Source organism: Mus caroli, unplaced genomic scaffold, assembly GCF_978045245.1.
Source record: "Mus caroli unplaced genomic scaffold, Mus_caroli_1 scaffold_11, whole genome shotgun sequence".
NCBI classification, from domain to species: domain Eukaryota; kingdom Metazoa; phylum Chordata; class Mammalia; order Rodentia; family Muridae; genus Mus; species Mus caroli.
In genome coordinates, this window is record NW_028227266.1 from 68,653,882 (window position 1) to 68,724,893 (window position 71,012).

General features: G+C 42.3%; 3 protein-coding genes and 1 pseudogene across 8 annotated transcripts in view; 2 read left to right on the forward strand and 2 right to left on the reverse strand.

The window, feature by feature from the left end:
• Positions 1-17,206: 17,206 nt before the first annotated feature.
• Bnip2 (BCL2 interacting protein 2) lies at positions 17,207-35,850 on the forward strand. 4 transcript variants are annotated; one of them, XM_021171635.2, is made up of 11 exons: positions 17,207-17,423; positions 23,087-23,193; positions 23,720-23,787; positions 24,720-24,896; positions 26,725-26,901; positions 28,477-28,579; positions 29,590-29,721; positions 30,969-31,055; positions 31,160-31,258; positions 31,908-31,943; positions 34,660-35,850. In XM_021171635.2, exons 2-11 carry the CDS (start codon positions 23,144-23,146, stop codon positions 34,709-34,711), a joined length of 981 nt encoding a protein of 326 aa, XP_021027294.1. In that variant the 5' UTR covers positions 17,207-17,423; positions 23,087-23,143; the 3' UTR covers positions 34,712-35,850. The 4 variants fall into 4 exon arrangements, with proteins under 4 accessions (XP_021027294.1, XP_029337269.1, XP_021027295.1 ...); XM_029481409.2 differs by lacking the exon at positions 34,660-35,850 and adding an exon at positions 32,656-33,189; XM_021171636.2 differs by lacking the exon at positions 31,908-31,943.
• Positions 35,851-39,986: 4,136 nt separating this feature from the next.
• On the forward strand, positions 39,987-51,556 carry Gtf2a2 (general transcription factor IIA subunit 2). 2 transcript variants are annotated; one of them, XM_021172180.3, is made up of 5 exons: positions 39,987-40,254; positions 44,108-44,226; positions 45,633-45,737; positions 48,185-48,311; positions 51,253-51,556. In XM_021172180.3, exons 2-5 carry the CDS (start codon positions 44,155-44,157, stop codon positions 51,276-51,278), a joined length of 330 nt encoding a protein of 109 aa, XP_021027839.1. In that variant the 5' UTR covers positions 39,987-40,254; positions 44,108-44,154; the 3' UTR covers positions 51,279-51,556. The 2 variants fall into 2 exon arrangements, with proteins under 2 accessions (XP_021027839.1, XP_021027841.1); XM_021172182.3 differs by lacking the exon at positions 48,185-48,311.
• LOC147002059 (small nucleolar RNA U3) lies at positions 44,163-44,356 on the reverse strand (annotated as a pseudogene).
• A 12,173-nt stretch (positions 51,557-63,729) lies between the features above and the next one.
• The window catches only part of Gcnt3 (glucosaminyl (N-acetyl) transferase 3, mucin type), a 7,542-nt gene continuing 259 nt past the window's right edge, over positions 63,730-71,012 (reverse strand). The window contains exons 2-4 of one of the 2 annotated variants that reach the window (XM_021172739.2): positions 67,397-67,512; positions 67,169-67,218; positions 63,730-65,888 (exon numbers count right to left, since the gene is read on the reverse strand). In XM_021172739.2, the coding sequence (XP_021028398.1) occupies positions 64,542-65,855 (1,314 nt within the window). In that variant the 5' untranslated portion in view covers positions 65,856-65,888; positions 67,169-67,218; positions 67,397-67,512 and the 3' untranslated portion in view covers positions 63,730-64,541. Of the gene's footprint in view, positions 65,889-66,453; positions 66,825-67,168; positions 67,219-67,396; positions 67,513-71,012 lie in introns of those variants that run through there. The other variant, XM_085844765.1, reaches the window with a different exon arrangement.

Consider the following 71,012-nt stretch of genomic DNA (forward strand, 5'->3'; position numbering starts at 1 on the left):
TCGCCTGCCTCTGCCTCCCGAGTGCTGGGATTAAAGGCGTGCGCCACCGGCTTGGCTTTTTTTTTTTTTTTTGGTCTGATTAGTTTTTTGTTTGTTTTGGGTTTTGTTTTGTTGTTGTTTTTGAAGAGAAAAACAAAGGGACATGAAGTTGAGTGGGTAGAAAGATGAGAACCATTGGGGAGCTGTCAGGGATGGAGAAAGAATAGGATCAAATTATAGTATATGAAAAATTTTTACTAAAAATTAATTGAGAAAAAAGAAAGGAAACAGTTGTAGTTGCTTCCACAGCTCAAAGAGGTCACACTCTCTCTGTTCATGGGCATTCAGGGTGCGGAAGGAACACTCTATATCAGATATCCATCTATAGCAGAATTTCTTCTGACTGTGGGTCCCAGGGTCATTCTTTCCCTTTGCCTTCTACAACACAGGATAGTAGATGAGTATTCCAATCCCATAAGTACTACCCCCATGGAGGGGGCTGGGCTAACCGGGAATCATTTACACCACCTAGAAAACAACACAGGACCCAGGTATGATGACCAGACAGGCTAATTAAACTATATCAACTTTGCCAAATGAGAGAGAGAGAGAGAGAGAGAGAGAGAGAGAGAGAGAGAGAGAGAGAGAGAGAGAGAGCATAACTCTCCCCATCCTAATTTTATCCATCTGGATAAATATAATTTCAGGTTCTAGATGATGGTTTGTTAGCATTTTATTTCCTGTGTTTGCAGGGCATTCGGAGTGATTGTAAGGCTCACAACAAACAGGATGGAGCTCTGACTTTCATCAGAGAGTACGTGACTTTTGAGAGTCACATGGGCCAGGAGTGAGCATTTGTGCAAATTAACTCTTCCTGTATTCTGAAGAGGATTGAGGCGACTTTGTCTTAGCTGATTTGCATGCACTAATTGCTGGTTCTGAGTTAATGCAGAGCGATCACCTACATGATCGCATTCATAAATTAATATTTTTACTTTGCATTTACACACAGAAAGAAATAGTATAAATAATTTTAAAGCTGTGACTACACTTACATAATGAAGTGGTTAATTAAAGTAATGAGCTGGTTAATGACAACCCCCCTCCAAATTTTTCATAAGGCATCCATATAAGGGAGAAAGAAATATCTTGGCTTGGATAATTATCATAATTGCCTCAATATTTGATTTTAGTTTTTACATGGATATATGCCCTAAATGTCACTCTGGTTATAAATCTGAATTATTCTTGCTTTTCTTCTGAATATATGGATGCCAAAGCTGGATGCCAAGACTAAATGCCAAGGTAACAGAAGTATCACACAGGATGGAAATACCCCCCATCCTAGAAGGACTGGGCACAGGCTGGTTCAGATAAGTAGGAGGCACTGAACACAGAGAAATAGAGATCTGATTTATAATTCAAACTACCCATTGTCGGTACCAAGGGGCTTCCTTAGCACATTCAGCCCAGAGTGCACATTCCAATTCCCAGGAGCCCATTCTTCTAGGGAGCACTAATCCTAATAGAACTGCCCCTTAAGTGAGAGAATGAGGAGACTGGGGAGATGGCTCACTTGCCCTACTTGCACGAGGAACAAAGTTTAGATCTTCAGAATGCATGGAAATACTTGGTGGGCATGATAACCGCATGCAATTCCAGCCTTGGAAAGTATAGACAGGATTTCCAGAGGAAGCTGGCTAACAAAACTAGCCATATCTGCAAGCTCTGGTTTGACTGAGAGATGTCAACTATGAATAAGGTGAGAGAGAGAGAGAGAGAGAGAGAGAGAGAGAGAGAGAGAGAGAGAGAGAGAGAGAGAGAGAGAGAGATCAAGGATGAATCCAGACATCAACCTTTGGTCTCCACAAGTGTGCATCTCTGCTCCTCCACTCTTTTTGGTCTCCTTTGGTCATTCATGTTTAAATTGTGTGTTTGTGTGGGTGTGTGTTTCATGTGTATGAATGTTTTGCCCACATGTATGTATCTCTCTACCATGTCTGGTGTCCTCAGAGTGCAGAGAGGATGTTGAAGCCCATGGAACTGGAGTTACAGATGGTTGCTAAGAACTGAACCTGGTCTTCTGAAAGAACTAGCAAGTACTCTTAACCACTGAGCCAGCTCTCCAGTCCCCATACTAAAGTCATGAAAAAGTATGAGACCACTCAAACACAAGGCTATGGGCATTTTTACTTCTGTATTACATCCCTTAGAATGGTCTCTGCCTACAGACACACATAGGTGCCTATTACAGGTACCTTAGGAAGGTCTGTGGGAACATTCTCCCATTTGTTCCTTCCATAGACAGGAAATGCAGGTGTGGTTGGCTATACCTTGTTGAGGTTTGGCCAGATCTGAACAAGGTTTCTGAATAAAGAGGGGAAGAGGGTGACCGTAAGAGTGCTCCATCTCTAACTTCAGGAAGAAGAAGGTGCTATCCATCTCCTTGTGACTTTATCCAGAAGCGCACAGAACTTCCTTGGGATCTAAAAGACACAGCCGAGCACAACGCACACAGGACCTTAGAAATGAAAACCGAGAGGATTCCACGTCAGCATGGTGACAGCCCTTCTGTCCGGGAAGACGTGAGCATCTCCACTGACCTGTGCTGCTTGCTGGTTTCCCTTTTCCATTCAGGCTGGAGGCACGAGTTTTTCCAATGATTAAACACCACTCCCTTTGAGGATAGAGGAATTCGAAGTTCAACTTAACAGTGTTTTCAATAACTACATCCCCATGTTCAATATTTTCTTAAATAATGATGATATACAACAGGCCATTCTGGAGCATGATAAATGATGGAGTCTACCTTCTAAGGACGGCCAGCATTACTTATGATCCTTTCTGTGGCAACAGCCAGTAAAAGGATCATATTTTTAGCATATACATATCATCCTGAAGTCCCTAATGTGCAGAGTCTATTTCTTTAATTTATAGGAATGTGAAAGCCATTTAAGAATAGCATTTTATGAGTCTACACTCATCAATATCTGATACTCTACATTTCTCTTTGAACCTCTCTTTTCCATTGTCATGTCTGAATTACCTCTATTATTGTATTTTACCTATCTCAATGTCTACTTCTTTTCTCCTGAAAGTGAATTCACAAAGTGAAGGTCAAAATGAGCCTAGAGACCTTTCAGACTTAAAACACACTTTAAGTCATCATCTAGCCTACCAGAAAATCAGACGTGGCTCTCTCTGATAAGAATTGTGTTTACATTTTTTTCATCATTAAATCATTATTAAAGTGACCTTTTAACTAGAATAAAAATAGAAGTTCAAACTAAACTTTAATGTACTGTTACTTTGTTGTTTTTCAAGTGTCAAGTTCTTCATTAATAAATGCTGTCATAACTACATTTCCTTCACTAATGAATGCTGTCATAACTACATTTCCTTTGTGCCACTTCTTGATTCCCTTAAGAAAAAAAAACAGTGAAAATTTAAACCTACATATAAATAAATCTAAGAATGTCTATATGAACATACAAAAATACATATAAGCAGAAGACAGTGCCATAAATGGCTCATGAAAACCTATAGATAATAATGCTTCAATAGCAGGGATCAGAGAGTTATCAGAGATTACTGTAGAGCAGCGTTTCTCAACCTATGAATTCTGAAAGAATTACAGGGATGGAAATGGAGAAGAGTCTGAAGAAAAGAAAGTCCAGTGACAGGCCCAAAGTGGGATCCTGCTCAAGGGGAGGTCTCAAGGCCTGACACTATTACTGAGGCTACGGAGCACTCACAAAAAGGAACCTAGCATGTCTGCCCTCCCAAAGACCCAACAAGCAGCTGAAAGAGTCAGATACAGATATTTGCACCCAACCAATGGACAGAAGCAGCTGACCTCTGTTGTTGAATTAGGGAAAAGCTAAAAGAAGCTGAGGAGAAGGGTGATCCTGGAGGAGGACCAGCAGTCTCAATTAGTCTGGACCTCCAAGATCTCTCAAACACTGGACCACCAAACAGACAGCATACATTAGCTGATATGAGGCCCCCAACACACATACAATAGAGAACTTCTGGGTCTGTATTCCTTCAGAGATGATGCACCTAACCCTCAAGAGACTGGAGGCCCCAGGGAGTTTAGAGGTTAGGTGGGGTGAGGGGTGGGGGATGGGGGATGGGGTCATCCATGTGGAGACAGGGTGGGGTGGGGAGGAAGTGTGGGGTGGAGAGCAGACAGAGGCTGAATGGGGGTGGGGGAATGGAATAAGGAGTGCAAAAAATAAATTAAAAATAAAATAAAATTTTAATAAAGAAAGAAACCCCTCTGAGGGGTAGCATATCAGATATCTTGCATATCATATGTTTACATTATGATTCATAACAGTAGCAAAATTATAGTTATGAAGTAGCAACACAACAATTTTACGGTCAGAGGGTCACCACAACATGAGGAACTGTAAGCCTTAGGTAGGAACGTTGAGACTCACTTGTGTAGAGGAACACATAACTCATTTCAGGTCATCCTTCATGTGCTCAACTATAATCATGAAGACTTTGTTTCAACTTCTCATGTATTGCCTAAGTTTCCTGTTGCAGTAAATCTCCAACCCCAATAAGCCCGAGTAAAGAACACACAACTCCGTTATAATATTTGTAAGCTGCAGGTCTAGATAGGACAGATATGCCACTACAGTACTCTATTCCCCAGCTATAAAAGTCCTTGCTACTTGCAGCTTCTCCAGGCCATGTGGTTCTGCTCCATCTGTCTCTCCTTCCTCTCAGCCCCACCTTTCCCTTCCACTGCCCAATCACAGGCTATAACCTTTATATGATCAGTTAACATGGGGAGAAGGTTCACATGAAATCACCTGAGTATGTGATCCACTCCTCACAAGGGTAGCCCCTCTTGAGGAAGCAGAATTAACATCAAAATACAAACAGCACCAGGGCAATCCACAATAATTTCCCTAATAGGCATTTTATAACAACTATGAAGAATAATCCAATTTGTACGGATGTGATCACTGTATTGACATCTACTTAACCCCACACCATAAACATCTATAGTTTTGCATTCTAGTTGAACGGCTGAGAAAAATGAGGAAAGAAACACAGTTTTGTTTTACAAACACTGAAAATCATCTAAAAAGTTAGCTTACCATCCATGGCTAAGTGTCTGATTCACATGAAGAAATCGTATATGTTACTAAATCGGGTGATGCTATCAATTGTATCAGTCATTCAGACTTTCAATTACATACTATTTTCAGTTCTCATCTATTCTGCCAATGAATTTTTCTTCTACAAGTTTAACTTTTTCAAATATAAACTATATATTTTCTACTGTAGAATGAAAAAAAATATTTTTTGAGACAGGGTCTCCTGCATCCCAGCTTGGCTTCAAGCTCTCTACATAGCTGAGGATGGCCTTGCATTTCTGACTTTTGAGCCTCCCTACCTCCAGTTCCCAAGCACCAGAATTACAGGCATCCTCCAAAATGCCTCCGATAGAATGAATAAAACCACTTTGCTCTCATAACCCAAACATGTCTAGTATAGAAACTATTAAATGTGTGACATTTAAAAAAAATAAGTAGATACCAGTTATAGACAGTGATATTGTGACATCAGGTCCTAGGGAACAGAAACTTAGAACAAAAGAACCCAGTATGCCAATGGACAATGACAACAAAGTAGCCAAGGAGGCCAGAGAGTCTGGGTAACATTCACAGCACTCTATCAGAAGATCAATGTTAAGAAATAAACATTTGAGTTGATTTTGTAAGACCCATGGATCTTTGCAGTTACTATTTATCTCCAAATGAAAGATACCTCTTAATGGTATTTAAGATAGACAGCTGCTATTGATGTATTTTGTAAGCGCTGCCCAAATACAACAACTCAGTTAACTTTCTTCCTGTGCACATGGGAGTTTACCTCCATTCAGTGAACCATCTATGGGGGGAAACGTGAGCTGTTGACCGTTTCCTAGACTGAACATCTGTCTTTAAAACATTGCGCCAGTGACTATTATTCTATTTTTGTAAAATATTTTTCTTTCCAATTTAGTCTTTCATTTTTTGACATGGTTTAGACAATTTAGGCTTGTTGAAGAAATAAAATAATTTTAAATGTGCAAATGAAATGAAAACCAACAACAACAAAAACTGTTCAGTGCATTGGATAATAGAGTTTTAATGTATCTTTGCTGTCAGGTTAGTGTATTTGTGTGATAATTTTATGTGACAGTATAATTAAACTGTAAAACAATTCCCATTGCCTATGTATTTTATCTATTTATCATCATTTATTTCTTTACCTCTTTTGCTGCAATAAATATTATTGTAAGGAGAGTTAAATAAGTTAAACCAATGCAATTACTTTTACAGATTGAAATTAACTTCATATATCAATTTGTACACATTTATACAAAGTACCTATAACTGGCCTGGTATAAATAAATGCATTTATTGCAGTATATTTATGATGTCACTGTGGTTTCCATGTTTGCCTTCCTTTTGAGTAATGATATATATGTTTAAACTTGACATTTTAACAGTTTTTTCAAACAATTTCATTCATTATCAAATAACCATTTATTACACTGTGGCAATTTCATACCACTTACTGAACCCTTTAGGCACTCCTAAACAATGATTTATCAACCAATATACAGATTTAAATGCTTATCACAGCAAATACAGAAAGCAACATTAAATAGTGACTTGACAAGAGATAACTAAGTTATCTTTTTAAAAATCTCGAGTCATTTTTAGTGGTCACCAGCATGCATTTTACATACAGCTGATGGAAATTACGGAAGCTATAGTTGACTGTTAGATTCTTCACGTATCAAGTTGGCTAATTATAAAACAAATACGGATATTAGCCATATGACCCGGATTGTTGATTTTAGAGGAGAGGAAGAATGTTTGAAACATCTTGGACGCTGGCCTTCTTGGTAGTCTTTTGTACTGTGGCCTCTCCCTAGGAGGGAAAAATATTCCTGCTCAGAAAAATCATCTCTGGGCAACGACTCAGGGATGATCCAGATGGACCGTGTTGTTCGAGATAAATGACTGCTTAAAATAATCCGATCTGCTCACTGCACACAGGCACGGCCTGACCGCTTCAATCCTCATGAGGTCTGGCCATATCCTCTTCACTGGAGCATCCCACCAAAGGTATGTGGTTGGGAACTTTTATTAGAGTGAGGAAATTGAATTTCTCAATCCAAAGATGCCAAGCCAACAGCAGACGGCATTATCTTTGTGGGATCCCACAGTGAACCCATTGAACAGTCCAGTCCTGAGAAAATACCGAAAGTTTATTTAAAAACAATTAGCAGGGACTGGAAAGGAGGAGGGAAGAAACAGGACAAGCTTTCCAAGTGGGGTCATTTACATAAAACATTAAACCTGATAAAGGTGTCTGTCAGCCCGTGGGAGGGTCTGTATGTCTTCAGTTATTCGAGTCCAGAGTGAATTAATTTGACACTAATTGCAGAAGGATTAAATTTATTCCATCTCTATAGGCTACTCCTTGACTATTAAAATTAAATGAAGATAAAAATGAATTATTCTTTCCTAGCTCAAAAATTAAACACCAAACCAATTTATGAGTGTGTGGGAGAGGACGGGCAATCAGTATCACGGCCTGTGCTGTTCTGTTTTCTAAAATAAATTGAAATAAGAAGTGTAGTTTTAGATTGATTTATTAATTTAACCAAAGGATCCCTTCTTTGTGGCAGACCCCTGGAACACCTTTGGAAATATTGCTTAGTAGAACCTAAAAAAATATAAACATTTTAATTAATACTTTAAAAAATACCCAGCAGAGTGCATAATAGTACATTTACTACAGGATGGTTTTAATAATCAAACTAAGCAAAAATTACTAAAGTGAAAAAAAAGTATACTTCAAGTCATTTCAGCACTGGGGTGAAACTGTAAGAAATAGTCTTATAAACCAAACCTCGAGAATTTTCAGGATGGTCCTTAAACGTAAGTGATGAGTTCAAGGACAAAAAGCTCCTCAGGCTCCCGAGAATATCTGGTTCTTCATGGCTATCGCTGCTCTCTGGCCTAAGGGGATGGATACAGGGAAAGGAATGGGGAGAATCTATGACTACCATGATCAGATTGGATGTCTAAAGGATGTTTCCTGACTCTGTGTCCATGGCTTTGTCAAATACATTGAACAAACCTGCAAACCCCAAATATCACATAAATATTCAGATTAAGGTATCTTCCTTTTTATGGGGCATGGAATTGTATATTAATTTGGATTGTTTGTTACTTATACCATATTTTTAAATTTTTTTTAACCTATTCACTTTACATCCCACTCACTGCTGGCCTCCTGGTCACCCCTTCCCACAATCCTTCCCGCATGATCCCTCCCTTTCTCCTCTGAACAGGTGGGGCTCAGCTGGGTACACCACCACCCCGACTCCCTGGCACTTCAAATCTCTGCACAGCTAGGCATTTCTTCTCCCACTGAGGCCAGACAAGGCAGCCTGGCTATTAGAACATATCCCATGTACAAGCAACAGCTTTTGGGATAACCCCCACTCCAGTTGTTCAGGACCCACATGAAGGTCAAGCTAAGCATCTGCTGCAGGTGGGTGTCAGGGGACTAGGTCCAGTGTGGGTTTGTTCTTTGATTGGTGCTTCAGACTCTGAGAGTCCTAAGGGTCCAGGAAAAGATGGAAAAAATAGACATACAAGATGTGATTTTTTTTCAGATGTTTATACTTGAACATCTATATAGCATTTTGTTAATTCCTAAGAGAGGGGGAGGGAGAGGGAGAGAGAGAGAGAGAAATATCATTATCCTACCTTTGACAAAATGCCAAAGTAGATGAAAAACAAATCATTAGGACCTTATAAATAACAGGAAAGTGAGGAGTGATTGGGAATTACATATCTTGCCTAGTGCCATATGGGGATAGCAAAATAAGATCTAAAATGTCTTCTATCCCCACCAACACCTTTCACTTCAGTGTATGATTATGTGCAAAAACCCTTCTATGAAATAGAATGCATTTTAACGTGGATCGTTGTCCTAAACTAATTAAGGAAAGACTAACAAAGTAATTTCAGGCATTAGCCATCTTACTGGTTTAACCCTCCCCTCCACAGTCCCTCACGCCCCCAACTAAACACAAGCTGCGTACAACTATAACGCATACAGATAGTCCTGGGTCTGCATGGGTGATCTTCTAAAGGCCAAGTCTAGAATTTTAGAAATCAGGGATGTTTTAAATGTTCAAAGGAATCCTGTCACTTCATCTCTTCCCATTCCCTAAGTGTGTGTGTACATTGTGTCTCTGTCTGTCTATCTGAAATATAAAAAAATCTTTCTTCCTTTTTTCCAAACAAGTACAATATGGTACTTTAGAAATTGTACTGGAAGAAAGTGTTTATCTTCATTGTAAGAGAGCTATATAAATGAAGAATGTGACAATTTTCATATTTTTCTCCTGAGTTGTAATGAAAGTTATTAAAAAGAGTTGTTAAGAGACTGGAGATATACTTCAGCTTGCATCGAAAGCAGAAGGATCTGTTCAAACCCCCAGAACCCATGTTTTGTTTTGTTTTGTTTTGTTTGTTTGTTTGTTTGTTTTTGCTGTGGTTGTTTGGGAGTTTTGTTTGTTGTTAAGGCTGGGTATGGTGATGCTCTTAACCCCAGCACTGAGAAGTGGAGACAAGGAGATACTTAAGGCTCATCTGCCATTCATCCTAGGAAGCCAACAATGCCCATGACCATGTAGGCTGCACCTGAGGCATGGCACCCAAAGCTGTCCTCCGTCTCCACATGCATCCATAAACACATGCACATGGAGATAACTGTTAGTAAGACCCCATTTTCTTCTTGTTTGTTTTGCTTTTGTTTTTCTTTGAGAGTCTCGCTATAGAACCAGCTGGCCTGGAACTCACTATGTAGCTCACGGTAGCCTCGATTTCACAATCCTCCTTCCTTGAGCGTCCCAGGCACTGCACCATCATGCCTGGCTCCCATGGTTTACAGCACAATACCTTAGATTCTCCACTGAGTGCATTACTCTCGGGATGGGGGTGGATTGGATGAGAATGTCCCCCCTTGGCACACATCTGTGAGCACTTGGTGGTGCTGTTCTGGGATCTCAAATGTGGTATATGTCACTGGTGGTGGGTTTTGAGGGTTTACAGCCAATCCTCACATCCAGTTAGTTCTGTCTGCTTTCTGGATGTATTTGAAGATGTGCTCTCTCAGTCTGATCTGGCTGCCTGCTGCTGTGCATCTCCCACCATTCCAGAATCTCCCTCTGGAAGTGGAGGCCAGAATAAACTCTCTCTTCCTTCAGCGTCTTTGACCATGGTGTTTTATCACAGCAACAGAAAGTAACTAATAAGGGACATAAAGTACCTTTCGGAGTACACTTAGAGGCCATTTACCCACTGCAGCAATGAATTAGATGTTGTCTACCCTTAGATCTACAAAGCATGTTAATGCTTTATTTGGCTAAATAAAAGAAAATCTCCAATCAATGCAGCAGTTGCTTGTGTATCTTGCAATGTACTTGTTTTCCTGAAGCAGAGGTAGATCACATTCTAAAGAAGATAAACCTTCTGGTGAATACAGTACTGCAGGCTTTGTGTCGATCAGGGTGAGGATTCCGTAAGCAATCCTATAAGCAATCCTGAAACAGTCATCTTTAGTTAATCGATTCTCATGCTTGCTAGACCCAGAGTCGAGAAAGCTCAACCTCAGCTGAAATCATCACTGTCCCAACAGCAGTCACACGCCACAGCTTCTCTAGTTTTTTCCCTTTTGATTTACTTACTTTTTTTTTGAATGTTCATGGTGCTGCCACACTTCATACCTTTAAGAAGAGTGTAATCTACCTCCCTCTTCAGGCTAATCCTCATTTCAATCATGAACCTGTCATGGCAACACCGTGTCTCCACACTTATTAGGCGGAGTGATTTTTTCCTAATTTTTGCAGTGACTCCTGCTTAGGACAAGAGGTCTTGGGTACTGTTTGAAGTGAAGGGTCAATGTAAATGAGCTCCAACTAAGTAGACATCTGGCCCACACAGCGGCTATGATAACAAGTTGTATTTTATCAAACCTTTGCTTTTTTGTTTGTTGTGAAACACTATTTGTCTGTGTGGCTTTGGCTGTCCTAGAACTTGCTATGCAGGCTAGGTTGACCTCAAACTCACAGAGATCTGCCTGCCTCTGCTTCCTGAACACTGGGACTAAAGTCCTGCACCACCATGCCATCTTAGGGTTTTATATGATGAAATTGCATCTGTCCCTTCTTCATTTTATCCCCCACTGTGTGTGTGTGTGTGTGTGTGTGTGTGTGTGTGTGTGTTCCAGCATGTGTACTGACCTCCACGTACTCACCAAAGTGTGCTCATGTGGAGGTCAGAGGAGATGTTGGGATGTCTTCCTGAACTGCTTTCGCCTTAGATTTTGAGTCATGGTCTCTCTTTGAACCTGAGGCTTACATATGTGGAGCCAGTAGGCCCCCAAAGTCTGCCTGTGCCTGCACCCCAGATCTGAGGTTACAGGTATATAAACCACCATATCTGGCATTTACTTGGGAGGTGGTGATCCAAACTCTGGCTTCCACACTGGCACGGCAAGCACTTTACCCACTGCTCCATCTTCCTAGTCCCTTTCTTTTAGACTCACAGAAACCTCTTACCAAAAATGTGAAGATAAACTCTGATTAGCCCCATTATTGGTTGTGATAGGTAATCTAACCTAGTGTTAATCTTTTTTCACTGAATAATAACAACCCATCTCTCCCATATTCAACAAACATAGCCATGTTGAAATTTGAACTCTCACACTTGTATAACCTCAAACCACAACCTACCTGTTCTCGAGTGAGTCAAATTCTTAAAGCCCCGGGTACTAAACCAGTGTAGTAAAATACTCTAACAAACAAGCCCAGTAGTCCATAGGATAAGCTACAATCTAACTTTCAAAATCTATAATCCAACTCTCTTTAAAATGTGTATTACTGGTTCTTTCCCATACTCTCTGAGACAGAGAATGGCACACAGGATGATATGTATAGTCCAATCTGACTTTCTGAAACAGGAGTACACAAATTCTCTCTGGAACAATTTCTTTGACAAGTTAATAACAGAATGGAAACATTCACCATGCCCAAGAAAATCTGCTGCTGGGTTTCATTTTTGGATTTTATAAAGTGAATATGTATGTATATATATATATGTGTGTGTGTGTATATATGCATTCCAGACTGACTTATAAATAATTAAATGGATATATAATTACATCCACTTCTATCCTCAGCTTTACCAGCAAAAATATCTTCAATCTATGTAAAAAAGGGTATTTTGTGGTTTTTTTCCAAATTTGTGAGGGACCTGCTAGTATATTTTGAATTTATATACTTCCTATATTAAATACATCTTATGCTTCATGAAATGGGAATTATACAAGCAATTTCTAGCATTATTTCAAATACATAACTCTTCATTGTGTCTTACTTTTTCTGGGCCCAGGTCTGAAGAGCAGATTTAGGAGTGACACTGAATAGAATCTATGAGTGAATCCAGACACTGCTTCCTGTCAGAACCAGTCCTCCAGAGTGGCCTTGTTGGCAGAATAAGACATTCATTCTATTAGAAATAAAGGGACTGCATTCACTTCTAAGATATTGGTGAGGAATGACTTTAGAAAATGTTCCCAAAAAAGTGCCTGTGTGACGATCAAAAAAACAACAACAAACAAACAAACAAACAAAAAAACAGCATTCACTTCTAAGAAATGACTACTCTATTGGGGATGTGCCTGGTGTTCGAGCCACAAGGACCTGAGTTCAATCTCTAGCACCAATGTAAGCAGTAGACAGGGTGGCACACACTTACAATCCCAGTGCTGGGAAGGCAGAGATGAGAGGATCCCTGGATTTCACTGAACAACTTGGCCAGCTTAATTCATGAGTTCCAGGTCCCAATGTGAGGCCGCTTCTCAGAAACAAGTAGTTGAGATTAAAGCGATGGTTCACTGGTTAAGAGTGCTTGTTGCTCATAAGAGGCCCTGGGTTTGGCTCACAGAATGACTCACAATCATCTTTAACTTCAGTTCCAGATTGAACACTCTCTTCTGACCTCTAAAGCACCCTGTGGTGCACAGACTTACATGCAGGCAAAACAACCAGACACACAAACAAATCTGGAAAAAAAATAAAGTAGAGGCTAAGGAAGGACACCTCAAGCTGAGTGCACACACACATACACACACACACACACACACACACACACACGCAGTCACACTCATATGCACATGCACACAAACACATACATGCAGACACAGAGACATATACACAGAGACACAGATGACAGACACACAAACACAATCACACACATGCACATTCAGAGACATGAACGCACACACAGACACACTCACGTGCACTCATTACCCTTGGCCCAAAGAACTTCACCCAAACAAAAGGAATTCCCAGGGCTCCTCTGTAGACAACTTGTCTCCGTGAGAAACTTTCTTCCTCTACTGGATAACCCTGACTTTGTCATATGCAAGGCAGGCTGTACAAGATCAGAGAAAGCTGTGTGACGATATTCTTTTTTAAAAGGGTTTATTCTCTTATTGCACTTTATGTATATTTTAGAACTCTAGAAAAGGTGCTCCGTGGCTTTCCCTCCTGTGTGCTTTCATTCTGCCTCTTCACAGCCCATGAGGCCAGCTAAGGTCGTCAGGATAATAAAACCAAACCTACGAGATGGGAGCAGATTACACTCGGCCATTTCCCTAAGTCTTCGAGCTGCACATCAGATCTGAGGCTGATCCCTCTACGCTTGTCTAACCTGCCTGTGAAGTTCACAGTGGTGTTCTTAGCTCTGTGATCATCGGTGACCTCAAACTGGCTAATGTAATAATGCTTCATCAGTGAAGCTAGGGGCCAGACGATGGTGGAGAACAGCCTGGTGTTTGCCTCTCTTTGCAGCATTGTTGACACCTGAGAGCATCAGTCAGGATTTTCAGGCACACCAAGATGGCAGCGTGGAAAGACTACTTATCTTTAACGATGTGTATGTGTGTATGAGCGTATGAGTCCGTGCAGGTATGCAGGGAGGCTAGAAGGGGATGCGGTAGCTGTGGAGAGGGAGTTACAGTTCGCTGGGAGCACTTGACCTGGCTGCTGGGAACAAAAGCAGTATGCATGCTTAATGCACTAAGCCATCTTTCCAGCCCTTTTTACCACTCACAAAAGCCATTTCAAGGAGTGCAATGCGTGCTTTTAGAACAGCTTCATAACATGTCCCAAGGGTTGAGAAGGACTAATGGTGGGAACAGAAGATCACAAAGCTGAAAGGAACAATCTGAGAAGCTGAGTGCCGTGGAGTGGGAAGTAGAACTCACTCAGGCTTCCCTAGGGAAGCCAGGCAGAGAGGAGACAGACGGAAAAGGTTATACCAAGATCACAGGCTGGACAGACGGCTCAGCAGGTAAGAGAACTTGCTTTCTTGTAGATGATCTGGAGTCCGTACTCAGCACCCACGTGGCAGCTCACAACCACCTGAAAGTCCTCTTCCAGGGTATCTGATACCCTCTTCTGGTCTCTGCAGGAATCAGGCAAACACCCAGCACACAAACACACATGCAGACAAACAGTCATACACATAAAATAATCTTTTAAAAAACTACTAAATATTGCCTCCAAAGTTTGTAAACACAGGGTTGAAATAGTATTAAACACACTTAGATACAATGGTTTAAAGGTATTAGATGTAAGTTAAAGAAAAATATATCAAATATATAATCTGAAAATGTATCTAGTGTACTACTTGAAAATAAGTTAGTCCGTTTTCTGATTTTTTGAACTTTTTTTTAAAATGTTTTTAACTATGAAATGTGGAACTACTTGAATGGTAAATAAAAAATTGGTAGTAAATATAATGTTGAAATTTAAGCACAGGGTGCAATCCCTATACTTGGGAAGTAATGGCAGGAAACTCGGGAGTTCAAAGCCAGGCTCAGCCGCACTGCAAGTTGGAGGCTAGCCTGAGATGCACAAGATCCTGTCTTTTAAAGCTGTGAAGTGAATGAATAAATGAATGAATGTGATGAAATTCAGTTATAAATATGAAAAGGAATTCCTGATATATTTCCAAAACAAAACAGGAAGGGTAACTCAGTGGCAGAGTGCCTGCATGAGGTTCCAAAAATAAATTTAAAGGTTTTTAAACAAAAAAATTTATAAACTTAATCATTTGATTAAACTACATCCACTAATTTTTAGAAAGACATGCAATGAATAAAAATAAATTCAAATCTGAAAGTTATCATTCATAATGATAGTCTTTTTGGTTTATCCACAGTTTCTAATGTTTCAACAGTAAACATAAATAGTTCATGAAAGGAAAATGTTGCAGAGTATCTTACTCAGAACCAAACATTGAATCAAGTCATGTTCTGTTACTAAAATGAGGAAACTCAAGACCACAAAAACCTCACTCTCTGGCACGATTGCAAACGATTTTCTGCCACCGTGTGGGAAACTCTGCACACTGCAGAACTAAAATACAAATTGGAACTCCGGAAAAATCTGTAACTGGAGAGAAAATGCTTCCTGTGGCCAAGTGGTTTAACTAAAACTTTGTGCATCAGTTTGTCATGTTTCCCCCTCCAGCAATTAAGAAAGTTGCTAGGGGAATAATACTGACGAACACAGACGATAGCAACAGTCCAGTCTCACATACAAGTACTGTTCTGTCTCAAAAGCCCCATGAGGCGGGCATTCTTTTTTTTCTCCATTTTATAGGTACGTCACAGAGCGCTTAACTCTCTGCCAACAGAAAACAAATCTAAACTGTATTCTCCAAAGAACTGTGTTTTGGGTCCATTTAAAATATTTTTGACTTCACCATTCCTTTTAGGAGTAATAGGCTTGCCCAAATAGTTACCTACTAGCTCTCTGGACAGGTTGAGCACGTTCAACTTCTAAGAGGGATGACCTTGCCCTCCAAAATAACAGCCCCTTGAAGCTTCTTAAAAGGACAGCTCATAGACGGAAGCCACTCAAAAACATTGTTAATGGCCCACACAGGAAAGTACAGAAGTTGAGATCTTTTGAGAAATTTTTTTCATCTTTTATTGGTTATTTTATTTATTGACATTTCAAATGTTATCCCCCTTCCCAGTTTCCTCTCCACAAACCTCTTGTCTCCTCCTCCCCCTTTTTGAGGATTTTTTTTTTTTACGACAGCCAATTTTAGGACTGTTGACTGTGATAATAAAATATTTTACTGACTGTGATAATAAAATATTTTACATTTACTGACTTCACTTTTATTTTCATTTTTTTCTACGTCATCAAGATAGGACCCACAAATAACTGGGAAAAGCATGTTTTAAAGCAATAGTTCTAAACTTTCCTAAAGCTGGGACCCTTTAGTACAGTTCCTCATGTTGTGGAGACCCCCAACCACAAAATTACTCCGTTGCAACTTCAGAACAGTAATATTGCTACAGTCATGAATCGTAATGAAATTTCCTATGATCTCGGGCAACCCCTGCAAGAACGGATCCTTTGTAACACCCCCAGGGGGTTATGACCCACTGGTGAAGAACCGCTATTTTAAAGGATGAGGGAACGGAGAGTTCAGATAATAGAGTGCCTACCTAGCAGCAGTCAGGAAGCCCTATGTTGTCTCTGTCTCTGCCACAATGTGGTAACAATCATGTAGATAATCTCAGCTCTCTGGAGACTGGGGCAGGAAAATTAGTTTTCAAGGTTATTTCAGATACACTGGAAGGAATTCAAGGCCAACTCGGAACACAAGAGAAGAGTCTGGGAAGGAGGGGGGTACTTATTACTCTCTCAGAAGCATTACTGGAGAGAAAAACTATTCATGTCGGAAAATTCTATCAAAGTAGATTCTTCTAGGACCTGGCTATCGTACATAAGACATCGACTATTTTCCACCCCCTTTTCATTCACTCTGTAATATAGTTAATATAATGTCAAGTAAAGGAAAACAGAGAGAAACAAATAGCCCTTTCAGACAGCGAGGTTAGGTCACTACAGTAACGTTAAGTGTGTGAGCCTTAGAAAGCAGCGCCCACCTCCTCCCTCGCCAGCAGCAAGCCAAAGCCTTAGCTGGCCCTGGACAGAAGGGCTTGCGGCTGCGCATGCGCACAGAGGAAACTCGCCGAGGATTTTAGGAAAACGCCCCGCCCCCGCTTCCTCCCTCGGCCGCGCCCGGCGCCGGTCCGGAGGTGGTCACTTCCGCCGGGGCGTACGCACTGAATCCGGGTCAGCTGCTGCCGCCCGGACTGCAACTGAGACCGTCCGGGAAAAGCTGGGCCCCGTCTCCACAGCCGACCAAGGGCAGCGGGCTCTGCCCGGCGCCGCTTTCTGCGACCTGGCCGTCAGCCCCACGTCGCCGGCCTGGAGGGGCAAAGAGGACGAGGGGGCCGCGGCTTCCTCCGGGGTGAGCGCGGCTTGGGTAGCGGGCCGGGCTACTGCACAGCCGGAGGGCTGCGGGAGGATCGGCCAGGCCAGGCGGGGGCCGCGGCCGTGGACTGGCGCGTTCGCGTTCCGGGTCCGAGCGCTGCCGGGCCCCGCCCTGCCTCGGACGCTGGTGCCAGGCTCGCGCCCCCTTCCTTTTTCCGTCTGTGGCCGGAGAGCCTGGGGCGGAACCTCCCGGTTCCTGGCTTCCCCTAGCCTCGTTTGTTCCGTGTTCCTAACCGGCGTCAGTCCCGAGCAGAACAAAGAAACTTGGGCGTGTAGTGCACCCCATAGCCTCGGGGGGATGGACGCAGACAGCATACACAGACAGCATCCTTTAAGTCATCAGGGCTCTCTTGAACCTTCCTGAGTGTGATATCCTAGGGTAGGGTGTGTACGTCAATGCCTGATCCTTGGCTGTCCTCAGACACTTAACCTCTTCATTTAAATACCGGCTAGGAGGCTTTGGATTGCTGTATGCATCCGATGCCACTGAAGAATTCTTCCTAGGTCTGTTCACGTTCAATCAGAAACTTATTTGGATCTATTACGTTACTTCGAAACTTCCTTTGTCCTAGGAACTCTATGAGGACACAACTTTTGCAGTGTTTATCAAGGTATTTCTAGTGCCTTTCATTTGCGATTGTATCTTAGTATTGCTTTCTTTTGCGTCACTTTTAATTAGGATGTTTTCCCTTATACTTGAATTCCCATCTTCAATGAAGTGCACGTTTTCTTATGATTTATTAGAATCCTTTAATTGTAGAGTTTTTTTTCTCAAAAGTTTTTTTTTTTTTTTAATGTGTCTTGTTATGTGGAATAGGCGACTGCAGAGGGCATCGGAACCCCTGGAGCTGCTGGCATTATAGGCTGTTGTGGTGGGAACTGAAATAGACTCTTGTGAAGAGCAACAAGCATGCTTAATTACTGACCCACTCCTCTAGCCCTCACTTGTAGAAACTCTGTAATTCATGAGTGGGTGTTTCTTCAAAGTTAGAGTTGAAGTTATCTAGTTAAGTTACCCATACATGAAGTTACCAATGTTTGGTTGCCTCGCACATTTTTTTTTTTTTTTTGCTTGGTTCTTAATCAATCTCTATCTCTCATTGCCATTCTTAGGTCTTTTCTAGCTTGCTGGACTAGGAAATGTGACATGTGCATAGAGTAGGGACTGAATTACCATAAACCAACATACTTACATCTTTAGGCATCACAGGACCTTTCACATTTAAGTATAACCACATTTCGTTTTACAGACAGATTTGTTATAGATCTGGGGATCAGGACATAGGGTCTGTCTTTTGTCTCGTGTCTAAGCTAAAGGGCTAATGACATTGCATTCTACCTCACTGTCTTAGTTTGGGTTTTACTGCTGTGAACAGACACCATGACCAAGGCAAGTCTTATAAAAAACAACATTTAATTGGGGCTAGCTTACAGGTCCAGAGGTTCAGTCCATTATCATCAAGGTGGGAGCACGACAGTATCCAGGCAGGCATGGCACAGGCAGACCTGAGAGTTCTACATCTTCATTCCAAAGTCTGCTAGTAGAAGACTGACTTCCCAGGCAACTAGGGTGAGGGTCTTAAGTCCACGCCCACAGTGACACACCTATTCCAACAAGGCCACACCTCCAAATGGTGTCACTCCCTGGTCCAAGAATATACAAACCACAACACTCACAACCTGTTGGGCACTGACCCTCAACTACGCATTAGTTTTTAATGGGTAGTGAAGTAAAGGCGAAATACTCTTTGGGACAGTGGTCCTGATTGTTCTCTCTGTAGAGAGGAGAGAAAGGGACATCTGAGAACAAAAGGCTATGTTTCTAGACCAAGAGTGCCTTCGGCTGGCAGTATTCAAGGCCTTATGCTAAGATTACATCCTACCAAGCAAGCAAGCAAGCAAGCAATATCACAGATAGTCCTGACTTGGCATTATAACCGCCTTCTAACAAGCAAACTGTTTGAGATCAGGCTTTAGAGTTTGGTCTACTTAAAGGTGTCAGCAACATCTCTAATACCTTCTGCATACTGATAGTTTAATAAATGTATTCTAGGTGTTTATCCTATGCTATGTTTTTAACAGTTCTGAGAGAAGTTAGCACCATTCTAGTTTGTTGGTTGTGTGTGTGCACATGTGTGAACATTACTGTGGAAGCATTTTGTTCTTGAAAGCCCTTCATGATCGTACTAAGGGAGATAGCTCAGTCTGTAAGGGCACTTGTCTAGAAAGCCTGAACCCCTGAGTTTGACTCCCAGAACCCACATAAGCCAGCCGTAATCCCTGCAGTCCTATGGCAAGATGGGAGGAGGGGACAAGAGAAACTTCTTGAAGTTCCTGGCCAGCTAAGCTGGGAGCATGAAGCAGTCGAAGAAAGTGGACAGAGAGAACCATGCCGGAAAATTGTAATTTGACCTCCACTCTCCTGCCAAAGCACACACCACTAACCTGCCCACCCTCTGTGTGTGCGCGCGCGCACGTGTGCTTTAAGAAGATAGACTCTTACATGAGTACAGTCATACCTTTGGGGACAGTGACAAGCAAGAGTGAAGGCTTTGTCCAGGGGTCCCCGTGTGCTTAGTCTTCGGGGGTGTATAGGCTGCTCATAAGACATGAAAGTAAATCAAGCAGAACCTCTTGTGCAAGTGCAGGCTTTCTGCCTCTGTGTGCTTTCATTGAGCACAGAAGTTACTTGCACCAGCAGCAGTGTTTAAAGTACATGACAGTACAGTTACCATGGAAACATGTCACAGCCGACATAGGTCAAAATAGGATCCTAATACTTAATTCTGTTCACCTTCCTAAACTGCTGGTGGCTTCCCTTCTTTAGTGTGGTTGGATTCACACCTCCCCTCTGAAGTTGTGTAGGGAGGAATCCATCATGTTTGTTGTTGTTTTTTTTTTTTTTTTAACCTGACTAGGATCAGAGGCTGTTGATTGCATTATGACCGCCACATATAACTGCCATGAAGAGATGCTAACAAGCTACCCAGTTATCAGATTATTTCTGTGGAAATATGTTATTCTGACAAGTAGTGTATTAAAGTACTGTGTCTGTATTCTAACATTTTAAAGTTCTAAAAGCAAAACTGGGAAGGCAGTGGACTTGGGAGTCAGAGGCATCCAGATTCCCTCCAGAGCAGTGCTGCATATTTCAACGCCTTTCTCACTGTTTCCTGTTCCTACGGCTGCTTGGTGATAAAGTGCTTCCAAGAACAAAACTCAATTGTTGACTTTGTTTTTATCTACCTAGTCTGCTACCCCCATTTCTTGGTGAAATGGTGGAGTTAGTCTGTTTCTCTCTGTTCCTTCTTTGTTTAACTGGCCTAGATAATCGTCCCTCCCCATAACTAAAAGTCCACGATAATGTATGGAGATGTGTGAACAGCACATGACTGAAAACATTAGAGTGAAATTGAGGAAGTTGCCTGCAAAGGCTCACGGACTTGGGCTTTCCACGTTTGCTTGTGCTGCTGAGGATGGGACTCAGGGCCCCAGATGCTGAGCAGGCAGTGTCTGAGCCCCAGCCCTGTTTTCCAGTTTTATTTTGTAACAGGGCCTGACACAAAGGCTCAGGCTGGCCTTGAACATGCAGACTTCCTGCCTCGGCCTCTGAGGTAGCAGGGATTACAGCCCTGTATATAAGGAGCCCCCTTTTTGTTGTTTTGTTTTAGTCACGTTAAGACAAGGATCTAGCTACAAAGCCTAGGCTAGTCTTGCTCTCAGCAGCAATCCTCCTGTAGTACTAAGGTTACAAGCCTGAGCCTCCACAGTTTGGAAGTCGTTTTCAAGTAATACAGCAGTCATGAGAGTGATCAGAGGCATGTCATGAAGTCATGAAGAAACGTTTCTTCTTACAAATAAAGAATAACTTTACCAACAGTCATTTATAGTGCATGTATCTATGTTCTTACAAAGTATTCTCATAATATTTTTTAAGGGAAACATAACTATTTATATAGCTCAAAAAGCAAAAGAAGCTTAAGGGGTTGACCCAGACTTGCCAGTTCTGGTGTGCCTCCACTGTGAAGCCTGTAATGCGCTGAGATTAATGTATTGATTACAACTGTCAGTCCCTGCTTACTTCTGAGATTTTTTTTTCTGGTTATTTGAAAAAGATACCCAGACTATTGTAGTTTCTCCTCACCCACCCCAGCACCCAGTAGAAAGGTGGGCAAGACATGGGGGCTGTTCTGGTGGTTTACCCAGCAGGTAGTTCAGTAACAGGAAGTTGGCACGCTACCTTTCCCTGTACTAATAAAAAGACTTATTAAAGCATTGGCCCTTTGAGACTTTCCTATAAGTAAGTGCTCAAGCTGGGAGGCAGAGGGCCTCTAGTCATTGGAGGAATGAAGTTAGTTTGCTATATGAAACAACGATTCAGGGATTTAATTTCCTTTAGTTGGTTTTTAGAATATCATTCAATATGAATGTGAATGGTTCTCATTTATTAGAAAGGTTTTGGGTTTTGGGGTTTTTTGGGTTTTTTAGTTGGTTAGTTTTTTGTTTTGTTTTGTCTTTTTGTATATGGTTTTAAAATATCAGGTATTAGATTAGAGAAGGGCATTGGTGTGCTGTTTCGGTGTGCTGCCCTTTCTCTGTGTCAACCACTTGGAACTACTACTACTTTGGTTTTGTTTTTATTTATCTGTTTTTGTAGTTCCAGTTATGCTGTGTGGCTCTTAAGACAAACTCGAAGCTAGGCATTCTGGCCAATACCTATAGTCCCAGAACTCAGGAGGCAGGAACAGAAAGGTCACAAGTTTGAAGACAGCCTACACTAAGGGGCAAGGGTGTGTCTCGGGGATAGAGAATTGTGTGTCAGTGCTCTGTAGAGACTTGCTCTGTTGGTTACTGATGTAAGGAGTTGACAGGCAGAGGAGCTCTGCTGCGGTGATTTGCCAGCTGCTTTTGTGGTACTTTTTACCGACTAATAGTCATGACTTTTTTAGGATTTGTTTATTTTTTATTTTATGTATGAGTGTTTTGTTAGCGTGCATGCCATACTCTTGAAGGTCAAAAGAGGGTGTATACACCCCCCCCCCCAAAAAACTGCGGTCTCAAGTGGTTGTGAGCCATCTCTCTAGTCTCTCTTCATGACTTATACTGTACCTCAGCTGTCTTACTCTGTCAGACAGAAGGTGAGTCAGTGCAGAAAAACCAAGATTAAGCTTTGGGGCACGACTTAAAATAGAGAGTTGCATATGTGACAGCATCAGTAGCTGGAGCAGTGAGCTCTACAAGAGAGGCATGGTACAAATGGGAAGTACATCAGAAATCAGTACAATTCCTCCACTGGACAAGCTCCTGAGTAGACTCTAAGTGACCTAGAAGTGGTGAGAAGGAGCTGTAAACACTGCATAGCACTGGACTCTGGTGAGTATGCGTGTACATGGAACATGCTAGTGCGCCTCTAGACCTACCCCTGTGCAGAGGGCAGAGGCTGGTTTACTATTCTATGAGAGAGACACCATTTATCTGCAGTAGGTCAAGTTTCATAACCAGACTACTGAACTAAAGCCTCTGTGGCTGTTGGCACGGAGATGTGAGCTTCACGAGAGATTGCTGCACCTTTGCAGCAGATGAAGGGCAAAGTGGAAATCAAACTGTTGTTCATCTTCCTTCCTCCCCTTTCTCCCCCAGGACCTTGGCTGCCTGGATTGCCAGGAGCTGGAAGTTGACATTGAGTCTAGGCTGAGGATGGAAGGCGTGGAGCTGAAGGAAGAATGGCAGGATGAAGATTTTCCAATGTGAGCAGTACTTTTTATTAAACGGATTTGGAACAAAACATCAGAATTTCTTTAATGAAATGTCAGATCTTGAATGTTGGACTTTTTAAAAAGAAGGTTACAAGTGATCACTGGGTACTAGGAAATGAAAGATATTTTCCACCAAATATGTGGCTGGTTATCTTTTCATATTTGTTTTAATCATTTCAACTTCAGGTTTTTAGGGAGCTGTGCTTGGTAGTGTCTACTTGTAACCCCAGCACTGTGGAGATGGAGACCAGAGCCCCAGGCCAGCCTGCCAGCTAGCCTGGACTATTTGATTAATCCCAGGCTGGTGACAAATGCTGTCTCAAATGGTAGACAGCCCCTAAGGAACATCTGAGATTATCTTTGACCTCAACACACACACACACACAAAAAAAAACAAGCTGGTTTGTAGAACTTATGAAACACAGGTTTAGTCCTTATAACTGTGACACTTTAGTGGATCTTTGTCAAAAGAATTGCTTTTAATTTCTGGGTTAAAGAGCTTGTCTCTGTCTTGTAGACCTTTACCAGAAGATGACAGCATTGAAGCAGATACACTAGATGGAACTGATCCAGACAGACCGCCTGGTAAGACTTTGTGGTACTTTTAAGTACATTTCTTTCTTTCTTTCTTTCTTTCTTTCTTTCTTTCTTTCTTTATACACACACACACACACACACACACACATATATATATAGAGAGAGAGAGAGAGAAAGACACAGAGAGAGACCAACAACATTGAGCTTTTTTTTTCCTATTTCCTGATAGAGGGGGTCAAAGGACAAATTTTGGAATCCTTGAGAAATTTAACTTTATAAAAAATACACCTTTGGTTTTCGAATTTTTTACAAAGAGCAAAAGACTATTTAATAAATGACTATAAAGTCGGCCTCTGTTGTTTAAAGGGAAATAGGTACATTCTTGATCTCTTGACAAAGAAGCAGTAGTAAATAATTATTTTAAGAAGAGACAGTGAGTGCCATTCTCCAAGTCCACTCAGACATCTCACGGTACTTAGAATTAATTTCCTGGCCCGCTACCCTCTCCTGGACTCTGTGGGCACTGCACTCAGGTGCATATAACCACACAGAGACACACATGTATATACATACTTAAAAATAAATTGGGAATGGAGAGGTGCCCTAGCAATTAAGAACACTTGCTGCTCCTACAGAGAACCCAGGTTCAATTCTTAGCATCCACTTTGTAGCTCACAGCCATCTGTAACTCCAGTTCCAGTTTCCCTGGAACTCTTCTGGCCTCCTTAAGCACTGCACAAAAGTGGTGTACAGACATATATGCAAGCAAAACACCCATATACATAAAATTAAAACAAATAGAATAAAAATGTATCTTCTTTTAGAAAGCAGCAGGCAGCGGTGATCACAGCCAGGTTTTATTAATGAATATTTTGGAATTTTCTTTTAAATGTTTTTCTCAAGAGTGAAGTGACTAAAATGTCTCTCTGTGAAATGGAGCATCTGAGTAGCCCAGTCTTCTTCCTTGTTTCCAACTTCAGGCTCATTAGAAGTTAATGGAAACAAAGTAAGGAAGAAACTGATGGCCCCAGACATCAGCCTGACCCTGGATCCTGGTGAAGACTCTCTGTGGTCGGATGATTTGGATGAAGCTGGAGAGGTTGACCTGGAAGGCTTAGACACCCCATCAGAGAACAGTGATGAGTTTGAGTGGGAAGGTAATTCACTCTTTTTATATGAGCTTTGTGAATGAATGTTTATATTGCATAGTGTTTACCATGGTGCTCTCTTTAGGAGAAGTACGATATGGCCAGATCTTAACAGAAAGCCTGCTAAAATCCATTGAAGGATTTTGTTTGAAATATGTTATTTTTTCTGCAGTTCCTAAATTTGTTTCTAAAGTAGAAGATTCTGAAAGTACTTGAAGTTTTCAAGACTAGATTATGAAGGTAGCTTTCTTTTAGTTTAGTTTTGTTTTGTTTTTCCTTACTTGCCCAGTATTGTATAGTTTTGATTTTTCATAGTTGCTTCCAAAGTATTGCCTAATATTCTAGTATATTCTTGTCAGTCAATCTGGAGGGGGGGGGGGAGTCCTCTAAAGAGACATGTTAAAAAAAATATGCTAAAAAACACCTATGGAGCTGGGCATGGTGGCACATCCCTTTAACCCCAGTCCTCCAGAGGCAGAAGCAGAAGGATCTCTTGAATTCCAGGCTAGCCTGGTCTACGTAGTGAGTTCAGTGACATCCAGGACGACTTAGATCCTGTCACAAGTAATAACACTAACTATCTAAGCACCGGCAGAGAAGGTGCTGAGGAGGCTGTACTTACAAAGTACAAGTAGTGAGTGCCTAGCCCCAGTCTGACAGTGCGATTGTAATCAGTTGGTGTGCAGAGGCATTGGTGTATGTTTTGCTTTGTGTGCATTCTAGAACTAGGCTGTAGTTGATTGTGAGATTTAGACAGATATTAATAATCTTTTTGTTTCATCTTTAAAGTGAATTTTGCAACAAAACTGTACTTAAAAGAGATAGACAATAGGTAATGAAGAGTGATACTCTGTAGCTGTTGTTCTTTTTTTTCCCTTCCCTGTTTTACTGGTTCAATAAGCAGCCCAGTAAGAAGCAATCTTTTATACAGACACTGAAATAGTTTTCTGCCTGTGTGTTTTGTCTCTTCTCTCCTTAATGCTGCTGTAGTCATTTCCTGGAAGGATATTTTCCGTTAACAGCTTTGTCTTGGAAACAACTAACATGCAGTAGGTTTCCCTTCCCCCCATCTTTTGGTAAGGACTGCCATACTAAAGTTTTAAAAATCATTACTTCATTTTAAATCAACTAACCTGCAATCTGCAAACATAAATTACACGTAATCATTGGAGCTTTGGCTAATGTTAATTGACATAAATTTTTGCATGTGTTCTTCAGAAGTACATGTCTGCTTTATAAAGCTGATCAAAGGGAAACCGATCACTGAGTAGTTAACCACTTTCTATCTTGTATTACAGTGTTTTGTAATTAGTGTATGTGCTAAAACAATTGGCTCTCAGATAGTTACTAGAAGAAAGCTGTGTTAGTAACTCTGATGGACACTGTTGTCCTGAATGAAATCTGGAAAGGCATTCGAGGTAGTAAGATCTGATTGCTCTGTCTTTCCTACGCCTGATGTAAATGTTGCACTGTAACTTGGTGCTTTGTTGAATTGGGCAGTAGAAAGTTTAAGTAAACTGATTTTAAAGACATAAATTGGCCTTAAGTAAGAACAAGCCCTTTCTTGTTATAAAGGTGATGATGTCAGCTTATATATTGAAAATTCTCTGTAAATAATTGTTTATGGTGGTGTGCACCTATACTCCCAGATGCTTGGAGACTAAAGCAGGATCACCTGAGCCCAGAAGTGTGAGGCGAGCCTGGGGAGCCCCACAGCACACCAAGGAGAAAACAGAAAACACTTGGAGTAATCTTGATAGTAAAGTGGTTAACATACAATTTTGATTGTTATTATGTAAATAACAGTTTGTGATTCAAAAGCCTTTTATTTTAACAGATGATCTTCCCAAACCCAAAACTACTGAAGTCATTAGGAAAGGCTCAATTACTGAATACACAGCCACAGAAGAAAAGGAAGACGGACGCCGCTGGCGCATGTTCAGGATTGGAGAACAGGACCACAGAGTGGACATGAAGGCAATTGAGCCCTACAAAAAAGTTATTAGCCATGGAGGTGAGGGTTAGGGCAGACCCTCTGTATCTTTAGATGCAATGTCCAAAATCTAATGCTGTCACAAAATGTGCCTAGAGATAGTAGCTTGTTTTGAAAGAAAAAGAAAAATTCTCAGACATTTTAATATCAAAGGTTTAATACTTTGTTTTAATTTTTTAAATGTAGATGTGTGTTTTGCCTGTATGTATGTCTAGACACCACCACTTGGGTATCTCATGTCTGTCTCCATGGAGGCCAGAAGAGGGCAGCAGATCCTCTGGAACTGGAGTTATAAATGGTTATGAGCTTCCATGTGGTTACTGGGAATCAAACTTGAGTCCTCTGGAAGAACAGCCAGTGCTCTTAGCTGCTGAGCAGTCTCTCCAGCCCAAGGATTAGAAAGGTTTGAAGTAAAATGATAAAAGGACAACTAAGAATTATTCTATAGGAGCTGGGAAGGTGTGTCAGCAGTAAGATCACTGGGTGCTCCTCCAGTGGCCCAAGTTCAGTTCCCAGCACCCACATAATAGCTCTCAGCCATCTGCAACTCCAGTTCCATGGGATCCAGTACATTCTTATGGCCTCTATGGGCGCCTACAAATAACTTTTAAACAGTATTTTTACATGTTTACTATAAGTTTTAAAAGTATAATAGTTTCACCCTGTATGTTTACTACTCAAAAGAAGTTAGTTTCTTGAACCCTTTGCAAGCATTTACACGTTACTTATCTTAGTTTACTTAACGAATACAGTTAGATGACTTTCAACAAAAGCTTGTAAGTCTCTCAGTTTATTTAAACATTTACATATATGCACACATAGGTATAATCCACACTCACATAGAACATTTAACTTTGTCCAGGAATCTCTACACCTTTCCAGTGAGTCCATATTCTCTAATAACCACTGCTCACAATCTAGCCCACAGTCTGCTTTGCCTCTTAAGGAACGCTGTGTGACTGGTCTCAGCGTGCACTCCTTGCCATTCAGCATGCTTCTAAGCAGCTACATCCACGCCATGGCTTAGTTTATTCTCTATCACTGAATATTTCATGGCCCAAATAAACTGTGTGCATCGCTACAGTGTTGTGTGTTGAGTTGTTTGCAGTTTGGTATGTGACTGAGATGCTGTTGTGTTGACACAAGCCCCCTCTTGGGCTTTGGGAAGCTTGACTTGACTTCAGCTTTTCATTCACAACTCACCTAGCTCAGTGGAGCACTGTTTGTTTCATTTTGGAGATACACAAAAATTGTCCATTCCCCCTAGGAGACTTGCAGGTCAGTCAAAAACTGTAAGCTATCACTCTGTTAGTCTGACCATACAATATAGGAATTCTAGGTGCTGTGCAAAATAGTATCCACATTTTCCTGGTCAGAGTGCAGTTCACTCTGGATAAAATGTGTTATAATCTGGCCGATTGAGCTTTTCTTATAAAATTGTTCCTACTTAGTTTGCTTTGCCAGCTGCATCTCTTGGTCAGCCCTATAGTCATTGTACATCTGGAAGCTCTGCAGTCAGATATACAGAGTTAAAAATGATAATCCTATAGAGTAAAGTTATGCCAAAGACTTTTTACCCTTCTCTTTTCTTCCCAGGATATTATGGAGATGGCTTAAATGCCATTGTTGTATTTGCTGTCTGTTTCATGCCTGAGAGTGGTCAGCCTAACTATAGATATTTGATGGACAATCTCTTTAAGTAAGTATGGCTTTGGGGGGCTGTGTTCAAGACAGTTTCTCTGTGTCTCCTTGGCTGTCCTAGAACTCACTCTGTAGCCCAGACTGGCCTTGAACTCATAGAGATCTGCCTGCCTCAGCCTCCTGAGTGCTGGATTAAAGGCATGAGCCACCACTGCCCACCTAAGTAACTGTATCTTAACAAGATGTTTGAACAGAATTCTGAACTGATTAGACTCATAATTTATGCAAGTCTTGTAAAAACTAGAAAGAAAGAAGCCAGCTTGATGGTACAGGCCAATAATCAGCTATTCAGGAGGTTAAGGGAGAAGGATCACAAGTTGATGGCATGTCCAAACTATATACAGATCAAAGTTAGGGTCAGCCTGAGCAACGGAATGAGACCTTGCGGCAAAGTAAAATGTCAAGAAGAACTGGGGATACAGTTCAGTGACTGCTCTGGTCTGGCATGCATGCATATGTATGTATGTATGTGTGTGTGTATATATTCCATCAGGCATTAACAGTAACAACATATAGAAGTCACCCTACTTCTGAGTCCTCAGGTCTTTATTTTTTAGCATTATGTAACTATATTTTCCAACTCAGTAGAAAAAAGTTGCATTTTAAAATTAGTATAGATTATCTCATCCAACTTTAGTATTTGGAAACATTGCTTAAAAAGGTAACTGACCATCTCAAAATTATATGACTAAATTACTTATATCCCTGGGACTTGACAAGCCACTCTTTTTCTTGGCTTAGTGAAGTTTTTCATTTTGTACTGTGAAGCTCTCGAGTATACACAGAGAGAAGCCGAGCATGCAGTGCCCAGTCCCACCTGTCCCCTGACCACACACAGTGCCACGCAGGCTGCAGGATTTGTTGTGACTTTGTTTTAAACAGTCCCACCATCACCTACTGCTCGTGCTTGCTCTTACTGTGGAAGAAGGGAGGGAACTGTGTTTATTTGGGAGTCTGTTCAGTCCTGAATGGTGATGTCTAAGACATATACTTAATTTGTTTTTATAGATATGTTATTGGCACTTTAGAGCTGTTGGTAGCAGAGAACTACATGATCATTTACTTAAATGGTGCGACAACTCGAAGGAAAATGCCCAGTCTGGGATGGCTCAGGAGATGCTACCAGCAAATTGATAGACGGTGATGTAGACCTGGCTGAGAGATTTTTACAGTAGTTTTATTAGATTAAAGTATTCTTTCTGTTGCCATTTAAAGATAACATCAATTTCTTCGGTTTTACTTGTCAACTTCTGAATGTTTTTATTTTTTTAAAGATGGCACTGAACAATGTCATGGCGAGTAACTTGAGTCTGCTTTTAGTAAAAATGACTTTAATTCTTCAAAATATACAAGATTGCTCTCCATTCTTCCTTATGCTGTTTAGAACACATTATTTAATATTCATGTTGGAAAAGGTTGGACAATGTCCCTCTGCTGTGTACTGTACTGTGGGGCCAGTGCAGGTGCACAAGTTCTGTGTAGAAGTCAGGATCCACTAAGCTTACTACTCAAATGCTGGCCTCTTTGTTTGCTGAGACAGTCTCTAGCTCAGACCTGGAGCTGATAAGCCAGGTACCTAGAGAGTTCCAGCACTGAGATTATGTACCCACCACACCATTCTCTTCTTTTTTATCTGGGTTCTGGGGAATGAGACCTGGGTCCCCATGCTTACACTGCAGGCACTGGACCAACCAGGCCATCTCTCAGGTTTCCAGCTATAGTTTTTCAAAACAATCACTAAAAATGTGTTATCTTGAGACTCATTTGTCCACACCAATCAAGCAACTCTAATCTTGATAATGGTTCAGTGTTGCCTTCGTTGATTCAAGTGGTTTACCCTGACTTGTTAATAGGGTTTGTTTTTTCCCTAGGAAAACATGTTCACTATCTTCTGTGATTGTTTTTTTAAATACATACAAATATCTAAAAAGAAGCTTTTACTTTATAGTGAAGATTTTTAAATTTCAAAGTGTTATTGGGTCTGACTCCTGGCTCACTCCTTTGGTTTTCTCTGCCCCGTCCCCCTTACAAGTTAGTGCTTTTCATGGTATTAGAAGCAAATGCCTCTTTCTCCCTAGATTTGAACAGAAAAAAGGGTTGACTTTCTTTCATGTTCAGTATCAGCTTTCCTTGCTGGAGGAGGAAATGCTAGCAGGCATTTGAAAGCAGACAAAGTAAGCCATGAACTTGGACAAATTAAATAAATTCTATTTCACAGCATCGGAGGGATGTTTAGAACTCAGGAATGTATTTTCTTGTCTTTAGAATGTTACACTTGAATGAAAATTGTTGGTGACTTTTTTTTCATCTATTTTGTACAAACTTGCATTATACTTTTTTGTGCTATAATGTGTAGAAATTATAATTTTTTTTCTTTTTGTCTTCAGATTAAGGAAAAACCTAAAGTCTCTAATCATTGTGCACCCCTCTTGGTTTATCCGAACACTTCTGGCTGTTACAAGACCATTTATCAGGTAATTTTCTAAGTGTCCATTTAAAAAAAAAAGTATCTTGTATTTAAATGTCAGATTTATGAGTCAGAAGTACTGAGATAATTGTTTTGTGTTTTCTTCCCCAGTTCAAAGTTCAGTCAGAAGATCAGATATGTCTTTAACTTGGCCGAGCTGGCAGAGCTTGTTCCCATGGAGTATGTCGGCATACCAGAGTGCATCAAACAGTACGTCTGCCCTGCTTTCCTTCCCTTCCTGGTTGTGGGCAAGGGGAATGCTTTTCCCTCTCACAGTATTCCAGAACACAGGGTTTGTAAGGAACCCCACAGCTTCCCCTCACAGCACCTTGTTTACAGAACTGGAGGTGATGGCCACTCATGAATGAGTCCTTCTATATGTTAAGTGCTGTTTACAGTCCGAGAGATGACTTCCTGAAGAGGCAGTCCTGTAGAGTATCTTTTCTACTCCACATCTTACTCTCTCACATGGAGTGAGTTTATCATATTACTGAAAGAACTCATTGCTAAAGAAACAAGTTGTTGATTAAATCAGCTTGGTCTTAATATTTTCCAGAAACTAGAATTTTCTGTTTTATCGTTCACTTCCGCCTGCCTTCTAAGAGACTGGGAGAGACTGTTGGTTGAGCAGTGGCATCACAGTGCTGTGGTGCAGTATTTCTCTGACTTACTGTTGGTCTCAGGGTTTAGGCTTAAGTGTTTCCAAACCAGATTTCCCCAGTTGGTTTGTAGTCTCTACATCATGTTAAATGTTAGTATTTCGTATTTGTGCCTACACAATTACACGTTCAGTCTTTTTTTTTTTTTTTTTTTTTAATCTCAAAATGTGCATTTACTGAAATAACTCTTCCCTACCAAGGTATGAAGAAGAAAAGTTTAAAAAGAGACAAAAAAGGTACATGCACACCTTGACTGGGTTGCATCTAGACTAGTCCATTTGCATTGCACAGACTAACCCTGCTGCTAGTTGGTTAGCTTGCAAACAGAGAATAGCATTTGTAAATATAAATGTCGCCCAGAGTCCAGTACAGGACCAACCCCAAGCTCCTCCTGCTCAATATGAGCATGTTTAATGTGTGCGTTCCTATCAGAGCTCTCCTACTCTGTGTGCTGAACCCAGAGAAATCACTGGGAGCCCTGCTTAAAATCCCAGGCCTTTGAAAACTTTAGCATTTTGCTTTTGAAGTAGGTATACAGACATTTTCAAGCAACAGCTTATTCCCTTGGGGTCGATGATTATATTTGCAATGCATATACTCTTTGGCTAACCAACATTGATTTTCTCTATATGCTTAAATTAAATAGCCTGCTAACCAGTCAAATTCTACATGTGATAAAATACCTAAATTCAGTGTACCATTTAACAGTTAAACACTCTGCTTTCTACTTGAAATTTAATTTTGAACACATCTGCTTTGAGTGTAACAACCTTTCATTTGTTAATGTCTTAGCATAAAGATGAAAGGCAGAGCATAAAATAGTTTACCATTTTATATAGTAGTTTAGAAAAGCCTTGGTCCTGATTTATTCATAGTTTAGTTTGGGAGTTTTTGTTTAGTTTTGGAGCTGGTCTTACTCCGTACCTCAAGCTGGCCTCTCTTTCACAGTCTTCTGCTGCAGTATCCAACTGTGAGCTTGCGCTTCTCCTCCACCACACCCACTGTTAGTAGATTTCATTTTATTCTTAAATTGTAACAACAGCATTAGCAAATGTCACTTACTATGATCTTAGAGACTAAGAAGAGAGACGTACACATGTTACTTTAACCATCTGTGGGGCCGGTTAGAATCTTTGCTGGTGTAGTCTTAATTTTGAACAGTTTGATTCCTTTGGTGAGAATTCAGCTAACCATTTAAGAGTTATTTTTGTGTAGCACTGTCCAGTTTAAACAAGATTCACTAATGTTGTGTAGAGCAGTATGTAAATAGTAGCTTGGGTAGTGGGGTCTGCTTCTCTCTAGGCAGTGCTGTGTATATGCCTGACAAATGGATGAAACTCAAAATATCATCGATAATTATAGATAGTAGTTTGACACCACCTACTTTCTAGACTTTAAAATGACTTACTGGGAGTTGGGGCGGCAAATGCCTTTAATCACAACACTTGAGAGGCAGAGACTGGCAGATTCTGTGAATTGAGGGCAGCCAGGTCTACATAGTGAGTTTCAGGAGCTGGGGTGGGGGAGCATTGAGAGAGGGGGAAGGGGGAACCCTGTATATATAAATGCTTCTGATGAGGAAATGTGCTGGTAATACCCCTTTTAAAAAGGTTTTAGTATTTTATCAGCTGTCATAAGTAATCCAGGCATCACATGTTTTACTTTTGTCATTTGAAAGCATTCACTTAATCTATGTTCCCCTGCTAAAAAAAGAAATGTAGTCATTTATCTTGCATTTTTTCCCATTTTGACAAAATGCAAAATCAGTAGTGTCATTACTGATGTCTTTCAGCCCTTAATTCTTATAAAACTTACTTTAGTATTAAAGATGATTTGAGAAATATTTGTTTAATTATCTCTAAATACAGAAATATGTTTAAGATAAAACTTGGGGGGGGGGTTAGTGTGGCAAGCATCTGTTAAGTGGAAGGTGGACAGGTGTTCCTAATATTTGCTAGGAACTAAGGATTGAGGTATAGTCCTTTTAAATGTTTTACCTGTTTTCTTTCTGTAATGTGGTGTGTGGCCAGGCAGCTGTCATGCTTCAACAGTGCCTACAATTACTTCTTAATAGTAGTTCATATTTTAAAAAAATCAGTTGTGTATTATAGGCCTTAACAAGAGTATTAGCTAATCTTTGATGCCAAGATAATATATTTTTACAACAGTTCAGGGCTTTTTACTTTTGATTGACAGATATTTAGGTAATTGTAGGTATGGAAACAGGTGTGAAAAGAACCGTCCTGCTCTGTACTAGTGTGACTTATATATCTCACACCAGCCATTCAAGCTACTCCAGGGTCAGTACTGTTACCACATTATCTTCTCATCTCCATGTGCCTACATTTTCTTAGTACCTCTGGCCAACCAACCATTAATCCAGTGAAGTTTTTTAACTCCTTATAGATACTTCTGAATGTTGAGTCCATATGGCTTACTTTCATAATAAATGAACAGCATTCACACACAGTATACCAGTGAATTCCAGAAAATGGTATAGTTGCTATTCTGGAAGACACAGTTTGGTTCTGGATTTTTAAAATGTTAATTGGTCAGTTGGTGATTTAAATGACACATTTAAATTTCAGTTAACAATCATTTTTGAGACAGCTGATTTTTCTGTCAGCAGCCCTACCCACTAAACTTCTTGCTTTAGTGGAATTATATCAGTCATCAGCTCTCAGAATGTTTATGGTTATGAACATAAAGTATCCTGTGGTCTTAAAAAAAATAGAGACAATGTATCCTTGCCAGTGTCCTGTTGCTTAGAAAAATTCTGTTCCTTTTGGGAAATGTTTGCTTGATTTTTTTTTTTCCTACTATATCTGTTTTGTTTGCAAAGCTTTGTTTTTTTAAGGGAATAATCTCTGCTAAAAGTAGTGTTCAGAAAGAAACCACCCAGTTGCCAGTGTTGTGACTGTTTTTAATTAGCTGTGTTTTTTCATTGAACAGAATTGATCAAGAGCTTAATGGAAAACAAGAACCACCAAAAAGTGAGCAGTAAGTGCTGCGTGCAGCCCAGACAAGAGCGAGCGCCCGGGAGGCGGGGCTGTAGTGCGTCCTAGTGCACTCATGACGCGCTCATGTGCTTATGGAATCGGTTGCAAATTTTACTTGACTTCTTTCCAAATGGACTCTTGTACAAGGGACTGTTCACTGCTGTCATGGTTTGCAACTCTTGAATTTAGCTCTTTAATGACTAATTATATTGTAATCATTTTATATTGCTAAATAGTAAAGAGCTACACTTTATAAAAAGCAATTTTTACATTTGTTTATTTGAATGATGCATCTTCAGTAAAGTATTTATATACATAAATGACAAAGGAAAGAAATAATATATATTTTTTATGTTGGGGGCAATAAATTTTAGTGTGTACCTATCTCGTGGATGAATATATACAAGTAAATAAGACCACGATTTTAAATGTAAAGTGCATGTAAGAATTTGTTTTTGTAAATGGTTGGATACATTTCCTGGGTAACAGGCTGGGTTGTCCTAAAGCAGGGACAGGTAAATGACGCCAAGAGTACCTAAGGTCATGCATGTGGTCGAGACAGTCGTAGCAGCCTGGGCTTCTCCTCCCTGAAAGCACATTGTTTCTTAGTGTGGTGGAAGGGCAGGTGGGTGACAACTTGCTTTCCTCTCTAAAGATGTGTTAGAACCAGAACTAGAGATTTTGAAAAGCTAGTAGTTAGGGTTTATATATTTGTATATAAGGGACATTTTACTTTACCCAAAGTCAGGACTGTTTAAAAAAGAAAGCTCTTAAGATGTGTTCAGTAATGTGACGTGAGTTGTGTCATGAGTGTGAAGCTGTGAGGGGTTGCAGAGGCTCCGATGAGTATTCGTGATCAGCTGCGTCTGTAGAGCAGATGGAATGCTATTGCAATGCTCTCACAGTGGGGCACTTTACCAGAGGACTTCCTCGTCGGCTGTTGGAGCACAGTGGGGTTTGGCCTACGCAGATGGGTGTTCACGTTGCTGTTGGATGGTGTACAGTGCTGTACGTGGGTCGATTCTGTAAGGATTGAAGTGCTGCTGCCGTGCACTCAGGACAACATTTGCTGTATGTAAGCCTTCATTTCATGTGGTTACGTACCTTGACTGAACATTGAAATAAATATTATTTGTGCCTCCAAGCAAGGTCTAATTACCTTCAAAATCATTCTAAAACAATGAGTTTGTCTAGTCATGTGTCACGGACTTCTCTGGTGTATACATATTTAGTACGCGTATCAGCTTCATGACACCCAGCCCTTCATATGAGCTGTTCACAAAAGTCGCAAAACAACACTGAAGCAGGTGTGAGCGAAGCTTAGGTCATTTTCTCCCACACGTAGCACATGACCTTCACCACTGTCAGTTTTTAGGGTTAAGCTTCTATTGCAAAAGAGAATTTTTCTTTACTTCTTTGTCCTTCTCAGGCATATATTTGACCTGCGAGGTTAAAACCAGTTATGGTCAAGCTGGAAGACTTTCTGGGTAAAACATTTCTCCACAACCTCTCAGCCTAGATCCAGCACTAGTGCTACTGTAGTACGCTGAGCCAAAACCATTTTACTTGTGTAGGTGAAGGAAACCAAGAATAACTATATAGCACCAGGTGTGGTGGTATCTGTCTTTAATTCCAAAATTTAGGAGGCACGGGCTGACAGAGCTCTGTGAGTTTAAGGTCCGTGTGGCCTACCTAGCTGCATAGATACCCTTCTGAACTTACCCCAGACTCATGAGTAGCTTGTAGAATGTCTTTTGGAGCCTCTCACCTGTTTCTGTCTCAGAATGGATTGAGCTTGTCTTTGGTTTTCTTCCACATTAAGTACTTAGATCGTCAGTTTCAAAATACAGACAATAGCTTCAGCTTTTTACTGTGTTTTACTTTTTGCAGAAATGGTTGGTTTGGGGTTTGGGTTTTTTGTTTGTTTTGGGTTTGTTTTGTTTTGTAAATTTTTAAAAAGTAGAAATAGCCTATATTCAGTTCAAACATGGAGAGCTGGCTCAGCAGTTGTAAGAACACTTCCAAGTTTAGTTCCCAGCACTGAGGGCAGGCAGCTCATGGCCACCTATAATTCAAGCTCCAGAGGACTGCTGCAGTCTCTGGCCTCTGGACATTTGCACATACATACATGGATGCATGCATACATACCATACACACACACAAAATCTTTTTTAAAAAATGAATAAAATTCACAAGGAACAGCCAAGTATCATGACATATACCATGCACTAGGGAGTCTGAAACAGGAGAATTCTAAGTTTGAGGCCCATCTGGTCTACATAGCAAACCCTTGGCTGAAGAAGGGCTAACTGCTTTAACCTGCATTGAATGAATGTGGTATAGAGATGGGCCCACAGTAAATGTAAACATACCTGTACAGTTGGTGATAAATAGGAGGGTAGAGGAAAGCCACAGTAAGTTGATTTTTAATTGGTGCAATATAACATGTTTCCACATTGTATTTTAATTTTCACTACTAATTGAGGTGAAAATGCAGAAATAATTCTTTGATGTTTTTGCAGGAGTTATGGATAAACTTGTCAGGTTTAGTTCCATGTTTTTGTTACCATCTCTGTTATACTTTGGCTCTGATTGTCCCCTTTTTATCAAGTTTTTCTTAGAAAATAATGTGACTCTGTTCTGCTTGTGTCCCTGAAAAAGCACCAAGGGAAGCTGTGAGGTCTTCACCTCACACTGAAGCCTTTAACGCCAGGAGGCAAGAGGTGCCAGGAAGTGTGGTGCTAAGCAGTTAGAAGATAAGTGAGAAAATGGGCCCTTTCAAAGAAAGTCTTGGTTATCACAAACATGCCCTAAAAGTGCCCTCTTAAGGGACATACTCTGTATGGCAGCCAGTGGTCCCATTTCCTGTATCCACAAGGAAACAGATCATGTATGGTGTGGCTTGACAAGGAAACTGCTGATGGCCATGGTGATGATATTCTCCTGTCCTCTGCATCTTCAGACAGGAGCAGGTCTGTACCGTAGTAGCGAGAGTGGCCAGGTGGAGACTGATACCAACCCTTCACGGCTGGTAAACAGTGTTGGCTGCTGTGCTAAGTGTCATGCCTTAGTGCCACCAGCTCCTTGACAGTATTCTTCCAGAGAACTTGTGTCATGTTCCTGCAGCCATGTATGTGAATGCTCAGGGAACTTGGATAATCTCATGCAGACGTGCTAGGAATTAGCACTGTGACACATGGAGTAGAGCAAGCCAGTTTCTTGATTGAATTGGTAGGTCACATGAAAGGTGACAGTAGCTTTGGCATTCTTTGTCCTGTATTTTAAGTAGGAAATTATTGCCGGATGGTGGCAGTGCACACCCTTTATCCCCTCTAGCACTTGGGAGGCAGAGGCAGGCTGATCTCTGAATGGGAGGACAGCCTGGTCTACAGACAGCCATGGCTACACAGAGAAACTCTGTCTCAAAAACAGCAGGGGAGGGTAGAAAATTGTTAACGCTGTTAGAGATGTAGAGAAGACAGTTGACAACAGAGGTAGCCACCCCATTCTTCTTTGGTTTTGTTGTGCTATCTCCCCTCACTCTCCATACCCCTATTTTCTTTAAATATTTCAGAAATTGATCAGTCATATCTTAGAGGACTGGAATAAGAAAAATCTATATACAGGCAAACAGTTGTGCTAGTGAGAGTTTACTTTGTACTAGGGAATGGGAATTGTCTAGTGGGCGTGGCTAAGACCATCAAGAACTGGGCCCAGTGTTCTAAGCTAGTACAGATGACCTGTCAGAGGAGCCCTTTACTTTCTGCTCCCTTTCTGAGATCCTAAATGAATTTGGAATCAGGTCAGCAGAAGACCAGTAGGAGCTTTTAAATTCTAAATGGTAACTGAAACAAAACAGGATGTGGAACTGTTAGAGGTAACTATAATTTGAATAGGGCAGTTTGTTGCTATTATATATAATATGTAATGGTGTGGAACCAAATGTAAAATGCTTTGAGAAATTCACATACAGCATTTGAAATCAAGCACCAGATGAAAACCAGTTGTTTTGGGACTACCATGGTGGTCTGTGCGTGTAATTCCAGCACTGGAGGCTGAGGCAGGAGGATTGGGAGTTTGGGGCCAGTCTGGATTACTTAGCAAGTTCCAGGACAACCTAGGTGGGTGTACAGAGTGAGACCTGCCCTGGGTTTGGTAGTGGGGGTATGAAAATTAGTTTTTAAAAAATGATAGAAGCTATTTCAGATAGTTGTCTTTAAGATTTCCTACAATTGAAACTTGGAATTTGAAGTTGTGTATTTGCATATCTAGTTTGACAAGAGAACTTGGTAACTGTCAGTTAGTCCATGGTACCTTTGTATATAGACTTCCAAAGGTTAATGTCCTAACAGCTACTTCATTGTTTACTCATGAGAACCCAGCTAGTAAATATTGATGTTCAGGGCTGCTGGCTTGCACAGTCCTTGGGGTTCTGTTCACATAGAACACAATTTTGAGTTCATCAAACACTGTTGCACTTTGATTCATACTTCCAAACGATTTCCATTGGGCGCTCACATGCTGTCATTTAGACAGAATTCGCTTACTGTGCCCTTTCAGCTGTTCTTAGATAATATTGTCATTTCAGTGAGAATTGAGATTAATTCTCTCTGCAGGATACAGCTCTGGTTCTTGTCACTGAGAAGCCACTGATCTGCAAAATATGTCCTTTTCCTTTGATATGGTTCCAAATACAGTGGTGGGGCTTCATTTGTTACACATGCTACTGCAGTATTAATGCATTTGAATAAATTAGTTGGAATATACATTTGTGCCTTGTTTTCATCTTTAGTCGTTAACTTTTACACTGAATTATCCGGTGAAGCCTTTCAAACATCAGGCCTTTACAATCCTGCATTGTGGATGCTTCTGGTTCTTTTAATTGATAGCAAGTTCAGCCTGTTTACAATCTTAACACTATTTGAACTTTAATCAGATCTGTATTTCATAGTTTGGAAATTATTTAATGAGTTTGGGTTGCAAGGATATAATTTTAAAAGGCTATAAAGGAAAACCTACAGCATGGCACAAAGAACATGTTTCACTCTCAGACCTCGAGTGTTTGCATCCGAAGTCACAATTCATGTGCTCACTGGCCATCTGCAGTACCTATAGCTACTGTTTTGAAAGCAGAAAACCAAGCACCCCCGCTAATAAGAAAAGGAATGTGAAATTCTGGAAACTCATAATATCCACGTATTTGCTTTTGTATCTGTCACGAAGTTTACACAGCAGATCTTCCAAATGAAAAAGATGAAAGACTCACAAACCCTGGCAGTGTAGGGACACTGCAGTCCCACAAACTTTGACAAGCCAGACAGGCGCCCCATTCATTGCCTTTTGCTTCCTGAGCGCCTGCAGGAGAGACCACGCCCCTTCTCGGAAACGGCGGTGGGGGCTGGCAGTGGCTCCTGTGGCGTCACCTCCGGGTCGCGTGAGCACTTCCGGGTCACTCGCACAGGGCTGCGGTTTCCGCGGCCGAGGAGGTGGTCGCAGCGGGCTCCCTACCTGGCTCTGCTACCGCCGTGGCGGAAGCGCCTTCCCTCAGGTAGGCGGCGGCGGGGCCGGGAGCGGGGAGGCCGCGGCGAGGCGGGCGATACTGAGCGCTGTGCCCGCCGGAAGGCGACCCCAGACAGACGCAGCCGCGCGGGAGCAGCCTCCTTCCCGCTCTCCTCAGGCCGCGCTTAGGCGACCGGCGTCCCGCTCGGAGGCCGGGCACACACGGCGCCTGCGCTCCAGTTCCGCAGTGAGGAGGGGATTCCGAAGTTCTGCAGTTGCCGCCACCTTTAAAGATTGGAGATGGCCGAGCCAGCTCGTTTCAGCAGACGTCGAAGTCGCTGTTAGCTCTTTTCCAAATAATGCTTAGATGTCAAATGGAGCGTGCCATGGCTCCCCTGGCCTATTTTAAAGTTTATGTCTCTCTGACCTTTTTCTCCCCTTCTCCATGCACACGTACTGACTGGCGTTTACTTTGAACGAGCTAAATGTTTTTGTTTGACACGCGCTGAGTATCTGGTACTGTTCTCAGCCCTCAGGTTACATCAAGTGAACAAAAATAAAGATCCATGCCCTCATGGACTTTACATTTTATGCGGAAAATTAACATAAGACCGTTAGGTAACTTCTTGGCAAAGGGTGCTATCAAAAAATTTTAGCGAGATGAAGGGTTTGGAGACGTTTCATAATGGATGTTGGAGTTCCTATGTGGTGGTCAGTTTAGGTGCTATTGAGTGGAGCTATTGGAGTTGTGTGTTAGCCAAATTAATATCTGAGCAAGAACATTACAGACAGAGAGAACAGCCATCGCAAAGGCAGTCCCACGCCTGTCACCCTCAGGGCAGTTGAGAGTGCAAAGGGAGGTGGAAAATAGATCAAACCAAACATAGAGGGTAGCCAGATCGTCAGGCCTGATAGAAGCTGATGGAAAAGATGTTCTAACCCATATTTTCAAAAGATAACCCCACTGCAAATTATAAAGTGTGAGGGACAAGTGTAGAGTAAAGAAAATTTGAACACCATGAGTCAGATGACTTGTACTAGTGGCCTGGCATAATAAAATAATCATGGGGATGTTGAGAAATGATTGGCTTCTGGATTCATTTTGAAAGTTGCCCTTCCAAGATTTGCTAGAAATTGGACCATCTTTATGGTTTATATGACTCTGAGGGCCCATAGAAGTATAGTGTTACTTCAGCTGAGGTACAAAGGACACGTAGAGGTTTTGACTAGATTAGTTCCAGAATTGAGAATTGTTAGGAGGATATGTGAATTGGGGAATCACCAGCTGATGCTCAGAGTCATAAGAATGAATGTACATTTACTTCGTAAGTGTATTTAGAACAAAAATAGTAAACAGTCAAATACTGTCTTGTGATTAGAAAGACTGCAGAAGGAAGGGCCAGCCAGGTATGGTGGCAGACACCCTTGATCCCAGCACTCAGGAGGCAGAGATCCAGACAAGCCAGGGTTACCTAGAGAAGAGGGTCAGTCAGCAGGATGAATCAGTGAATCTAAGACAGCAACCCCAAAAGTGAAGTACCAAGCAGAGGTCCTGTAACCAGAAGTTATTTGTGTCAGATTCTCCAGTCTGGTGAGATCAGTCTTAGCAGTGCTCTTGGTGACCTACAGCATGAATTTCTTTACAGTTAGAGCCTAAAGCTTGGTGTGAGTTTAGGGGTATGAGGAGAATGGAAAACGGTGAGTACAAATAACTTAACTTTCGCCAGTCAGAGGAATCCAGTGTAGGAGGCAGGGCAGTTGGATGTGAGTGGCTGCTATTGTTACTCTATCCACAGTGGAAGAAGAAGCTGCCAATATGCTTCTTTCCCATAGAAATGATGGGGAAAAGGGAAGATTTGATTGTATGCTAGAGAAAAGAGGCCTAATAGATAGAAAATTGCATGCAGGTAAAAGCATGTTAAATATAAAGACAGATCTGACAGAAAGGCAGAGTGTATGGGTGTAGACAGAAATGAATAGGTGGATGTGGTTGTACAATTCTAGTTTTCATTAACATTAATTTTGTCAGGAAAATAGAAATATGTCCCCATGTAAATGTATTTCTAATGTTTTATATTAGTACTTATTCGTGCCAAGTTTTTTCACTCAACAAATATTTTTTGAATGCATACTACATTACATTGTTCTGAGTGGTACATACAAGCTGAACTAGAATTCCCTATTTCCCTGTATTATCTAGTATAGTAAAGACAGTACTATGTATATATGTAAGCCTTACTTATTGATAGGAGTGAAACTTTGTGTGTGTGTGCGTGTATGTGGATACTGGTGGAGGCCAGAGGAAGACATGGGGTTCCCTGGAGCTAGAGTTAGAGCCAGTTGTGATCTGCCCAAATCGGGTGCCTCAAACTGAACCAGGGTCTTCTTCAAGAGTCCTCTGCATTTCCTCTTAGCTGTAGGAGAAGTGTCTTAGCTATTTGATAATTGTTTCGATGTAGAGTAGACCATTCTGAAAACGGATACAAAGAGAAGTGAGGGAAGGCGATACAAGTTTCAAAGTCATCAACACATAGATAGGATTTAACACCATAAGCTGAGATGGACTAACTAACAGGGAAAGCAGGTAATCAGGAACTGGAAGTCAGAGAGCTGAGAAAGAATTGTCAAAGAAAACAGGAAATACAGTAGTTCCATGAGCTGGAACCGGAAAACAACAGATCACAGAATGATCTGTTGGATCAGTTGCTGACCAAGTGTAATCTGAAGATGGCAGGTCATTAGTTTTACCAAATCTCATTATACTCCTTCCTGGAGCTGAGCTCCTTAGGATTTAGGAAGACTTTTTTGTTTTGTTTTATTGCTTTGGGTTTGGTTGTTGTTAGATTTATTTATTTTTATTTTATGTGCATCTGTGTTTTGCCTGCATGTATGTCTGTGTGAGGGCGTCAGATCCCCTGGAACTGAAGTTACAGATGGTTTCTAGCTGCCATTTGGGTTCTTGGAATCAAACCTGGGTCCTCTGGAAGAGCTGCCAGTGCTCTTAACTGTTGAGCCACCTCTCCAGCCTTACCAAGTCTTATCTGATAATGATTGTTTGAATATATCTCCTCCTGTCCATCTCTGGACTATAAGTACTACAAGGTCAATAAACATGTGTTATGTCTGTATTCCTCTAACCCTTTTCAGGTCCCATAAGCTGGATTTTCTGCCTTTCTTGCCTGAAGTGTTGTTTCAAGGGCTTTTCATTGCCTTCAGCTCTCTTGTGGGGCAAACTCATCTTGTCCTCTGCTTTAGCCTCACCTGCCGGTCTTCCCTGCTAGATTTCCACAAACCTTACACTTTGACACTTCTGTGGCTTTTCTTAACCTCCTCTCACCTTTACCCATTCTAGAGTGGCTTTCCTTTGAAGACTGGGAAGCTTTTCTAAGCCAACTCAGTCCTTAAGCAGCCTATATCATACAATGAGTTATTTCTTTTTGCACAAAATTTAACCTTTTTATGTGTCCATTACCCTTTGTAGACAGATTTTAGGACCTGTTCATCTTTATCCATTTTGTCTATTTCTTATCATAGCACCATTCTTTTGGCAAAAACTCTAATGGAATTTTAAGAAAACAGAAAAATAAAGGTCCCAAGAGCAGAATCACGTCACTATGTGACAGCAGGTAGAATGTATGCTATGTGGAAAATTTTAAACTAAGGGAAAACCTGTGGAAAAAATAAAGATGCACATTTTAATGACTATGTCAGCATACTGAATTAAAAAGATAAATACCATACTGGTATTAAAATCAGAAAAATCAACACTTTGAACTTTCAAGATAATTAATGTAGTAATTTGTAATTGAGTTCTCATAGCTCCGTGTTAGAGTACATGAAGTGATAGATTACTATATATAATTTACATTGTTACAAGTTGGTCTTTTATATTAAATTTGTAGGACATCAATGCAAGCCTGAAGAAAAAGTAATTGCTTCCTTTTAAGCCATGGCCTATCAGTTATACAGAAATACAACTTTGGGGAACAGTCTTCAAGAGAGCCTTGATGAGCTCATACAGGTGCGGCCAAGCATTAAACATGATCTGTGTACATCTGCAAAATGTCTTGTTAAAAAATTTTAAAATTAATGGTTTTCCCTTCTGATATTAAATGATAAACTACAGAAATGATCCCTGAAAGTAATCTTCTCATCTTAAATTTAAAGGAAAGGCAAATTATATCACTTTAAAAGCAATTCTGTCCAATATTATAAAATTCTTTGAGATTTGAGTTAGAATTTTGAATTTCTATTTCAATTTTAGAAGAATTAATCTTACTCAAATCATACAACTAAGAAAGTGCTAAGTATTTCTTTTTATGTTCTGTTGGAGTCTGGAGGGAAATGTGGGAGTGAGGTTGCTTTGGTTTTTTTGAGACAGAGTCCAGGCTGTCATTGAATGGTCTATAGTTAAGAATGGCCTAGAAGGGGCTAAAGAGATGACTCAGCAGTTAAGGGTACTGACTGCTCTTCTAGAGGTCCTGAGTTCAATTCAAAGCAACTATATGATGGCTCACAACCATCTGTAATGGGATCTGATTGCCTCTTCTAGGTATGTATAAAGACAAATCACTCAATACATAAAAATTAATATGCTGGGGGCGAGGGGGTCGGGGGAGAGTTCAAGACAAGTTTTCTCTGTGTAGCCCTGGCTGTCCTGGAACTCACTCTGCAGACCAGGCTGGCCTTGAACTTGGAAATCCGCCTGCCTCTGCCTCCCAAGTGCTGGGATTAAAGGCATGCAGCACTACTGCCTGGCTAAAATTAATAAATATTAATGAAAGAGGGGGGGAGAGAGAGAAAGAAAGAATGAGAGAGAGAATATTATAGCCTAGAACATCTGGCCTTCCTGCTGCCACCACCTGCTGGGATTACAGCTGTGCATCACCATGCCTGGCCCCATCTGCTCTGGTGTTATTATATAGACTTTGTTATGATTTGATTTTGTTCTTTATATTTAGGTCTTAAATGTTTTATTAAGAAAAAGAAACTTAGCTGAGCAGTGGTGGTGCACACCTTTAATCTTAGCACTCAGGAGGCAGAAACAGGCAGATCTCTATGAGTTCAAGGCAAGCCTGGTTTATAGAATGAATGCTAAGACATCAAGATTATACAGAAAACCCGTCTTGAAACAAAACAAAACAAAACGAAAAAACCTGGTTTCCCATTCGTTGTTGACTCTTTTGTCCAGCCACCGAAGGATTGGCAAGTCTTTTCTGGCTTTGCAAACTCACCACAGGTTTCCTTTTCCTGTCAAGATATGGTGTAGTTCTTTCCAGGCTTCGCTTTACTGTCCCAGGAGAATAAGGGTTTCCACTGTACAAGTTCTGATTAACTTATGTTAATTTTTAGACTGCAATCAGTATACTTTATTTGTCTTAAATGTTCTTCCCTTAGGGAATTTTATGTTCTTCATTTTTTTCTCAGTCTCAACAGATCACCCCCCAGCTTGCCCTTCAAGTTCTGCTTCAGTTTGATAAAGCTATCAATTCAGCATTGGCTCAGAGAGTCAGGAACAGAGTCAATTTCAGGGTAAGGACGTTTCCTGTACCTGGAGGTCTGTACATGTTAACTCTGAGCTTACGTGCACTTAACTCATCATAGCAAGGTTTGCTTAGTCTGGTTTGGGAACTTGTTCTATAATCGTTGTGCTAAGTTCATCCATTCCATGTGTTTCAGAATTGCTTTTAGATTTTAATTTTATTGTTTCACAAATCTTCCTGTATATGTTTGGCTTTTTTCCCCTGGAGAATTACTGAGATTTCAAAGGCCTGAAAGTATTAGCTGCAAGATGGAAGGTAAGTGATGAGTCATTCTTAAGTTCAGTTATGTGTTTCACACGCTGTCCTTCAGGAAAGGTTGGCTATCTGTAGAGTCTCTGTGTTGCCTCCCATCTACCCTTAGATAGCTTGTCTTATAAAGTCTGTTCTGGTAGCTGGCTGTCTTTTGGATTATCTCTGCTTTGAACAAAATACCATCCTCACTATTATGGTGATTTATAGTTAAGAACTCATGGCAAATGTGGCAAAACAGTTTACCATGTGATGTCACTACAGAAACATTTTGTTGTTACCCTGTTATATTTCTCTAATATCTTACACTGTGTTACAAGGTACAACCCTACTATAGAAATAAACTTAAAACATATGAAGGCCAATACAGGAAAAGGGTTACTTTACATTTAAGAAAACCTCAGTGTTGAGGCAAGAATAATTTCTTGATAAAGTACAAAGGAATTTGTTTTTTAAGTATTTAAGTGCCTATTAGGTTGTTTTGGGTACTGAAAATGCAAAGGTAAACTAGTTGAGGTCTCTATTTGACTTATATTTTACTCAAGAGATTAAAATATGTGTTTATGTTATGTATAAATGTCTTATCGGTTTTACATACTTACAAACTACATGCATAAATAGTCAAATAAAAAGGTATCAGCCAGGCATAAATGCACAGACCTCTAATCATAGGACTGGGGAGGCAGAGGCAGTTGGATCTCTGCCTCTCTGCCCCTCTGCCCCTCTGCCCCTCTGCCTTTCTGCCCCTCTGCCCCTCTGCCCAACCTGGTATACAAGACCGAGTTCTTGGATAGCCAGGGCTCAAAGAAGAGGGGAGGGGGGTGTCATGTCTCTAATAGTATAAAATTTGACAAGTGGTTGGCTAGAAAGGGAAAGACTTTAAAGGGCACATATAATGGAACTTGACAACTATGGATATGATAAAATGGAGAGAAAAATTTGGTAATTTTCTAGTTTCTGGCTAAAGTGACACCACATAGAGTCACAGAAAAAAGCTGATTTAGAAGTAGAGTTAAAGAATAGGCAACAGTGATACTTCTGAGCCAGTAATAGGATTTGGCTTAATGTTTAAAAAGAAAAAAAAATCTCTGCTTTTATATAAGTTTAGAAAATGAACATACAATGAAATATGGAATCTTAAATATTAAGTGGAGCCAGGTACATGTGTTTAATTCTAGCACTCTGGAAGCAGATCTCTTTGAGTTGGAAGCCAGTCTGGTCTATACACTGAATTCCAGGACAGTGGAAACTACATAGTAAAACCCTATCTCAAAAAACAAAAAGTCGCTGGGCAGTGGTGCACACCTTTAATCCCAGCACTTGGGAGGCAGAGGCAGGCAGATTTCTGAGTTCGAGGCCAGCCTGGTCTACAGAGTGAGATCCAGGACAGCCAGGGCTACACTGAGAAACCCTGTCTCAAAAAACAAAACAAAACAAAAAAGTCAAAAGTGAGGGCTGTAGAGAAAGTTTAGTAGCTAAGAACACTTATTGCTCTTGCAGAAAATCTGGGTTTGGTTCCCAGCACCTATGTCAGGTGGTCACAACTACCTGTGACTCCAGTTCCAGGGGATTAGAGTCCCTCCCCTGGCTGTTAGAGGCATCTGTACAAATGTAGTACATATAAACTCAGGTAAGCATGCACCAAACACATAGACGCGTGCAGATGTGTGTGTGTGTGTGTGTGTATTTAATTCTAATCAAATGGGCAGAATGTAATGATGCACACCTTTAATCCTAACACTTGGAAGAAAGAAGTAGACAGTTCTAGGACAATAGTGAGTTCCAGGTTAGCCAGGGCTGTGTAGAGAGATCCTTTCTCAGAAGAGAGAGCTCAAATGGAATTTTCATAGTTTATCCACAAGAGGGCAGTAGACACACAAAGTCAAGGTTTCATACACCTTTTCATCTCAGGTAAGTAATTTGTACATTGTTTTAGAGTACTAAAAATAGTCAGCTAGCTAAAATGTTTTTAAACTCTTTCCCGAGCTGACTTATCCAGGTTTTCTCTTGCTTGTTTCTAAGTAGATGAAATTAAGTAAGTGATTAAATAAATTAAGCTAAGCACTAAGCACACTGCTTTTAGCAGCTATATATACTTGGTAGCTGAGCATTCTTGAGTTGCTTTGAAATAAAGCATGAGGGGAAACAATGGCTTCTCATGGCATTTCTCAATGTTTTGTTTTAAAGGGCTCTCTAAATACATACAGATTCTGCGATAATGTTTGGACTTTTGTATTGAATGATGTTGAATTCAGAGAGGTGACAGAACTTATTAAAGTGGATAAAGTGAAAATTGTAGCCTGTGATGGTAAAAGTAAGTGTTCACCTAACTACTGTGAAAGCAGAACTTGTCCAAGTACCTTTTTCTTCTCTTTCTTACCTTGATCTGTCTGAAAACCTTAAGGGAAAGTGGCCAGGAGATCAACCCTCAGATTAAAAGCCTAGCTTCAGGATTCTACATCTGTCCTCTCAACTGACCTTTCATCTGTCCGCTCAGGTGACACATAGACACTTAGCACAGATTAAATTCATGTGCAAAGAACATAAGCTAGTTCCTAAACTTCCTTCTGTTGAGTTGCTTATTTGAAGCAGTCATTAGGCTTCTCACTGCACCTTTCTCTTTAAGGAAGTAATAGTTTTTACCATTCATCTTAAAATTTCTGTGTTGCTTGTTAATCCTACACTTTTATATATAAGAAGTTAATTATTTTAAAGCTGATTTAAACTAATTGTGAATCTAGCAGTTATAATGGGAGATACTCATTCCTCTGATTTGCACATTCTATGCAGGAGAATTTTCCATATCAGACCTTGAAGATTTTTCAGGTCCTTGCATTGTTAGAGTGGCACACCTCTGCTTCGTGCTCCACGACTGCTTATTTCCTTGTGTGTATTGTTAAATAGGATCGAAGGCCTTGTACTTGCTGTCTTTGTGCTCTAATACCTAGTCAGGCCCCAGCCCATGTTTGATTGTGTATTTAATTTATAACTCAAGCAGCTTGTTTTTAAAAAACCATTTCCTGGAGTATAAAAGACTGTCCCACTACAAGAAGGGAGTTATAAGAGGGAAGGCAGAGAGAAATGTAGAAAGTAATGTCCCCATTTCTTGTGGATTTTGTTTGGTTTGGTTTTGGTTTTTGAGACAGGATTTCTGTAGCCCTGACTGGCCTGGAACTCACTATGTAAACCAGGCTGTCTTCAGACTTAGAGATTCTCCTGCCTCTGCTTCCTAAGTGCTGGAATTAAAGGTGTGTACCACCCTGCCTAGTTATAGTTTAGATTTTTTAAAGAAATATTTAATCACTGAAGAGATGTAGAGAATACAGAAAAGTTCCATTTATGACCCACCTCTACAGATAAGTGTTCACCTTCACAAGTAAAACGATGTTCAAGTATTAGGAATGTATTTTTATAGTAACACATCTGTACACAGAGATATATTTACACATACATTATTTTTCACATAGATTATTCTTTTTAATCTAATTTCTGATAGCTACATAAAATTTTCAGCCTTTTTTACTGATTGATTGATTTTGATTTTGATTTTTCAAGACTGAGTTCCTCAATGTAGTCCTGGCTGTCCAGGAACTCACTCTGTAGACCAGGCTGGCCTCGAACTCAGATATCTGCCTGTCTCTGCCTCCAAAATGCTGGGATATGGAAAGACATGCTACCACATCTGTTCAGGCCTTTATCAAAAAGTTTTCTAGATGACAAAAAGTCTAGGAAATTAGCACCGCTATACTGACTCACTCCTCAGAAATCTAGCTAGGACTCCTCAGCAGTCGTAGTCCTAGAGGCTTCTTTTTGTGGCCAGCTTATACTTACTTACGATCTTTTAATTTTGCTAGGAACAATGAACATTTAGATAGATCACCTTTTTTATTTTCCATTTCTACAAAGGTGATACTGTTTCCTGCACTATAAGATAACATTTCTATATTTGAAGTAATTTATATTTTCATACATTTTTTCTTGTAATTTAAGCTAATAACATCCTTTTAACCCTTAGGCTTTTAAGTGTTTATTAGTCCATAGAATTAGTGCAATAAATGAATTGATATAAATGGGCCAGGTGGTACAGAACTACAATTTGCTTTATTTGGGAAGCTGAAATGAAGATAACATCTTCAAGGTTTGCCTAAGTTGTAGACTGAGTTCAAGGCCAGCCTGAGCAACTTAAAAGAAATCCTGTCTGAAAGAGTAAAGAGAGGGCTAGCGATAGCACATTGATAGAGGGCTCAGCATATATAAGGTGTTAGGTTCAATCCTTAGCCCTGAGGGAAGGAGCAGGAGATGAGCACCAGTACTATTGAGGAGAATTGCTGTAATGATGAAAATGTTCTGTCTGTCTGTCTATAGTCCTTAGTAATCACATGGCCCTCAAACACTTAAAATGTGGGGAGGGCAACTAAAAACTTTCATCCTATTTCATTTCATTAACTAATTCGAATTAATTTAAATTTTAAACAGCTACATGTTGCTAACCAGTAGCTACTGTGCTGAGCAGGAAAGATGTGCATGGTAGAGGGTCAGATTCTGTCATTTGAACCAAACAACAAAAGCCTCTGAGCAGCCTTCATAACAGCAGACTAATCTGCCTTGGGTGGGTTTGTTAACTGCCGGAGCTTCTGCGGGGTGGCTCTTTGCTGCTGTTCTTGTTTAAAGATACAAGACTGTATTCCAACCTCAGACAATAAGAAGTAGCAAATTACCCATGTCAGCTTCAGTTAGGTGCTCACTGGAGAGCTGCCCTCATTTAAAGGAAACCATGTAATTGATCCTCAACCAAGATTTAAATGCTTAAGAAATGGTTGTAGTGAATTCTTATTTCTTTCTATATCCATAGGAAAAGATGAAATCATAGACATGGATAAAATACAATTTGGCCTTCAAAAATAAGTTCAGCTCATTAAAATTCCATTTTTCTAAAAATTGGTGTCCTAAAATTAAGCTGTGTTTCCACTAAAGTAGCAGAGGAAAGGACAGCAATAGCCAGAGCCAGAAGGTTTCTGTATTTCCAAGCAGGGTGTAGCCTGGAAAAGTTGATAATGTTAGCCCACAGCAAACACTTAGAGGTTTAGGCTGTATCTTATCTCTGCCTTGGGAAGGAAGCTGTTGACCTTGGCAGGGCCTTCCAGAGTGCCCACCTCCTCCTCCTTCCAACACCACTCCTTGTCCCTTTCCTAGTTGTTCCTAAAGTACTGATGTTTAGGATTCGCTCCTTGAATTGATCTCTTTCCTGTTTCTAGATACTGGCTCGAATACTACAGAATGAGTAGAGAAATGCAGCTTTTCTATGCCACCTTCTGTTATTTTCATCGCTTTTTGAAGAGAAACGTGGAAGAGACTTTTTTTTATTTATTCTCCCGGTGCAGAAATGACAACACTGTGCTATATATACTACCCAAGGGTCCCACAGAGAGAAGCATGTGACTCTATTCTCTTAAATGACCTTTAGTACACAGCATAAAGAAATGTAACTTTTTTTTTAATGACAAATCAAAAGTGGTTGCCTTCATAAGATTATTCTTCAATAAACTCGTTTTAAAACTTGTTGTGAGTAATACTTGATGCAGTTGGTTAGCAGGGAATTGTCAAAAATACCAGATAAATTGATGAGGGGCTTGGAAAAGGTGTCCTTCAATAAAATTTTGTTCACCTTGTCAATTGTAATTTTATCTAATATTGAATATACCAGAAACATACCTGAATGTGGATGGAATTTTACTATGAAAGTCTCACACACTTTTCTTTTCAAAGAACATGTTCAAAGATAATTGTCAGTATAAGCAGCCGGAGCCAGGGGGGTGAGGTGAATTTTAGATAACTCGTATAGCAGAACCAAGGTCCTGCTCCAAACAGCAATCATGTGTGTCTTGTCACTTACTTTTGACCTGGTCCTTATCAGTGAGCATACATTATAAATGACCAACATCTTAACCAATTACTAGAAATTCTAATCTTTGTTCAAAATCCAGGGGCTAAAGAGATAGATCAGCGGTTAAGAGCACTGTTCTTCCAGAGAACCCTTGGCTCCCAGCACCCACATGGTGCCTCACAACTGCCTGTCACTACAGTTCCAGGGGATCCAATACCCTCTTTTGACTTCTGAGGCCTCTAGGCATGCATGTGGTGAACATACATGCAAGCAAAACAAATCTTTTTTAAAGTCATAGTAAAAATATATGACATCTGTTTCTACATCTTTGTGTACTGGTGGGGGGTTGGGGGGTTCTTTGTCAAACTGGGAGAATACAATGAAGAACATGGCTATTTAGACCCTTGAGAAATCAGATAGATACCAGGTGACTGAGGGATGGATTTGGTGTTGGTTTATCCAGACATCACTTAAAGACATGGCCCTTATCACTCAGTAAAAGTGAACATCTGGCATTCCCATGCTACTTGAGCTAACATTATCAGGATGAGAATTAGAATCAGTAGAGCAGGGGAAAGGGACCTAGCAGACAGCAAACCCTGGTCCTGTTTGTACAGCCTGACAAGCTGATGTAAAAACCCTGGCCCCAACTTTTATCAACTTTTGTTTTGTATAATGCTATTGTTGACTGAGACAATAGCCAAAACTGACAACTTGTTCAGAGATCAGACCAGGCAGACAGGTCACCAAGAGAGCTAGCTATAGCTGTGTCTATGGTAGCTACATTCCTAGCACAATGTTAAGCATTCTTTTTTTTAATTATTATATGTAAGTACACTGTAGCTGTCTTCAGACACTCCAGAAGAGGGCATCAGATTTCGTTACAGATGGTTGTGAGCCACCATGTGGTTGCTGGGATTTGAACTCAGGACCTTCAGAAGAGCAGTTGGTGCTCTTAACCACTGAGCCATCTCTCCAGCCCAATGCTAAGCATTCTTAATGCTGCAGATAAAGTTCCTGCTTTACCAAAACTTAAGTGGAACATGTAATCTAATAAAGGAGTCACATCCTAAAAAACAGTTTGTCTCCGTTATAATTGACTTTTTACTTTTTTCTTTTTTAAAGACTTGATTGTTGTTGTGTGTGTGATTGGAGGCATCAAGGGCAGATGTGTGCCATAGCATGCATGTGGTGTCAGAGGACAAACCTAGAATGTCTGTTTTCTCCTTCCTCATGTGGGTTCTGGAGATTAAATATACAAATAGGCATTTTATGGCTGAGCCATCTTGCTTGCGCCCTATGTTGTAGTTTTGACACATCCCTTTTGTAGGATCATGAGTAATAGACCCTATAGGGGAGATCTGACCTACCATAATTTGGGCATTGTTGTCTTAGAGTTTCCATTGCTGTGAAGAGACACCATGGCCAACGCAACTCTTATAAAGGGCAACATTTAATTGGGGTGAGCTTACAGGTTCAGAGGTACAGTCCATTATCAGGTATAAGGTGTGACAGCATCTGTGCAGGCATGGCACTGAAGAAGGAACTGAGAGTTCTACATCTTGTTCTGAAGACAAACAGAAGATTGGCTCCCATGTGGCTAGGAGGAAGGTCTTAACCTCCTCCCTACCACTGTAGGAGGAGTGACACATTTCCTCCAACAAGTGCCACTCCCTGGGCAAGCATACTCAGACCACCACAGGCATATTCATGAATATGAACTTAAGTTGTTTCATACAACTTTAAAATTCACAGTGCAGAACCTGCCCGCCCCAAACCCCCTGGAGTGCTTGCTTTACTGAAACTTCTGCTTAGACTTGTGCAACTCGGACTATGAAGATGGCTCAGCAAGTAATTTGTTTCTGCACGAAATGAGAACCAAGAGTTTGGATCCTTAGAACCCACACAAAAGCCCCTCAAAGGGCACCTGTAATTCCAACCCTGGTTAGGCAGAGACAGGATTCCTGGCAACTGCTGACCAGCCAGTCTTGCCAGAGAATCAAGCTCCAGGTTCAGTAAGATATTCTCAAAAATGAAGAATTGAGGAAGACATCTTGATGTTAGCCTCCACGTGCATGCACACACCCACATAAGCATTACATTGCACACAAAGAAAAGAGAAAACAAGTCTTAATAGAATTCTTTTGTTTGAGAACTGTGAGGAAGTCTTCCTAGCAAAAGGGTCATTATTTTTCCTCTACTAAGAGATACTAAGTTGACAGAACTACTAAGCAAAATTGCTTTTCATAAATGTGTTAAAATATCCTTCCCTAAGGATCTGAGTTTCATCCACAATGCCCACATTTGAAAAAAATAAGCAAGGCTCACACTGGGACCTGAGACTTGCCATGTAGTGGTAATGTAGTGCCATGTAGACTGGGTAGCCAGCAAGTCCTGAAATTACTCTTATCTCTACTCTTCTAGTGCTGAGATTACAGGTGTACTCTACCACAGCTGGCTTGTTAAGTAGATTTGGGGGTCAAGTGGGTCCTCATGTTTATTAGGCAACAAGCACTTTACCTCCTGAGGTCTCTTCAGGCCCTTCCTAATTGCTTAGTAGCTTCTTGTAAGGCAGCACACAGGCTAAGAAAAGAGTAAGAGAGTCAGTGTGTAGTGTGGTTCAGTCCAGATTTCTCTGCTACATACAACTGTGTGTGATGGTACTTAAGGTTTTGCTCAGAAGCTGGGTGAGTGGCCTCTGAGAGGACATATTTTCATTGCAGGTCACTAGAGTAAATGGACAGCTAACTGGAATGGAATGCCCAACATGAGTTCTGCATTTCATCAGTTGGTAGAATTCTTATGTAGGGCTTAGCCACAATATCTGCTTTTGCCTTGGCAGATGTACACTAGTTATAATTGTTTTCATGGGGCTGGAGAGATGGCTCAGCGGTTAAGAGCACTGACTGCTCTTCCAAAGGTCCTAAGTTCAATTCCCAGCAACCACATGGTGGCTCACAACCATCTATAACAGGATCTGATGACTTCTTCTGGTGTATCTGAAGACTGTTACAAGTGTACTCATATAAATAAACTATATCTTTTTTTAAAAAAAAAGATTGTTTTCATACTCTACACATCATGTGACCAACATTTGCTCTGTAGTGTGGTATAGTTTTTGTTATTTCATTTCTATTTATTTGGTGTGGGGATCACCTGTGAAGTCAAATGTGGAGGGCAGAGGACAACTTGTGGAAGCCTATTTTCTTCTACAGTGTAGCTTTGATGGATCAAACATGCTGTCAGGTTTGGCAGCAAGTGCTTTTAGCTACAGAGCCATCTTGCCAGCCCTGTGGTATTTAATCTTCCCATACTGTTAATGGGGACTCTCCTGGAAAGGGCTGCACAAGAGACTGCACAAGACTAGGCTACAGGAATTGAAGTTCAGTTGTCAACAGTGCACAAGAGGAAAAAAAACTAGCTTGTCTGCTTTCAGGAGATAAAGAAAGCTGTGCTTTTTGAGATCATGTAATTATCTAGATGCATGGTACTTAAGATCCGGACAAAGAATTGCCTTTTCTGTGTACTTAATAACAGCCGAGTGATTGGCTGGTATCTGTGATCATCCCCCTTGAGTCAGAGGTGATACCTTAGTCACTATTCTATTGCTGTGAAGAAACATCATGATCAAGGCAATTTCCTTAAAAGCCCGCCCCCAGTGACATACCCTCATCCAACTAGACCACACCTCCTAATTCTTCCCAAACAGTTCTGCTAACTGGGGACCTCTAAGCATTCAAACATATGAGCCTATGGGGGCCATTCTCACTCAAACCACCACAGTGGTAAATACTTGGTCGCTTAGTGGTCCTTAATCCTAGTGTTAACGTGTTCTGAAAATTGTAAGTGTAGACACTGTACACTGGCATATACATACTTTGTGTATAAACACGACTCAACTAAGGAGACCATTTGCAGCGAAATAAGGAAATGTGGATTTGGTGAGATCAAAATACACTGCAAAGAGAAGTAGAAAACACTTCATTTTCATACACTGGAGAATCAGTGTAGGTGATAGGAAGCCTTGAAATCTAGGCATGGATTCTTAGTCTCTTGGCTTGTTCTTTCTTTTTTCCTTCCTTCCTTCCTTCCTTTCATCTTTTCTATCCTTTGAGGGAAGATCTATGTCCCCATGTAGATCCCTAGGCTGCTCTAAAACTTGCTATGTAGAACAAGCTGATCTTAAACTCACAAAAATCCTCCTGCCTCTGACACCTAAGTGCTGGAGTTTCTGTTGTGCATCACCACACATTTGAGGTATGGGTGTGTACCCAATACACGTTCATGCAGAAGCCAGAGGGGTTCAGATGGCCACTCTAGTACTCTTCACCTTGTTCCCTTGAGATGGAGTCTTTCACTGAACCTTAACCTCTCCATTTTGCCCAGACTCCCTGGGTCTATCTGCCTCCATCCAAAATCTGGTCCCCCACTGAGCCATCTCTCCAGCTTCTGCACACCTATCTCATTGTGGAGCCATTTAATGTTCTTTGTGGATAAAAAGTACAAAGAACAAAGCTTAAATACTCTTTATAAAAAAAAGAAAAACATTTTAAAAATACTCAGGCAAGATCTTAAATTAGGTTTGGGAGAAAAATTAAAGGAACGAAAGCCCCACTCAGATGGTATTTTCCATGAAATCAGAACCTACTGACCAAGATGCCAGCTCACGGTCACAGATGCAGCTCACAAACCAGAAACGTTCAAGGATGATGGAACTCAATGATGGGTCCAAACTCCTGATCTGAGTGCAGGAAAAAAGTGAGATCCTGATCAAAGTCTGTTTCTACAGCCAAAAATTCAGTTAGGGAGAAAACTAACCGTGAAACCTTAACAGCTAAAAATGAATGCATGAAAATATCCCAGCTAACCTTTGTGGCATTGGTAATTACAGAAGCATTCTAAATCTCTGCTACTACTCACCAAGGCACATGCTATATGGAATGAAGTGAGAACCCACTGAATTAACACAGGATCTTTATATATATATATATATATATATATATATATATATATATATATATATATATATATATATATACACACACACACACACATACATATATAATATAAAGACTTGGTGTCTCCCATTTTAGAAAGCTTAAAGGGTGAAAAAGAAGTGGGTATTAAAAAGAGTTGTTGAAGGCTGGAGAGATGGCTCAGTGGTTAAGAGCACTGACTGCTCTTCCAGAGGTCCTGAGTTCAATTCCCAGCAACCACATGGTGGCTCGCAACCATCTGTAATGGGATCTAAGGCCCTCTTCTGGTGTGTCTGAGGAGAGTGACAGTGTACTCAAATAAATGAATTTTTAAAATAGTTGTTAAAATAGTAACCACCTCCCAAGGACATGTATGCACCACTACACCTGGTTTCTGTGACCCTGGGGATCCACCACAGGATTTCATGCATGCTAAGGAAGTGCTCCAACTGAGTTCTATTTCAAAACTTCTTAAAAGGCTTTAAACACCAATAAGTACACTCTACAGCATCCGATGCTTAGGGCCTGCTTATTCTCTAACCACATTATGTTAATATTCACAACATATATTCTGTGTTGTGATATAGTCTACATAACTGCTTGTTGTCTGCTACTGTTAGATTCTAAGGGACTTCAGGATAAATTGATTTTGTTGATCCATTCTAAAAATGCCTCTACTTCTGTAAAAACTCATATATCTAAAAATATTTTTTTGCATGACGGAATAAAATGGTTTCTCTTTCTGAGTACATAGAACGGCGACTTCCTGGGATTGGAGGTCAGCAAGGTGTTTTTGCTTTACAAAAGGTGCAGCATCTTGCAACATGCTGAAAGCATCAAGCAGGCTTAGCTCCTTGGATCACTGAATACTCTCAACTGAATGTTCTTCAACTCTAAGTCTATGGAGCTCCTGAGATTTGAGTCCAGGAGACATTGTCTTTAAAACTATTCTTTTGGGCTGAAGAGGGTTCCCCCGTGGTTAAGAGCATGTCCTGTTTCTACAGAGAACCTGAGTTAATTCCCAGCACCCATCTCAAGTGGCTCACAACCACTTTTAACTCTTAGCTTCAGGGCAGCTGATACCCTTTTCTATTCTCTTCCAGCACTGACAGGCAGAACGTTGGACACACTGGTAGGACTGTAAAGCGATTAGTACCCATGTACCCTGTTGATGGGAAAGTAAAATGGTGGAGTGATGTCACTACGGAAAGGGCACAGAGGCACCCTGGGATGTAGGTCATGTTACATTCCATGATCTGGGTTCTACTTGTACAGGTGTGTTTACTTCCTAAAACTTCTTCAGCCACATATGGGCATTTTGTACTTTTCTATATGTACTTTATACCTCAGATGATATGCTAATGAGAGGGAAGATGGCTCCGGTCAGTAAAGTTCCTACCTAGTAAAGAACCTGCGTTTGATCCCCAAACCATACATTAAAAAAAGGCAGATGCTGTGGTACGCACCCATAATCCCAGCACTAGAGAAGCCGAGACACGAGGATTCCCTGGGGATTGCTGGCCAGCCAGACTAGCGAAATTGGCAAGCTCCGTGTTCAGTGAGGTACTCTGTCTCAAAAGAGGAAGGTGGGGAGTAACTGAGGAAGACCTCCAAGTGCTCTGCTCGTCACACGCATGGTGAGCCCACACGTAAAAACACACAGAGAGGCGGGGATCTATTCCACTAATCCTACCACATGCGCCCATCCACCCATGGCTGAGTCCACCCACTTTGCCTTCAGTCCTACTAGAGGCCTTGCCCGTTGAAGGCTCCAGTGAGGATAAAGCTTTCATCCTGTTTACTAGCCACCCTTTTCTTCCTCGAACCCCTGGCACAATGACAAAGCCTCTTCAGAATTCCCATAGTTTTGCTCCGATTGGCTCTTCCCCACCAACACAAAAACACATGATCACTTTTCTAAAGTTCAAGACAACTTCAGTTCATGGAGGATCCCCCTCCTCCTTGGCTTAAAACAAAACTCGAGTAGTTAATCTATACTCGTTGAATCCAGTTTGGCTCCAGCGTACTCTTCAAATCACCTTCAGTCAGGTTCTCGCCTCCTCACACCACAGACACTGACTGACCTTTATTAAGGTCACCACCACATTTTTTCCTTCCAGTGGCCGTGTCTCCATCTGCCCTGTCCTCATCTCATTTCTGATACTATGATAAGCACCCCGACTATTTTAAGGGGAGGGAACAATTAAAAGGAGGAAGAGTTTATTTGGCCTTCAATTCTAGGCTCCGGTCCATCACTAGGGTACAATCAAGGCAGGAACTCCAGACAGCTACTGACATCAAATCCACAAGGAAGAGCAGAAAGCATAAATGCTTGCTGGCTGGCTGGCTGGCTGGCTTAACACTCAATTTCTTATTTCTTCACTCTTTTTTCTTCTTTCTTTCTTTCTTTCTTTCTTTCTTTCTTTCTTTCTTTCTTTCTTTCTTTTTTCTTTCTTTCTTTCTTTCTTTCTTTCTTTCTTTCTTTCTTTCTTTCTTTCTTTCTTTCTTTTCCTTTTTCATTTCTCTGTGTTGCCCGGCTTGCCTGAAACTTGCTATGTAGTTGCAGGCTAGCCTCGAACTTACAGAGGCCCCTGCCCCTGCCCCTGCCCCTGCCCCTGCCCCTGCCCCTGCCCCTGCCCCTGCCCCTGCCCCTGCCCCTGCCCCTGCCCCTGCCCCTGCCCCTGCCCCTGCCCCTGCCCCTGCCCCTGCCCCTGCCCCTGCCCCTGCCCCTGCCCCTGCCCCTGCCCCTGCCCCTGCCCCTGCCCCTGCCCCTGCCCCTGCCCCTGCCCCTGCCCCTGCCCCTGCCCCTGCCCCTGCCCCTGCCCCTGCCCCTGCCCCTGCCCCTGCCCCTGCCCCTGCCCCTGCCCCTGCCCCTGCCCCTGCCCCTGCCCCTGCCCCTGCCCCTGCCCCTGCCCCTGCCCCTGCCCCTGCCCCTGCCCCTGCCCCTGCCCCTGCCCCTGCCCCTGCCCCTGCCCCTGCCCCTGCCCCTGCCCCTGCCCCTGCCCCTGCCCCTGCCCCTGCCCCTGCCCCTGCCCCTGCCCCTGCCCCTGCCCCTGCCCCTGCCCCTGCCCCTGCCCCTGCCCCTGCCCCTGCCCCTGCCCCTGCCCCTGCCCCTGCCCCTGCCCCTGCCCCTGCCCCTGCCCCTGCCCCTGCCCCTGCCCCTGCCCCTGCCCCTGCCCCTGCCCCTGCCCCTGCCCCTGCCCCTGCCCCTGCCCCTGCCCCTGCCCCTGCCCCTGCCCCTGCCCCTGCCCCTGCCCCTGCCCCTGCCCCTGCCCCTGCCCCTGCCCCTGCCCCTGCCCCTGCCCCTGCCCCTGCCCCTGCCCCTGCCCCTGCCCCTGCCCCTGCCCCTGCCCCTGCCCCTGCCCCTGCCCCTGCCCCTGCCCCTGCCCCTGCCCCTGCCCCTGCCCCTGCCCCTGCCCCTGCCCCTGCCCCTGCCCCTGCCCCTGCCCCTGCCCCTGCCCCTGCCCCTGCCCCTGCCCCTGCCCCTGCCCCTGCCCCTGCCCCTGCCCCTGCCCCTGCCCCTGCCCCTGCCCCTGCCCCTGCCCCTGCCCCTGCCCCTGCCCCTGCCCCTGCCCCTGCCCCTGCCCCTGCCCCTGCCCCTGCCCCTGCCCCTGCCCCTGCCCCTGCCCCTGCCCCTGCCCCTGCCCCTGCCCCTGCCCCTGCCCCTGCCCCTGCCCCTGCCCCTGCCCCTGCCCCTGCCCCTGCCCCTGCCCCTGCCCCTGCCCCTGCCCCTGCCCCTGCCCCTGCCCCTGCCCCTGCCCCTGCCCCTGCCCCTGCCCCTGCCCCTGCCCCTGCCCCTGCCCCTGCCCCTGCCCCTGCCCCTGCCCCTGCCCCTGCCCCTGCCCCTGCCCCTGCCCCTGCCCCTGCCCCTGCCCCTGCCCCTGCCCCTGCCCCTGCCCCTGCCCCTGCCCCTGCCCCTGCCCCTGCCCCTGCCCCTGCCCCTGCCCCTGCCCCTGCCCCTGCCCCTGCCCCTGCCCCTGCCCCTGCCCCTGCCCCTGCCCCTGCCCCTGCCCCTGCCCCTGCCCCTGCCCCTGCCCCTGCCCCTGCCCCTGCCCCTGCCCCTGCCCCTGCCCCTGCCCCTGCCCCTGCCCCTGCCCCTGCCCCTGCCCCTGCCCCTGCCCCTGCCCCTGCCCCTGCCCCTGCCCCTGCCTCTGCCTCCTGAGTTCTAGGAATCCAGAAGTCTCTCCACTGTTCTATGGCTTAGGACCTCCTGCTCAAGGAATGGTGCCACTGACGCTAGATTAGATTGTGTCTTCCCATATCAATTAACTGAACCAACTCCCACAAACCTGCCCACAGCCCCACCTAGTATCCACAGTCCCTCACTGAAACTCCAATGCTGCCAGGAAGACACTCACCAGAGACCAAACTAAATGGGGCGGCCCAATTGCTAAACTGATCATTCCTTTTCCTTTAGTAGGTTTCCAAATGGTCTTCCACTCCATTCCATGCCAACTAGCTTCCTTGATGTTCTGAAATTTGGTATGCACGTTCCTGCCTGCAAGGCTTTGCAAGTCTCTCCTCTTGGCCTAGAATGTTCTTTTTCCATTAATCTCCATGGGTTGCTCCCTAGCTTCCTTCAGACCTCTACTCGAAAGTGGTGTTTTCACTGAGGGCCTCCTTGACCACCTTATGAAATGCAAAACATCCTCTGCACCCTACTCTCCCAAGGTCTCCATCCCCCCTGCGATTTCTCTCTAGCACTTGGCACTTCTAATAATGAATAATGTGAGTGTGGGAATTTTCACATTTTGATGACTATTGTATTCCCAGTGTCAATAACGATGTGTGGGGTCAGCAAGGTGGCTGATCAGATCTTGCCACGAAGCCTCGTAACCTGAGTTCAATCCTGGAACAAACATGGTGGAAGGAGAGCAACTATTTCCCAAAACTATTCCCCTGACCACCACACCCAAGCCATCACACGTGTGTGTGTCCTGCCAGGCCTCCCTCCATGCACAAATGAATAAATGTAATAAAAAAATTAATCACAATGTGTGGTAAGCACCAAGAACTCCGTCCACGTGTGTGGAATGAATTGTTTTATTAGTTGTCAGCACATCAAGACTGATGAAGAATCATTACTTATTCTACCTTTGCAATAAATTCCAACTGAGCGAGACACATAAGGATAGACCTTTGGTTTGGTCAGTGAAGGCGTTTTAAGGCAGCCAAGATATTAGTCTCTCCATTTTTAAACAGTGTGTCTGACCTCTCCCCTGAATTATATGCCCCAAAGTTAACAACTGCTTTTTCTTCTCTTAGTAAACGTTCACTAAACCAAGAACAGATAGAATGAGCAGCAAAAAAAAAATAAAATAAAATAAAGTACAGTTCAGTGATGGCCATGCATCAAAATGAGGAGGAAACTTAAGCCTTGGAAGGTGGTCCAAGTGTAACAGCTTGCTTTGTTTCTTGGGCTTTTCCTTTCCAGAGAAGGGTTAATGAAACAGAGAAGCCTCAAAAGGGAAAGATGAACAGATGTGCTGGCTTGCCCATGTGACCTTGAATGTACACTAAACAAACCAGGCGAAGCGTGATCCTTCTGATTGGATGACCTCATGCTATTGAACAAACTACTTTCATCCACCCGACACATATTCTCGAAAAAAAAATTTTTTTTAATGGTTGGGAAAATTCCCAAAACCTAACAGGGCCACAACCCGATAGCTTGATTGTATTTCTATGGAAAGCTACAGCTCACTTTATTATAAAAGCTTTGGGGGAAACTTGACCACGAAGAATCTGGCTTCTTTTCTCAGGATATATGTCTTCAAGGAGGTGTTTCTACACACATCCCACAGGCCAGCAGCCCTTCTTCTTTCCTCCTGAGGGAAGGGCCAGGAATAGTCACAGCTGCTGGCAACAGGTTTCATGGCACAGTCACCTCTGAGGTAAGGCTGCGGGCAAGGACTCAATATTGCTGTGTTGGGTGAGTTTGTGGTGACAATGCCCATTACCCACAGAGGCCAATCTTAAAAAAAAAAAAAAAAAAAAAAAAAAAAAAAAAAAAAAGGGAAGTTGCTTACTTTGAAATAGAAATTCCACTAGGCATGGTGGTGCATCTCTTTAATCCCAGCACTGAGGAGGCAGAAGCAGGTGGATCTCTGAGTTCGAAGCCAGCCTTGTCTACAGAGTTCCAGGACAGCCAGAGCTATATGGGTGAAACCCTGCCTGGGAATCAAAAAGAAGAAAAAAGACATTCCCATCACACACTAACTGTTGTTAAAGGGACAAGGCTACAATAAAAGTTGACTGTAGAGAGAAAGTCTTAACTGGATCAAGAATTGAAATGGAGAAACCTGTTAACATTCTAACACATTGATGGGAGCTTCGTTCAAATTACACAAGTTAATTCGTACATAAACCCCTCTTCGGGGACATAGACACAGAAAGACAGCTAAACCCTAGTCAAGGGTTCTGCTTTTAGTGCCCCTTGCTCCTCACAGACTAGAATGCATACAGGCCAAAAATTAGCTCTGGGTTTTCAGAGAAGAGGTGATTTCACTGGGGAATGTGTGCCTGTAAATTTACATAGTTTAGCATTTGTGCAGATGTCTTTACACACCTTACTGTGTCCCCACCAGGAAATGGCACAATCTACAAAGTGGCAAACAGTGAGACTGATATTCACACAATGAAATAAAGAAGCTTTCATTCAAGAGGTTTAAACACAGAATTCTCAGGCATCTTAGGTTAGCAAAACAGTTTCCTTTCACTCCCTGACCTAATGATTAACAGAGCCACCTCTACCCCCAGCCAAACTAAGCTCCAGTAAAATGGGATGCTGGGCATGGGATGCTAGGCATGGGATGCTGGGCATGGGATGCTGGGCATGGGATGCTGGGCATGGGATGCTGGGCATGGGATGCTGAGCATGGGATGCTGGGCATGGGATGCTGGGCATGGGATGCTGGGCATGGGATGCTGGGCATGGGATGCTGGGCATGGGATGCTGGGCATGAGATGCTGAGCTTTGGCCGTGAAGCTAAGCACATCCTCGGCAAACTAGTTCAATCATTCTGTTCTTCCCCTCATGGAAAATTCAGAATCTACCAATGAAAGCAAGACTAGGAAGGCTTTCAGTAACAGAGAATTAGCTCTGCGATTCGGTTTGCCTTCTACTCGGCTTACTACGGAGACTTTCTTCCCAGCCACCAGCCACTAACTGTCCTCAGCACACGAGTAATGCCTCACATATTTTTCCTGCTTACATTATTTCTGGATTCATAGACGACACTGGAGGGGTAGGGCTTTGGTTTAGAAGCTCTTTATATTAAATTAACAATACAAAAGAGGAGGGCTCTTTGCACTTAAGTTCCCCTCCCAAGACCAACCCCCAGAGGTATTTGAAACAAAGTCTCTGTAGAAAACCTGACAGGAAGTCTTCAGCCAAAATCCAGAGTCCCTAGTCACATGTCCCCTCCCTTATTATCCCAAGTAACAGTATTTCATGTTCTAGCTCTGTGAGGAAACCAAAGAAGTTGGGGAGGGAGCTGGAGAATAGCCACCTTCACCAGCGACAGCTCACAGGGGGCAGAGGTCTACTTACCCGCTGTCCAATAGTAGCCCCCTCATCCTAAGGGACACATGGAGTCTAGAGCCCCAGCTGTCTACCCCACACTGCCCCAGTAGGTCCTGGCATTTTCTTGCCCCACAGGTAACAATAGTCTTACAGTGTGTCTCATAGTTCAGTCCCATAGATGGCTTTGTGACGCAAATATTCTTCTAAACACTGAAGAACATTATCATCCACCTTTGGGTCAAACTTGTTGGCCAAGAGGTGATGGTTCTGAAGTATCCAGTGCAGGTCCCCTGACCCATAAACACAGACAGCCCGCTGGTGGATTCCTGAGCAAGACGTGTAAGGTGCCCCGTTCTCAACGTCTCCCTCATGGTCGTACCACTTGGTTAGTCTTGCAATGGCTCTCATGTCTGACAGGTCAAATTTTCGATGCGAGGGATCTGATCCAGGCATCCACGAGGCACGCTGTAGGGTGGCCCAAAGGTGCTCATCGGGACTGTAGGTGTCTTTTACCCATTCGATCAGTTGCCGGGCTTTTGAGTTCCTTAACACATGTTCAATGAAGTCTCGAGAAGCCACCATGTAGGCATTCCCAGTGAACATGGTTAGGTTATTAGGTGGCGGCGTCTTCCTCTTGCTGGTCATGTGCAATGTGTCTGTCACCTCATAGTGATATTTCCAGCGGGATTTTTTATGTGGAGGTGGTACCTCTGACTCCATACTGTTCTGCCCTTTCAATAGCTTGAGGGCCTTGACCATCTCAGCATTGGTTTTGATGGGAAAGTCCGTCCCACAGGTGTTCAGGAGGTATTTCCATGGCATGGGGCTCTGAAGCAAGTCTTCCATGCAGTTTAGGTCAGCCTGCACCCTAGACCAGGAAGCATAGACCACTGATACCAACTTACTAGCTATGAAGACATTGGGGAAACATGACACGATGGCCCTGACTGCCTGCTTAAAGGGTTCTGGAGACTTCTGATCCACATGGACACAGTATACGTTCTGAGGGGTGTACACAGCTCGCAGCAACCTTTCGAAGTTCTCAATCTTCTCATGCACCACCATGGAGTACGCGATGGGGAAGCTGGCCTCTTCCTTGCTCAGTGGGACCTGTATAAACTTCCTCTGGGTCTTGAAGTGCTCACAGTCTGCTGTCATCCTAAGGTAGTCAGCCTCTGTGAGGAGCTGCCGCTTCTTCTTAATTTCCAGGTTATTCAACAGAGCCTGGGTCACCGCTTTCTGTTCCCCTCGAATGACCCCTGAGCAGTTGATGGAACTCTTGGCTGGCAGCTTCAGGGTCTTGTACAGAAGATCCCTGCAGTATTGGCTTTGAAATTCCCCAGAGTCCAGATCCATGGCATCGAAGTCACACTTCAGTCTGAAGGACAGTTTCAGGGCAAGGATGGCCAGCAGCATGTAGCAGCCCAGGGTCCACAGGCGATAGTGCCAGCAGAGCCTCCGCCAGGAAGTCATCTTCACAGGCGAGGACCATCAAGCCTCGCCCAGCTGAACAGAACAAAGAGCCTCTGATTATAAACGAACTAAACAGGATCCCAGAAATGTCAAGTTCAACTCCAAACTTCTGATGGCAGAAGAGATCTCTTCTCTGGAGAAATAGCTAAGTGAAAACCAGGCAAGGAAGGCCACCAGGCTTGCTAAGGGAGACTTAAAACTGCCCTACCAAGCAGTAGCCAGGCTGCCACAGGGACCAGTTCCATCCTTACCTCTGGAGAGAGGGAAGCATGGAGCTGGGCTCCCTGAGGTAAAGGTGCAATTAGCTGGAGGAAGTACTCACGCTTCACCCATTTTCCTCCCTCCCGCCCCTTGCTGCCCTAGAAATGAACTTTTATCTGGGGTTTGGAATTTCTAGGTCTGGAAACAAATTACGTGCAATTGGCTCTACCATCAGTTCTAGACTCAAGCCCCTTTAGAAAGAAGTGCTATTCCTTCTTCCATTTGTTAATCTCGTCACATCCCATATCATTCAAAACTCAGATCCTGTTTCTGGCTAACCTTTCATTTTAAAATATCCTTAAAGAAATATTAAATAGCTGGACATAATAGCACACACCTTTAATCCTAGCACTCAGGAGGCAGAGGCAGGTAGACTTCTGAGTTTGAGGCCAGCCTATCTACATAGTGAGTTTCAAGCCAGCCTGGGCTACATAGAGAAACCCTGACTCAAAGAAACCAAAATAAACAAACAAACAAACAAACTAATTAATTAATTAAATTAAAAGAAAATAAAACGAAATATAAAGCAGTTCAGTATTGTCCAAAAATTAACAGCAGTCAAATGCTATATCTAGTTTAAAATATATCTCTCCACAGAGGTGCACATGATTATGCACACAGGATGTTTACTGTCGTCTGTGAACTAGGACCACTTCTGGACACCGTCCTATTTAATCTTCACAACCAACTCGTGATCACTAGACTCTTCTTATGAAAACAGAAGCTGAGCTCTTCTCAAATATCACATGCTAGAAGACTGGAAACTTCTCTCCATTCCGCCTGTGAATTAGCCTGGTGCTTATCCCACAAACCACACCTACTTTTTAAATACAACACAAGGTCTTGAATACCACCAAAGAAACCAGATTTACAGGGGAAGAAAATCCACTCCTTCCACACACACACCCCAAAATAACTTAAAAGTATAACACATTCTTCCAACAGGTTCTTTTCCTCTGGCTCATCTCTTTGGGAACATAAAATTATATCCTTTTCAGTAGTAACTCTTGGGGAGAAGATTTTAAAAGGAGGAAAATGAAGAAATCTCTCACCTTTGGTACCTTCTTGGCTGCTTAGGAGAGCTTTCTCCAACGCCGCGAGTCTGTGGAGTGAAGGTAAAGGTTGGTTGTGTTGAGGTGCAAATTAACACTACAGCCTTTGCCTTCGTACCTCCCAGATAGATAAGCTGCTACTACTGTTCACCAGCCATCCAAGGAGCTCTCCCAGGCTCCTGTTAGACCTATGCAAAGGAGAGAGCAGCAGGTGGCTCTGTCACTCACCTTTTGACTTCCTGTTCTCAGAAGAGGGAGTGAACATAAGCAAACGATTCAGGACTGTAGTCTCAAGCACTAGTCATTCTGGCAGGCGAAGGAGACAGGAACAATGCTGGCCACATCTGAGAAAGCAGTAAAGCATTTTAATCAGAAGAGCCCAGTTTCTGCCTAGGCTCTCCTGCCCTCACACCACTCACTAGGAACTCACAGCGTTCGTGCAAGCCTTTTCCTCTCCCACCCAATACACAGCTATCACAGTTATAGCCTGTCTCCTTTTGTTTGGGAGTAAAAATGTCACTCTTTGTGCTCCTGGGACATCTCAGGAGGCAGAGATAACATAAATACCCAAGGATTGATTTCTCTCTCTCTCTCTCTCTCTCTCTCTCTCTCTCTCTCTCTCTCTCTCTCTCTCTCTCTCTCTCTCAAACCAGTTCATCCTTGAAAGCAATCACTGCTGAGTCAAGAGGAAAAAATAAAAAGATACAAAGGAAGAAAAGAGGCAAATTCCCTTGTTTTCAAGAGATATGACCCTACACATACAAGACCTGAAACTCCACTAGAAGACTTAGATCTAGTAAAACATCCTTTGTCAAGGAGGAAAATACAAAATCAACAACTCACTGTGAAAATGTCAGGAAGCCAGTACCAATCAAAACAGCCTCAAAACTAAACAAATCCAACTAAGACTAAAGCTTAGTTAACCAAAGGCATTAACAATCTGGAGGATGAAAAGGAAGAATTGGCTGGGCACAGTGAGTGGTGATGGAGCCTTTAATCCCAGAACTCAGGAGACAGAGGCTAGCGGGTTTCTATGAGTCTCAAGGCCAGCATGGGCTACATAGTGAGTTCCAGGTAGCCAAGGCTACATAGTGAGACCTTGTCTCAAAAGGACAAATGAAAGAAAGAAAGTATGAAGCACTATATGTATGCTAGCATTTCGGCACCAACGTATGCAAGGGAGTACAGTAAAGAAGCTGCGGATGTGATAGCTCCATGGTATGGTTAAGGGGAAGGGTTTTTTTTTTTTTTTTATGAGAAGGGGGTAGGGAGAGAGAATTTAGAGTCCATAGCAGAGAGAAAAGAAAGGACATGGCCACAAGAGAGAAAATATCTGGATACATCTGGAAGAGTTCAGAGCAGAAAGTAAGAGTTTGGGCTTACTGCCAGGGCTGGTATGTTGCATCTGCCTGGAGGAGCCAAGGGAAAGACTTTGTCCCTTAGAAAGAGGATGGGCACCTGGGAAAGTGAGAAGAGCTAGGGTGCTAGTCTGAAATGTCTAACAAATAGGAACTGAGAGATCCTGGAGGCCAGCATGGACTTTCGTATGCAGCCTCGGGTCTATGTGAATGGCGTCATAGGCTCCTTCTGCCAGAGGTAAGGGAAACGGCTCCTTTTGACAGATTGGAACCTGCTTCTCAAGTTTCTGAAGAATGTTGACTTTTATCTAGAAATTCTCCTGTAGTCCAGCTTAAGCTCATATGGACAGCCTGACGTCTAAATACGGACTGTCTGAGACCAAACACTAAAGAAAGAAAGACACTTAAAAATGGAAAGGCTTCACGTGTTGGGCAGAATATTGAGAAAATTGCCATTTAGAAAAGTGGCCTACAAATTCTTTGGAATCTTCATCTAAATCTGAATGGAATTCTAAAGAGAAATAGGGAGGGGAAACTCTAAATTTTATATGGAAACACAAAAGACCAAAAGAATCCCAAAGTGAGGAATAAAAATACAGGCACTAGAAGTATCAGAATACCTGACTTCAAAGTATACTACAGAGACATCGTATGCTCCTAGCATAAACACAGACAGTGGTACAAAGGAACAGAGGACTTAGAATAAATCTACCTTGAGTACAGTGTGATGGGCACGTCTTTAATCACAGCACACAGGAGGCACAGGCAGGTGGGCCAGCTTGGTCTACAAAGCAAGTTTCAGTACAGCCAGGGCTACATAGAGAGACCCTGTCTCAAAGCAAAACAAAAAGAGAAATCTACATGGAAACTGTCGTCAGATTTTTAATAAAGGATGGCCAAAAATATGCATTGTAGACGAAAGCCTCATTCACAAGTGGTACTGCGAAGCTGAAGCTAGATCATTATCTCCCATCCCCTGGTAAAAAAAAAGCCAACTCAAAACAGTAAGAAACCTTTGTGGAAGAACTGAAACGTCCAGAGGAAAACAAAGGGGCAATACTTCAAGGTTTTAGAAATGAGACCGAGTTGGCAGACAGGTTTAAAAGGCTTCTGCATAGGGGCTAGAACGGCGGCTCAGTGGCTAAGAGCCACTTTCTACTCCTTGAAGAGGACCAGAGTTTTGTTTGGTTCCCAACACCCACAGCTACCTGAAACTCCAGATCCAGAGGACTCAGAGCCCTCTTCTGGCCTCCACGGTAACCTACACTCACATGGCTTACACACATACAAACACACACATGCACACATACAAACACACACATACACACATAATAAAAACAAATCTTTTTTAAAAATTCAACAATAAATAATCCAATCAACATGTGGGCAAATAACTTAACAATTTTCCAGTTAAGAAACACAAATATCTAGTAAATACATGAGAAAATGTACCCAATCCTTAGCCATCAGTGAAATGCAAATCACTGAGATTCGATCTTAACTCCAGTCAGCACAGCTAGAAAAAGAAAACGCAGCAAAAGTTGGTAGGGTTGGTGAACCCTTGTACACTGATATAGTGGGAATGTAAATCAGTCCAGCAGCTATGGAAATCAGTATGCAGATTCCTCAAAAGAAAAAAATAAAAATGGAACTATGTGACGCAGCTATGCCATTTCTGAGTATACACCTGGAGGTACCATAGTCAGCTTACCATGGAGACACCTGCAGACTCATGTTTATTGTAGCACAACTTACAACAGCCAAGTTAAGGAATCCGCCTACATGCCCATCAATAGATGAACAGAAAAAGCAGGCTCATAAAGTCAGGTACAGCATGTTTACTCTCCTGTGGACTCTGGCATGGGGAGGGGACCGGGAATGGGGGTTTGTGAAAGTCACAAGGGGCTATTAAGGATATGGAAGGGCAAAGCAAATGTGGGGGAAAAGACAGGGTAATATAATCAAAGCACATTACATGCATGACCTGACACAATGAGACTCTTTACTTTGTACAGTGTACACTAATTTGGAAAACTTATTTGTCCAAAATCAAGAGTCCCTTTTGTCTGTTTATGGTGGCTATAGAAACCGGTGGGTCACAGGAATACACACAGCCATCCAGAGGCTAGCTCTCACTATGGCATCTGACAGCTTCGAGCTGCTGATAGTCTAAAGAATAGGTTGTACTAGGAAATATTGGGCTTCACGGAAAACCTCTGATGTGGTTTTTGCAATGAAATGTGGAAAATGTCTTCTTCAAAGCTGCTGGCATTTGCGTCATCCCCAGATGTCTCTAACAAATGTCTGACTAAAAACAACTGAATATAAGGGACTTATCTAGGAGGTTGGACACACAGACCTGAAGTATAGCATATATGAAGTTTTGGGTCTAATCACCAGCATCACAAACCCAAAGGAACTAGGTAATAACTGTTATGAGGTGACATTCAGGCAGGAGCCATTGGAAGTAGCTATTATTCTACCAC

Coding starts and splice junctions, on each gene's coding strand:
- Bnip2 (XM_085844764.1), top strand. CDS start 23,144: ATGGAAGGCGTGGAGCTGAAGGAAGAATGGCAGGATGAAGATTTTCCA. Junction 23,788..24,719: donor TGATCCAGACAGACCGCCTG/GTAAGACTTTGT, acceptor TTCCAACTTCAG/GCTCATTAGAAGTTAATGGA. Junction 29,722..30,968: donor TACCAGCAAATTGATAGACG/GTGATGTAGACC, acceptor TTTTGTCTTCAG/ATTAAGGAAAAACCTAAAGT.
- Gtf2a2 (XM_021172180.3), top strand. CDS start 44,155: ATGGCCTATCAGTTATACAGAAATACAACTTTGGGGAACAGTCTTCAA. Junction 45,738..48,184: donor GGAACAGAGTCAATTTCAGG/GTAAGGACGTTT, acceptor TTTGTTTTAAAG/GGCTCTCTAAATACATACAG. Junction 48,312..51,252: donor TGTAGCCTGTGATGGTAAAA/GTAAGTGTTCAC, acceptor TCCTGTTTCTAG/ATACTGGCTCGAATACTACA.